A 72,089-nucleotide genomic window follows, 5' to 3' on the forward strand; every position below is an offset into this window, starting at 1 on the left:
AAAGGGTCGAGTACCAAAGGGGGGCAACCCCAAGTGGTATTGGCTGCCTATCATAGATATCAGAGGGCAGAGGCGCCCACTGGGCAAACCAGCCGCACCTCCCTATCATAACGACTATCAAAGGAGGGAATTACCCGGGGGGCAACAACTGGCTATGACTTCACTCTACTAAAGACAACCTAGGACCGAGGCACTCGGGAGGCAACCGTCGACAATGCCTGTTGTCCATAATGACTATCAAAGGGATGAGGTCCCCGGAGTGTGACTTCCGACCACACCCTACCCAATGGTCGTTCCTCATTGGCACATGCCCCAAACCTTGAACGGTCGCATAGATTCCCGGCTAAGAGAACCCACCAAGCCCACAATGACCACTTGACTAGGATGACGTTGTTGGGCTCATATAGGAGTATGGAATACAGTCGAATGGATGATGAGTGGTTTGACTGACCTCCACAATTGAACATATAGGTTGCTTCACCATGCAATGTAGTTAAGTATCTTACAATAACTTCTTAAAGCTGAGATTATTCAGGAATTCTTTAACATAAGTTGTTTCTACTTGGTGCATAAACCTACCAACTAACTCTGTCTAAACCTAAGCTAAGATGGAAGAACAATTTCACATGCATTTCCATCATACTGAGTTGGAGGTATATATGGCCAACCTCTCTAGGCTAAGGCAATTGCCGAAGGAGTCGGTTGAACAATTAATTTATTATCTAATTTAAGGGCATGAGAAACCGTTGCCCGATTATTCCAACTGAGGTTGAGTTCGCTAAGTTGGCATTGTAAGGCATGGGTTTCGAGCTTCGTAAAAAGTTTGAAGGCATATACTTTGGAGACATGTTTGAGTTGTCAACCAAGGCCACCAAGTACGAGCGAATCCTTAGGGAAGAGCAACAACAAATGAACGCGTCCGATAGCACGTTTTGTCCTAACCCAAAATATGAGTTTGTTGTGGTAGACATAGCGCATGCGTGGTTGGGCAAAGATTATAATGCCTATTATGAGGTGACTATGGTTGAGATAATCGGCACACAGCCATACAAATGCCAGGCCCTAAAAAAGGTTGAGTGCATGACCTTGGTCATGGTAAACCCAAAAAGGAGTATATTTGAGACCACCAGGTTGTACACATTTGACATCTCCAAGGCTGAGAAAATATTTGACACATTGCTTTGAAAGCAAGTTCATCAAATTCTCCGCACATAAAAATTAGCCATATATGAGGACCTCGAAAACAAAGTTTATTGTAAGTGGCACGATACTAGGAAGCACTCTACTAAGAACCGTGTTGTGTTTACAAACCTAGTGCATGAAAACATTGACAAAGGATTACTCAAATTCCCTAAGACGGTACAACATGTAATGGGAGTTGAGGTCATTCATACCCACCCCAGACAGTTGTTGTCAACATCATCCAAGCTGATGTTACGGCGATCAACCATATGAAGAAGAAATGGTCTAAAGTCCTCGAGAACTACCCCTAAACGGAAAAGCCCACATATCAACATCTAACCGGTGGCATTATGAGCAGGAGGGTTGCCTCTCCCTACTGGCGCTACAATGAAAGAACTATCATTCACCATCATGATAGCATTGATAGCATTACAAGCCCAACCTCACCACTAGCCTGGGTAGGAAAGTCCGTCAAGAGCATGGCAAGCCCTTCAAAAGGGAAGGGTTAAGGATAAAGGGAAGACTCAAATGGTGTACCAAGATCCTGGGAGTGCGACTATTCGATGATCTAACTTTGAGCCTCAGACCTTCATCTATAATGAATACCAGAGAAAGATTTTATGGTGACAGAGCCAAGAATGGCGCCAAGCATAGTGCAAGCCAAAGGCGTACGAGCACAAAGGTGGGTCCAATCTCAAGCGGGCCACATTAGAGAAAACAGTGGGAATTCAATGACCACCATTAAAGCATTTGTATGGCCACACAAAAGTTTTGTATTAGGCTACTTTTTTGTGTCTTCACTTTATCCTAATGGGAATGACCTTATAAATGGTTTGGATGACATATAAACATTAACGTAGAGCCTATAAAGGTTTCAACAATAAGCATTTCTTTTTCCAAATTTCCCACTCTTGTGCCCACTTTAGTTTGGGATTTATCTCTCTTTCAGTGGCATTTCTCTTTTGGCATGTCCTAAAATAGACACAAAAGTTTTGTATTAGTTTAAGTTTTTTTGCATTTCCACTTTATCCCAGTGAAATGACCTTATAAATGATTTGGACCCATATAAAATCAAGTTAGAGCTCAGGAAGGTTTCAATGATAAACACTTCTTTCTCCAAATTTCCCTATCGTGTGGCCCACTTGCATTTTGGATCCGCCTCTGTTTTGTTGCATGCCTTGGAATGAGCTAATTTCTCACAAATATTACGGTGGCCCCACATAACACCCAAGCAGTTTCTTGTGGAAGGCTTGGTCAGTAAAACGTAGTCCTGCCTAATAACACCTAACCGGCTCCCCTACTGGCTGAAGCGGACCAGGCAAGGACCCGGTCTCACCCAAGACCGTGCAACCCTTACTGTGGGCCCAACATGATGTGTGCATCCTGTATCCACCCAGCCTTCTTCATCTGTTTTTCAGATCATTTCAAGGCATGATCCAATAATTAAGAAGATCCAATTATCTGGTGGACCATATTCTAAGAAACAGTGGTGATTGAACACCATACTATTAAAAACTTCTTAGGCTGCACTTTATTGTTTCTGCAGTGTTTACTTGCCATCTAATCTTGGATGATGGGAAAAAACAAATATTAACTTGATCCAAAACTTTTGTGGCCCATCAATGGTCAATCACCACTCTTTCCTATTATATGGTCTACCTGATAATTGGATCAGTTTCATTTTTGAGATTATGCCCAAAAATGATCCGGAAAAACAGATGGATGGGTGGATATAGAATACACATATCAAGGTGGGCCTCACAGTATGAGGGGGATCGTCTTAGGTAGGGACGGGGATTAGCTACTGACAGGTTGAGTAGCCAGACTCATACTGAAGTGACATCACCAAGTTATGTGGGCCCCACCATGATGTATATTTTGTATTCACAACGTTCATCCATTTGGAGAGAAAAATTGAGTAAGATCCAAACTCGAGCGGACCCCATCACATAAGACAGAGGGGGGAGTGATGCCCACGGTTAAAAAGTCCTACGGGCCACAAAAGTTTTCGATCAACTTGATATTTATGTTTTCCCTTCGTTCATGTATGCGTTGATATATTAACAGTTTGAATCTCTAATAAACATCATGGTGGACCTAAAAAAGGTTTCAACAGTGGGCGTTACTCTCCCCTCTGTTTTATGTGGTGTAGCCCACTCCAGCCTTAAATTTGCCTCATTCTTTGAATCATATTCTAAAATGATCCCTCCAAATGTATGGACCGTGCGGATAAAACACATATGTCATGATGGCCCACGAAACTTAGTGACGTCACTTCTACTCAACCTGTCAGTAGCTAATCCGACGTCCCTTGGGTAGGGCTGGGTCTCACCTAATCCCCTCCCCCGACTGGCGGCATGCGGATTCCGTGATGACCCTGGGTACACTGGAGTAGATCTGCGGCCCCATCATGATGTATGTGTTTTACACACACCGTTTATCATTTTCCGAGCTCAAAAATAGGCAATTCCAATTCTTAGGTAGCCCCACCATAGAAAATAGGGGTGATTGAATCTCCACAGTTAAAAACTTCTTATGGCCACGAAAGGTTTGGATGAGGCTGATATATATTTGCATTTTTCCTCGATGCATCATGGTCCGTGTGACCCGATCAATAGGTTGGATGACAAATAAACATTCCGAGTCTTAAAATTTTTTTAACGGTGGGCATTCAATCATTACTTTTTTATGTGATGTGTTGGTCCACGTGAGACTTAGAACTTCCTCATTTCTGGGAGCATGGTCTTCAATAAGCTGATAAAATAGATAAACGGAGTAGATAAAAGCCATAGATTATGATGGGGAAGGGTCACGACCGAGTCCAATTCCCAAACCCCGTCACTTTGGGAGTCGCCTTTACCAACAGTTTTCGTCTGAGGGAGAATTATATGATGCTCTGTGAGCGTGTGAAGCTTGATACACAGGCGCTGATGAATTGTACACGTGTCATACATGAAATCAATTAAACTAAAACACACTGTTGTAAGCTAGAATCCCAAAATCATATTGGTAATCTTGATTCTCTTATTCATGGACAAGTGTTTATGGCAATAGGACCATTGGTTATTTTTCATTTTAACCGTCCAATAAAAATGTCCACCGATCCATAATCAAAGAAGCGTAGTTTTTGGTTCATGCCTCATCAAATTGGAAACATAATCTAGACCTTTTAATTTAGAGTGACGTATATTCCATGTATTGAATTTCTTACTATTTTTTCGGTGCCTGCGTATCATCCATCACACTCTACCAGAGTATCAAAGTTTCTCATCTTCTCAGAAAATCTGCTCCTGTTTCGACTTCCAACAGTAGCTCGTCCTTTTCCATATTTTCATGGAAAAAGAAATGAATCTAGGGTTTCCATTGCTCTGAACTTAAGACATCTCTCTCTCTCTCTCTGCAGCTATGGCAGGCCTTCATCGATCTTCAAGCTCTCCAACGAGAAATGTTCTTCCCCCGCAAGAGCTTCTCGACGATCTTTGCAGGCATCTTTCTCTCTATTACTATTTGAATCCACTTCCTTGAATTTTCCAGTATTTTTACAAGTATTTTCACTGGCAATGGATTTCATGGTTTCCTACTGTGGCTGTAGATCCTGAGAAAATTTCGGCATTTCATGTTGAATTTTGCTTCATTAGCCAATATCTCTCCCCCGAATCCCATCTTATTGCATTTCTATGGTTTGTGTTTATGTTTTCTTTAGCCGGTTCCACGAAATATGGAGTAATGTACTCCCTAAAAGTATCACGAATTCCTTCAAAGAAATGAATCCTAAGTCTTAATCACGAATTCCTTCAAAGAAATGAATCCTAAATCCTAATTTCCTTCGTAAAAAATGGTCTTCCTTCAGGTGATTACTCTTACGGAATGTGATTCTGATGTTTCTGTTGTGAGTTCCTAGTCACAGCGTGGCTGGTATAACCATCGGTTCCGTGTCGTGTTTTGCAAATATCACAGCCTAGGAACATTATCATAGTACTGCTTCATAACGCTAATGACCAGTATTACTGAAAAATCCCATTGGATTTTTTGCTGAAAGTTTTTGAAAAAAAAATGCTCAAGGCACGTGTTAAAATGGAGAAACTAATTGGAAAAAGAAAACACCCTTTGATGTTTTTTATGCCTGATTTGACCGTGTCAGATTTAGCGACTCAGATTGTGCCATGTGGCAGTGAGATCTCAATAAGCGACAAATGGAAGATATCTTCCGGCTGCTTTGACGGTCAAATTTGATCAGAATCCGAAAAGTCATGAGTAGTCCAAAAATGGTAAGCCTAGTTGGCTACTATCATGGGATACATGTCACGTGGCAGAGTCAACTACTCGCCCTCATGATTGATAATGGGTATCGATTGAAATATGGTTGCGGCTAGTGATGAATTTGGCCAATGCACCATAGCCTTATGACCGAAACTACTTGAGGAGCTACAAGGTAACACAACGGCAACGCCAAATTGTCCGAGTTTCATGGTAAGCAGGGAAAAGGGATAACAATCACCTACACGTGGTATCGCGAGAAGAAAACTCATTCGTATAATGGGCGCATAACTTGCGTACAACCAATGGCCAACCCACGACAAACGACTAGCACATGTGGCATTGCATAATAAGCCACGATTGTCTACAGGCCCAAACAATTATTTTCACATCAGCATACGTTAGAAGTAGCTACAAAAATCTTTCTCTAGCCACCGCCTTAAAATTGAAGAGCTTTGAGCCTTTACCAAACCAACCCAACACAACTCTATGGTGCAACGTTGCTTATCTTTTCTTAGTTTAGCGTAGCTTAGGAGTAGTGTAATCCAACATGTTTATGTTGCTATGATGGAACAACTTTAGCTTAGGAGTAGTGTAATCTCATCCATATGCGCTGATATACTGGACTGACTTAGCATAGGAATAGTGTAATTCCCTTAGTCTATACCCAAGTCACTAGACTAAGGATGACCTTTTTCTTTTAGTGTAATTCCCTCTATTTACGCCCAAGTCGCTGGACCAAAGAAGACCTTAGCTCTAGAACCTCGCCATCTACGCCACAAATGTTGGATCGCCAAGGATTATCTTTCATTTTTTAAAGTTTTTATTTTCATTAATGCAATTCCCATTCCTTATACTCTTGCATTGTTTTAATTAATCAATCTTTACTATCACAGTGAAAAGAGTTCTTTCGGTCGAAAGGCAAAAAGTACTCATAAGAAGGACAAACTCTCCCACTTCGCAAATGGCTTTACTTCTTTTATAGGCGGTTGGACAAACAACCAAACTGCGTAATTCTCGGTCAAAGATGATTGCTCATGGTCTTTCTGTCTATCTCGGTGCTTGGGGTCAAAGGTGTTCAGTTTGGATTGTGCTGTATTAGGCTTTGGCATGCTCACATGTACCAACAACCAAATTTCAAGCCAAACACCTTTGACACACCGGATGGGACCCGTGTGCAGTGCTTGATCCAATTTCATAATACAATGAGTAGAAGGTCTACTAGATTTTCTGTTAATCCTGAAGACCAGGAGATGCCACATGTACATGAAGAAATTTCTATGGACGTCGAGCCTCAAATCCCCGGTCCCTCGAACCCTACCTGTAACGCCCTGGATTTCGTAACCCGAATTTAGTACTCGTTTTCCGAAATCCTGAGTATAATCCTTCAAGGATAACACATAATTCACAATGTGTGTGTGTGTGTGTGTGTGTGTGTGTGTGTGTGTTAAGAGAGCATTGCAACAGAAGGAAAACAAACCATACATAAATGGAATGTCTAAAATATATATCTCAACATATACAAATGGTTACCCATAGGGCATATACAAATCAATGGCTCAAGTCACTCACAAATACAAAAATGTACTAAAGCAAATATAAAAGACAACTAAAAAGTAATGAATCTAAACTGCAAGATCAGATAGCTCCTCGTGCATCACGTGAGCGCCAACTTGTACCTCAGTTACGTATCCTACATGAACTGAATATGTTTCGATAGCATTAATTACTATCTTAGTGAGGTATACCCCCGAGATTACCAAGGTATCACAATAGTTAAGAATAATATTCAAATAAACTCAAGAAAGTATAATATTTAATGTACAATTTACACTTCATAAGTAGAATATAAAAATGATACCACTTGCAAATTAGAAGAAGACACAATCTACGTTTTACAAGTACAATTCAAGAAACTATAATATCTAAATTACAATTCATAACTCACAAGTACAACACCAACTACACATTTTAACAACAATTCAAAGTATAATATAAGGGGATACAATCCACTCACAAATATAACACAAACAACTAAAACATCCAAACTGCAAATCAATGTATAATACAAGGAGATACAATCCACTCTTCACCAATACTGCACAAACCACCACAATATTCAATTATCAATTTAATCTTGATTAATGCATGAATGTATGAATGCAATCGGCCTAGGGATGCACATCCAGCTAAACAAACGAATGGACTTTTCAAACAGTTGGCCCATTTATACAAGAGAATGGGTCTTTCAAATAGTTGACCCATTTCAAATGAAATAAGGGTCATTCGAATAATACACTGGTCTTTCAAACAATCAACCAGGCACCTGGTAATGCATACATGTTATGTATGCATGATTAACCCAATGGTTATTAGTCCAATTTACAAACATCACATCAGAGAAGTCCAAAAGTCACTATAGGGGGTCGTCACCCAACGTAGGCCAACAATTAAGGCATAATGTCCTATACCACCATCTCCGGCTTATGAGACTTTAGCAAGTAGAATTAAAATACACTCGAAAGGTTACAAGTAGTGATTATAATACAATGGATTCATGGTATTCCATTTATATAAATCTCTATAACTAGTGGCCACTCATGATTCAACATGCAAACATTACCATCATAAGTCCAGGTATTTTTTCAATGAAAAGAATCCTCTCGACAAGCCACATTAGCACCAAGTCCATCTAATGATACAATAAAAGAATACAATCCACAAGTCACAAAGGCACAATAATCCACAAGATGGTAAGTCTACGACTAAATAGCATTTAATCCATTTAGAAAATGGCCACTAGTTAGAGGAACCTCTAATTTACATATCCATCAACAAATAATATTAGATTTTCAATACAACTCATTAATACAAACAAGTGACAAACTAAACCACAATCAATTCAACCCTACAAATACAAACAAACATCACTTTGATCAACTCACAAGCATATCATCGATATGCAAATAAGGTATTCTACTTAACTAGATTAGAGAGACAATTCTATTTTATAAAGCATATCAATTCTATAATTTACATAATGATTGAAGTCACATCCTAAAACACGTGTAGAGTTAAACGCAACTAGATCATTCATGTAAACTAAACATGAGTAATAAGTCAAGCATGAAAGATAGATGAAAGTAAACTAATCTAACTATTATAATGAAGGAAAGCTTGAAGGGTGAATTCTCACTTCTCAAGTGTGTATTCTCTTCACTCATGATTAAGAGGCGAATATGGATCATAGAATTGAAATCCTAACCTTACGACTTGGCTCGACTTCTCAACTTGAACTCAACTCGCTTCTTGAATCAAATTGGACAGGAAAACCTAGATGCATAACTCGCAAGACTCGACTTAGGAACAATCCGTTGCAACAAACTTCACGAACCGATATGAACTCGAACTCCACAAGTGTTGTGTTGCTAAACTGAATTCCGATTGAATCGATGTTGGACTCAGTGAAACTCATCGAGTAGCCCGACAACACGAGGATGCATCTAATCAGATTCAGAATCAAACCTGAGCTCAAACAACAACTAGCACTACCACCCTCTGATGTAGCCGAACATGATCAAATCTACTTTCGCCTCACCATGTTAGGATGACTGAACATAGGCCCACTATTATGCTGGACTTGGTGAAAAAGACAACTGAGTCAGCTCGGCAGCATTGGATGAACCCAATTTGAACTAGATGCACCTGCTCTCCTTGATTTCTTCTTTCTTCTACCTCTCATTTTCTTTTCGTTATCTTCTCGTCTTAGAAGACCCAGTAGCGAGCTGAACAAGCACCAGACCCATGAATTGACCAAAATCTCTTACTGAGTTTCGTTAACGAGTCATGAACTTTGCAGCTCCCCGTTCCGCATCTCTTTCCTTCTATTTCTCTTTATTCTTTGTTTTCTAGATAACATATCGAAACAGGTTCAGTCTGGTGGTGAATCAACGTGAAACCCGCTTGCACAGGAAGATCTCGCACGCTATTTGCAATTGGTGGCAGTTTACAACTCACTAGTGTATCTTGGTCGGATTTTATGGTTTGTATGTTGATCATCAGGCCCACTTGAAGGACATTTTAGATCTGAAAACTGCGGCCGACAGAAGATTAGCGACTGAGGCAATTTGTTGGGGAAGATGGTCAAGTTCCAATGACGAATTTGAGATGGGGCTTCTCGTTTCTTCAAGACGCTTGCACTGGAGTGTCTGGATCTGTTGTAGGAAGCTTTTGGAATAAAGATTTCAAAGGTTTGAGGAGGTTTGGGCAGTGGGTTCGGAGGTGAAAGCTTGGTGATGGGTTTTCTCTTGTAGCTGCAAGAAATGGAGGAAAACTCGCTTCTCTCCGGTTTTCTTAGGTTTCCTAGCATATAAAGACATTCAAATGGATGGTCTAGATTGATCTCCAGCTAAGGTCTCCAATCTCCTCCGTTAGTTTCTAAACAGATGTTAGAGAGGAGATATCAATGTCAATGTCTACGTGGAACCCTAATCTATGTGAAGGGCTATTGGACTGCCAATATAAGCTTTATAAAGGATGGTTGGGATATGAGGATTCTTCGTCATGCGGATTGCCAGCTATGCAGTAGAATTGGGTTTTCAATTTGGAAAAGTTTTCTCGCACGCAGCTCTTCTCGCAATCATTATCGTGCGCACGCACATGTGTTTCCACATGTGAGGTGACGTCAGGTTTGATCGGAAATGACCCATCTCCACGATGGACGGTTCAGATCTCTAGATCGGGTGGAGAAGGTGGGCCAAAATCAACTGAAAACGGACATGTCCATTTAAATCGACATTCAGTGGGAATTCGAAGGAAAGAAGGATATTTCCTTCTTTGGGTCAGCGGTCAAACCAATTTTGACCTGAGTTCGATGATCCACTGTTGCACACCTGCTAGTGTACATGCGAAGCTAATATGGGGCCCACAGTGATGTTCTTGCGAGATTAACTCCGCCCATCAGCTTGAATGACCATTGTTAGAATATCAGTCAGAAGCTGAGGCAAATCCATAGCTCAGGTGGGTCATGACTCGAGAAACAGTGGAGACAATCTCACCATGGACAACTTCATAGGGTCCATCTCACCAATCCAACAGTCGGATAGCTCGATCTATAGTTGAAGAGTACACTGATGGTTAGATTTAAGCTAGAATGTAAGTGGACGATTAAGACAACGTATACATGTATATACCGAGTTAAGTTTTCATGGTAACACCCAAGTATTGAAAAGTATGGGGTGTTACACTACTCCCTTGGAAGCAAGATCATCCTCTTTGAGTAATACATTCAAGAGCGTTACAAGCGCTTTGTACAATGTATAGACTAGCTTGTAATAACTTTTCGAACAAGGGAGGATTCAAACTGAACAAGTACGACTTCAGGCCGAGTTAGCAAGGATACATGCCGAGAATCCCAATCGCCTCACGAGCCTTTTGTTTGAGTGGTTCCTCGAAGGTCAGCTTGGGGGCATGGATCCCTATCCTCAACTAAATCCTTTGCAGGATCAACCGATACCTGCACAACAAATGATCAATCGGTTGGATCAATATCAATTTAGTTGAAATTTGCCACCTCTAGTCGACATCAGGAGAAATGGCTAAAATGGCCGACACTACGGCTAATATGACCAAGAGGCGCCAAATTATGGACCCCTTGGAGGGCAGTTTGTCCAAGGAACTGAATAGCCCGGGGGGCAACCTCATGCCTTTCTAATTCCTTATACGATTAATCCGGTTCTTCTGGTAGTTAACACAACCACTCAGGAACATCGAGCACCTGCTCATGTCCCTCAAATGGGCTGATCCAAGAGGTCACAGACCACTTGTAAGGCTAGTGCATAAATCAATTGACATATAGAAAACCCTATCCGAAGTGGATAGATCGGCATTATGAGCTGCTGAGGGATTACAGACCCTTGAGTTCACCTTGTTCTTAGGGGAATTTGGTCAATCGACCATTGAACACATTGTTTGATTCGCCATTTAGTGTGGTGAAGTCTTAACCTATGTTTTTTTGAAACTTGAATATTTCGGAAATTCTCTTATTGGTATGGCCTTCATGTGGTATATTGACCTACCATCAATTCTAATTACACATGGCTGGAGATGGAATAAAAATTCCATACACAAATTTTTAGAACCGAGTGAGAAATATCTATGGCGGACTTATCTCGTCTAAAGACAATTTCAGAGAGAAACGGTTGATAAGTGCATTACTCGCTTTAAGAAGATGAGGAATAGCTGCTTAGTCACTATGCTTGGGGTCGAATTTGTTAAATTGACCCAAGACTGCTTAGACATCGAACTAAGAAAGAAATTCGAAGGCATGGAATTCAAAGACCTATTTGATCTATTTGCCCGAGTAACTCATTATGAATGGCTTCTGTAGGAGGAAAGCCAAAGTAAGAATTCTTTATTTGAGACCTATTATCAGGACCCCAACTTTGAGTTGGAATGGTTGAAGTTGTGGTTAGAAAGCCATTTATTTGCCAATCTTTGACCAAGAAGGAAATGGCTGCTCCTTCTGGCCAAAGTACGAGGAAAAATGTCTTTGAAGTTGGAAAACAATACTCTTTTAACATAACTCGTGCTAGTGAGATCTTTGACCATCTTTTGGAAGGAAAGTTCATCAAGGTTCTTCTGAAATAAATTTGTGTATGGAATCCCATCGACCGAAGTGCTTACGAAAATAGAGTATTGTAAATGACATGATACTCATTCTCATTCCATGATAAATTGTGTAACGTGATTTAAGCCAACATTGATGAAGGATTAATGAAGTTTCTTGAAAGGAGAAAGAGACCAGGGTGGTTGACACGGACCCATTTCTACATGTGGTTGAAGTAAACATCATTGCACCTAACCTGTGGAAATTTGATGCCCCAAGTGTGAAGGTCGATTTGACAACTGCTATAAGTCAGCAACTCGTAAGTTGAACCATTGTTACCGATTGACGAGTTGTGAGCCAAAAGTGCGACTACGAAGGAAGGATTGAAGCCACCCACCACGCTTGGGGGGCAAGTCAAGGAAGCCTTGCGATCCTTAACTGGGAAATTGCGCGAGTATCTACTTTGTGATTGATGCAATTGCGAAGTTGATAGAAGTTGTCGATACCATTGCTCAGATCAAACAGGCGAACGCGAAAGGCAATGCGTATCATATCTGCCATGCCGGTGACGATTTTATCAATCATCACACACAACACTACAAGTTTGGTAGCCTGACAATCATGGAGTCAAGGCTGTGGCAATGGGCAGTTGGTCTAATCATCACCCCAAAATGATCAAACCAGTTGATACTAGTGAAGATCGATGGACAAAGTTTGTTCATTCTGAATTCGCCATGCCAACTACTGCAATGACACGAGTGTAGAAAAAGCTTTATTGTACTCAACGAGCAACATCGAGGCTCTGAGAAATTGCCTCGATTGAACAACGAAAGAAGTATAAATCAATTGCAAGCTCACTTGAACCAATGTCTGAAGTCCCATAGCTAAACCAGTCACACGAACGTGAGGAAAACATGAAACAACGTTTGATCAAGCATAGGGCGCTTGACAAGCGAAAGAAGACATATACCAAAAGATCTCTGGTATCTAAAGCTGCCCTTCCAGTTAAAAAAGAAAGTTGTGAGAATAAAATGGTATTTCGGTCCCATGCCAGAACGGGAACAAGTAGTTAAGAGAGTTCGTACTTGTCATAGGCTTCAAAACCATAGGTGATTGGGTAAAAGCACCAACATGATGACTGTTGGGGGTCAGTTGAAAAATAAGTATATTTAAGTTACGATATGCGGCCGATTGACTCACAATGGTAATCTTAAAAGGAAAGAAAGATTGGCCTTGAAGAAAACTGTCATATGACTGATTAACAAAATCAACGGATGGCCACACGGCCGAATCACTGAAGAATTCTCATACGATAAAAGCCGAAAAGGCATAGTTGAACGGCCGACTAAATGTCCAACCGAATAAAGTGGCTACCAAGAACACTACAGCTCAAATATTACAAACCAACGTACTTTAAAATTCTTTTTTAAAGAAAGAAGAAAAACGAGCTGAAGATCTTGCCATTCTTTCAGAGGCATCACCTCGCATCGCTTTGGTCTTAGGAACCCGGGGATGCAATTCTTTCAGCACATTCCGTAGTGTTGCTGCAACCCTTCATCGATGACTTGGTCTTGAGATTGAAAGCTTTGCTTTCTTCATCTTTCGCCTCTTCGCTTTTAACAATTATGGCGTGTCGAGATTGTAATTCTTCAATTTGGTGGTCGATTTACTTAACATTGGCTGTAGGAGTAGAAATTTCTTCGATCAGGCGGTTACATTTCTACTTGCTTTCTTTTAACTCTCCTATTAACTTCTTCACTTTGGCCACTTGCATCGTAATCTGTTAGGAAACTATCGGCTAGATCAGCCTGCCTTTTTGCTTCTTTTGTATTCTTGTATGATCACAACAATGTCATCCAATGGCTGAAGTCTTACCTGTAGATTAGCATCGGCACTAGCAGCATGGTAAATGTGGTCAATCAACATGACAATGTTTGCATGTTGGCTAGAAGAAATCAGACAAGGCAATCCTTTCTTAAGGAGGTCTCGAAGTTGGTTCTTCGCTTGCTCGACCTCATTCTAAATCTGAATGTCAGCGGCGGTTAAGAGGCTAGTATCAGCCTTTGTTCTGTCAATATTGAGCATCTCATCTAGGTCTACAAGAATAAGGTCGAGATCATCGTCAATACTAGAAGATGGAAAACTTTTGGCCCCCATCTCCGCAAACGACTGTTTGGAGGGGGTGTCACACTTGATGAAACCCCAATTTGAAGGGGTTTTGCATTTTGATTACGATGATTTGATGAGATGGAAGTTGATGTGGCTGACAGAACTGATGCGGACATCAGTGGTGCGCCCTTTAGAGTGTACCAGAGGAGGAAGCGTCGCTGACAGAGTACCAGAGCGGAGGAGTTGATGTGAATGGATGACGGGTCCATTAGACCCACTTTCTGACGCGCTATGAGTGCAGGACCGGCATGACCGCACCCTGACTATAGATCCATGGGTCGGATTTCACACCTAACTACACGGGTGTTCACCCTGACCATAGATCCATGGGTCAGATTTCACAGCCTACCACATGGGTGTTTTAGTTTTGGATTTTTTTGTTAATTTTCTTGTTTTAGGGGCTTTATTGCAACTTTCTTTATTTTTTGTCTTTTGGTTATTTTTCTTGTTTCCAGGGGCTCTAATACACTTACTTTTTTCTATAGCTTATATATATGTTGTGAGGAATCCTATTTTCATTATTATTGAATGAATAAGAATTTGTCTATTTTCTTCCTCTTTATTCAAGATATTAGGGTTTCAGGATTGACCCTTGGGTGTTGAGGATTCCACCCCGATTTCAGGTTTCCCTCTTTTTAAGATCTTCGAGGTGCAGGAAAAGGTAAGAATCATCCTCCTCATTTTCTTTTGACGACAAATGACCTATACCTTCTTCATCTCGAACCCCTCATCCTTCACCCCTTTCTTTTCTCTCTGGATACCCCTTTCTAGTTCGAATGGAAAAGAGGGATAGTTATTCAGTAGAATCAGATCCAAGCTTACTCGTGGACTGACTTATGCTAGATCTGGGATATCTTCATATCCCGAGGTCCTCCCTTTTTACTGTTTACGTGATCTTATGCTAAGGGGCATGATCCTGACGTAATAACCTCATCTTTGTGTTGAGATTTACCTGATCCCTTTGTTTGGAAACAATTAGTTAATTGGTGTATTTATTTGAATATTCTTTAACCTAATTATACATGCATCTAGGGTTAGGTTATCACATGTCCCTGCATCAAGAACGGTCCAAGGGCTAGACGAAAATGCAATGTTCTGGACCCTTTTAGACGACTGATACTTTCTATTGACATTGTTGGCCATACAGGACTATCAGTCCCAATTAGATCAATTGTTGCTCCTACCTGCGTCTTTAGTGACAAATTGAGAAGCTTGCTGTGTTGCTCGACGCAACTTCTCAATTTGTCACTAAAGACTACGTGGCTAAGTTGGATTTGTTCGAGCTAGAAGATTTTTGGGCGACAATTGTAGAAGTCTTTGTGATGGCTTTTCTTTTTTGGCTAGCCAAAAGTGGTTCATTATTAACTTCTTCTTCTATACATGCCTAGGGAAGAACAACGGGAGCTACAAATGTAGACGTCATCATCAAAAGAATGTTAGAACAATAGAAAGAAAGAAAAAGGACCGATCTACACCTGTTTCAAAAGGGTAGTACCAAGATCGTAGTACTCTGACCAAGACGTTCATTTCCCAGTTGTTTGAGTGAAAGCCTGTAAATTCAACTCCATGATTTAGCTGTTGCAGAAGAGGATCAAAAGAGTCAACTAAAGCCAATTTGGAGGTTGGCATTGGGGGAATTGACTTTAATCATGATTTTTTCCTATCCGATCTCCAGCTATGTAAGTACTTTCTAGTATGTGCTTCCTCACGCCTCGCATAAGCTTCACTTGATCAACCTCGAAATCGCCCAGGGGTGTATTTGGATTCCATTTTATATTATAAAAACTCTCAAATTTCCTGATAGATTTGATATGGTATGGAATTCCTTTACGAACCGCTCTTTCATGGTTAGTAGTTGGTGTTTTAATATCTTTTCTTTTTCTTCCTTGTAGCCGAATTGTGCTTGGGTCCATAAATCTCACTAGAAGAATCGATAGTTCTAGAAGGGGAGGTCATCGTCCTTTTCTTTTTAGATCCTTTTGGGACAGCGGATGAAGATGGCGATTTTGGGAGAAGATTTGGGGGAGCAAACTATTAAATTAGCTTATCAAACGGGGTTGTCCACTTTTGTTATAGTAAGACGACCATAATGATCTAAACAAAGCAGTTGACGACAACTGATTTGGCAAATTGAGCAAAGAAACATTTAAAACATTAGATCTATAATCAATTGCCAATGACGCGTACTTGTCAGTAGATTTAACAACAGCGCGATCAATTGGGGGCTTGATTTTGGTAAGATGACAAGGGAACAATGGAATTGGTTGAGTCAAGCCAAACTGACAAGCATAAAAGTTTGGGAAATACATTTTGACCCCTGATTTAGTGTTCAATCCCTTAAAGACGAGGGTGCAACCAAAGGAAATGTCATGAGCCAAGAGATAGCTAAGCCCAAACTTGGTTCCTTTGATGGACAAACTCAGGCACTGAAGGATCAATGCTTTGGTCGGTAAACTGATCAGGGTCGAATTCTCTATTTTTAAAAAGGGAAGAATTCGTCATCTAACCAATCCATATTCAGATTGTAGAAGAAAGACAAGAAATTAGGAAAAGAGCGGTCAATAGGAACGACAGATGACATATAATGGCCATAAGAAAAGAAAGGACTGGAGGTTGGCCATCAACTAATAGAAGTAATGAAAGAAATAAGCACAAAGCTAGAGTTGCAGGATCCACACGGAATCGCCCACTACCTGGAAACCCTTAGTGGAAATGTCATCCAAGCCTTAATATAGATGTGAAAGAACATAAGGGGCTAAGGCTAACCTCCGGTTGGAAGCCAAAGTTTCAACCACGACGGTATATTCTTTGGTCATTTGTTCATCTGGAACATCAAAAAGGGTTTTGACAAAGCCACATGAGTGGAAAAGCACAATGTTCCTGGCTAGAAACTGGCCCCTCGGTCTTGGCTTTCTTCTTGATGAAGGTACCATATGAAACAAAAGCATTAATGTTGTCAAAATAATTGCCGGGAGCTTTGACCATAAACCCTGGGTAAACAACTTTGCCACGGATAGGGAGACCAATAAGAGCACAAATGTCAAGGACGGTGGGACTCATGGGTCTACATTGGAAATGAAAGGCATTAATCGATCGGCCCCAGAAACAACTGGCTAATACAAGGAAAAGAACATTCATGGGTATGTCATAGCAAGAAAGACAGAAGCATTCGTGAATGCCCATATCTTTCTAAAGGCTCCAAAATTAGGCTTCAATCCAGTTACGCTAGTTTAGCCACTCGCTATGGAGCCTTACCCGAGTCTTGAGTTGTTTATTTGGCGTCCATAACGACTAGTTGAGTTAGTCAGAATCCATAAGGAAAGTTTCTCCTTCAAAGGGTAGAAAGTAAAGGGGAAAGAGAAGAGAGGCCTAGAGAACCAGTTGGGATAAAGGCTTGGCTATGAATTAAATCTAAACTGGATGTAGAAGTATAAAAGGAGAAGAGCACCTAGATGTAGATAAGATCTTTCAATGGCTCAAGCAGAGAAATAACTATAAAAAGGAGTGGATTCAATTGATGATGTAGAAGTTTTCTTGTGACCCATCAAGCTGATGGAATCGAAAGACAGGTGTGGCGAATATACAACAAATATCCTCTCCGAGAAGAAGAAGAAGCCTAAAGGAGAGAATAAGCATGAAAATGGAAATTTGGTGGTTCTACTAGGTTTATAAAAGTGGTACATTTGACGATTTTATCATGCCCAAAGTAAATACAGATAATGATGCCAGCCGATTTTATCATGCTCGCATTGATACGACTCTTTATGGAATGCAATTACGTCTCTTCACATTTTGGTTGAATGCGAGGGGGGGCACTGTTTACGCTTGTCACATGGTAGAGTCATGTGGCAACAAGATCTCAATAAGAGACAAACAAAAGATCTCTTCGGCTACTTTGGCGATTGAATTTGATCAAAATCCAAACAAGTCATGAGTAGCATAAAAAGGGTAAGTCTAGTTGGCCACTGTTCTAAGACGCGTGTCACATGGTAGAGTTGACTACTCATCGTAGTGGCCTCATGACTGATAATGGGTATCAACTGAAATACGGTCATGATTAATAACGGATTCGGCTGATGCACTATAGCATTGCATAGAAGAAGCTCTTATAGCCAAAACCACCTAAGGAGCTATAAGGTAACACAACAACAATGCCAAGTTGGTCGAGTTTCACGGTGCACAACGCACATTCAAGCAAAGAAAGGGATAACGACCACCAACACATGGGATCATGAGAAGAACCCTTACCCGTATTATGGGTGTAGGACGTGCAAGCAACCAATGGCTAACTCACTACAGATGACTAGCACACGTGGCGTTGCATAATAAGCCACATCTGTCTACAAACCCAAATGATTATTTCCACATCAACAAATGTGAGAAGTGGCTACAGAGATCTCTCTCTAGCTACCACCTCAAAGTTCTATAAATCAGAGGAAGATTGAAGAGCTCTGGGCCCTCTCCAACCCAACACAACACAACACAACTCTACGGTGCAGCATTGCCTATATCATCTTCGTTTGGCCTTGCTTAGGAGTAGTGTAATCCAACCTGTATACGCTGCTACGTTGGTCCGACTTTAGCGTAGGAGTAATGTAATCTGATCTGTCTATGCTGGACTGACTTAGCCTAGGAGTAGTGTAATTCCCTCAATCTGCGCCCAAGTCATTGGACTAAGGAAGACCTTAGCTCCAAGACCTTGCCGTCTACACTGCAAGCGCTAGATCCCCAAGGTTAACTTTTGTGTGTGTGTGTGTGTGTGTGTGTGTGTGTGTGAGAGAGAGAGAGAGAGAGAGAGAGAGAGAGAGAGTTTTTATTTTCATTAATGCAAGTATATTCCTACTATCACATTATTTTAATCGATCAATCTCTGCTATCACGATGAGAAAAAATCCTTTCGGTTTAAAGGCAAAAAGAACTCATTCGAAGGATGAACCCTCCCCTTCGCAAATCGCCTAGTCTCTTGGTGGCTGAATAGACAACTAAATTGCTTAGTTCTCCATCATAGACGACCACTTATGGTCTCTTTGTCTATCTTGGCACTTGAGGTCAAGGGTGTTTGGTTCAGATTGAGACATATTAGTCTTTGGCAAGCCCAACATCACTTAAATGTATGAGCGACCAAATTTCAAGCCAAACAGATGGAAGCTGATATGATGTGCATTTTGTGGCTCTAGAAAATGTGTGTTTAAAGACCATCTGTCATGGGTCATCACAGGAAATGATAGTGTTACATAATTCTTTGGGGCTCTTTACATGCAAAATATGGAAACCTTACAATCGGCAAAAGGACCGGCCTTGTGTTTGGCAGTGGGAGTAAAAATCTTTTGTTGGGTGTACTCATGATCAAATTAGGAATATTTAGGGGTAGCATCTTGATTGTATTGGGATAAAAGATTTCTCATAATTGGATCCTCAGGGCTCGTCCCTATTTTTTTATTTTTTCTTTTTTTCTTTATTAAAATTACGTCATCATAAAAAAGCATACAACCTTTTGTGGGTTTTATGTTGATCTTTTGCACATATCTTGAAGTGGTATGATGATAGAACATGGAAGGCTTGAGCATGTCCCGCTTCTTTATATTTTTCCAATGCTATTTTAGATTTTTCTGTATTTGTATGAAAAATATAAAATCTTATCATCTTTTGATTAGTGACTGATCAGCCGCTTACAATTTTGATGATTAGGCGCAACTTCAAAGCATTGGTTTGGATCATCATTGGATAATTTTGACCATTGTTTCTCATTAAGATTTGACTTCGTGCAGTTTGTTTCATGCTTCATCATACCTTGTATAGCTACCCATATGCCTAGGTAGAATATTCCATTATATGCCTAGGGAAAATATTGCTTCTTGCTCACCCCCCCCCCCCCCCTACAAATGTCAGCACTGGGAAGCTATTTCTATGATTACCTATTTGAGTATTGTAAACTCTTGTTTGATATCAAAATTTTCTTGATTTAGCACTAAGGAATTTTAATTCATGCAGCCGGTTTGTTTTGAATGTTCCGCAAGAAGACCTACAGTCATTTGAGAGAATTTTATTTCTTGTTGAGCAAGCACATTGGTTCTACGAGGACAACTCAGCGGAGCAGAACCCATTGCTGAAGTCACTCTCTCTCAGAGAATTCACATCTTTGAGTATCCTTTTCTTCTGTCCTTTACAATTATGTTGGTTGCCTGTTACTTTGCCTAGCTTTGAGTCTATGGGAATTAAAAATGACACTTGCCAGTACTTCGTTTGTTTATCTCCTTTTAAGGTTGTAAATATTCCATTCTAAAACATGGTATCTGCATAATAAGAAAGTCATTATAAAAATCTACTAATCGATGAGCCAAATCACCTGGCAGATTGTTAAATTTGAAAAGAATATTTATTGTGGGCATGGGACATTTTCTGGTGTTCTTATCCATAGAGAAGAAAAATAAGCAAACTGCGAATAGGCTTGCCAGGGTGTTTTGCAGTGGACTTTTTGTTTAATGGACTGCATTCCTGAGCTTTGGTGCATTCCTTTTATCAAAAGATGTGGTTGCTTATCCTTCAAAAAAAAGAAGAAGAAGAAGAAGATGTGATGGCTTTGTTATTAATGGATTATATGCTTACTTTTATGGGATGTCTTTAGTGATCTACTATGTTAGTTTGAGAAGGCAGCAAGTTCTTTTTGAGGCTTATACTCTACTCCAGTTAATAGTATTATCCATTTTCTAGTATTTATTCTTTGGTATGGATCAGTTTTTCTTTAATTCCTTAGTGTTTAACAGCTGCGTTGCACTGAGACCATATATTGGACACATAGATGACATATACAAAGACTTCACTTCATATAAAGTTCGAGTTCCAGTAAGCGGAGCAATCATTTTGGATGAATCATATGAAATGGTAAGTTTTTTAGACAGATGGAAATTCTTGAATTAATCTTATCTCATGGCCTTGCTTATGACCTAGCTATCATTTTGGATGAATTTGATGAGTGGGTAAGTTCATTTTGAAGTGTTGGAAGGTCTTGAATTAATCTCATCTCACGGTCTTGCTCATGATTCAGCTGCCATACGTGAATTACCTTTTTGGGATAAGGCCCGTCTAAGCCTTATCCCAACTAGTTGGGGTTGGCTGTCCAAATCCTATTCCGCAATTTCACGCTATCAAGGTCCATATCCTCAGTTAAACCATAGGTCATCAAGTATTTTCTTACTACCTCCACCTCTGTCCTTTTTGGCTTTCCCCTTGGGCCTTCAACTTGAACCAAGTCAGTCCTAACTATTGGGAGTTCTGCACTCTCTCATTGCTCCATGATGATGATGATGATGATGATGATGATGAGGAAGAAAGAAATCAAGATGTCTTGTTCATTTAAATGTGGGAATAAGTAGGTTATATCATGGAGGAGTTTTTGCCCATTTCTTTCCACATCCCAAGCAGTATCAATTGGCTAGTGATGGTATATATGAATTTGCAGTGTTTATTGGTGAAAGGTTGGAAGGCTGGAGCAGGATGGAGTTTTCCCCGTGGGAAAAAGAACAAAGACGAGGAGGACCACACATGTGCTATTCGAGAAGTGAGATGTTCTTCACAATGTACTTCTTGGCATTTTTCTTTTTATCTGCGGCCAATGTTTTAAATAGTTTTGCTATGTAGCATGTAGCTTACGCTGCGCAGTATAGCTTTGTCTTAATGCCACGTAGCTCTACATGCTAATTTTGCACACGCTACATGGCCAATGGTACAGGCTATGTAGGTTATTTTTTTTTACTAAAACATTAAAATCAATTAATGTTTTCAATGATTGGTTACATTTTTCATTTTTAATAAAATTAATTAATCTTTTCAATGATTTTAGTAAAAGAATATAAATAATAGCATTAAATCAGTTAGGTTGCTCTTTCTTTACCTTTATACTTAATTCTTGCCTATTTTTCCTAATATTTTAGGCTGTGTTTGGTTGCACCAAATTTCATTATTAATCAGGTTATTTTGGTGCAAAATATCATGAAATATCACGATATTTGGTGCAACCAGGAACAACCTTAACTGATCTAGTAGTGCGCAGCTTATGCTACAAGTTATGTAGCTGAAGCCTCACACTACTGAGAGGTGAACGCTACGCTACATGCTATTCACTATTTAAAACACGGTCCGTGACTTCTTTTGAAATGTTCTTATTGAAAGCTTTAGGGGCCGTTTGGTTATTGAAAAAATGCCATTCGGACAGCCTTGTCTGGACAAGGCAAACGTCCATGGTTTGTCGACAACAATTATTCAAACATGGCACCAATTTCAATAAAACTAAGACAAGGCTGTCTAAATAACTAGTTATTGTTGGATTGGCCAATCCAGACACAAAGTTTTAGCCCGTTTCCCATAAAATACATGAATGATTAGCAATCTTTTGTACACATGCATGACACATGTGCCTGCCATGTTTGTCACATAAGCTGCATGTATGAATGTGCCATAAGTGAGACCGCTCATCTTCAACCTCCCCATGTGCCACATTCAACTTTCAAGCGCCCCACCATGCTACATGTGCCAATACTATGTATTAAGAAACAGTTATGTGACAACTGTTGTTATGTAATGGTAACAGCGGGACTCATTATGTGGTATGGGGTTGTAACGATCACCCTGAAAGAAAATGGGCCATTACGGACAGGGGGCCTGTAGTGGGCCGTATGGGTCCATAATTGAGGCCCATAATGGTCCGATATGGGGTTGATTCAGTTTCTTCCTTTAAAAGAATTTGACTGTTATAGGGCCATAATGACCGGTATGGCCCGTATCATAATAGCTATGGCTGGCCATCGCGGCTGTTGTTACTGTTATTGAATACCTTGGCCAACATCCATGTGTAAATCCGGCACATATACCACCTTGCATATTCAAGAGATTGACATGTGCTACTATGCATCTGCAAGTAATCTATATCTACCACATATGCCATTATTAATCTACAAGTGCACCACATTTCCCACATGTGTCGATGTACTTAATGTGTACAAGAGTCACATGTGCTTGTCTTGACAGGGTATTTGACAAACAACAAACAATACAACAGAATAGTCTTCATCTAAAGCTGTTTAAACTCCCTTGGTTGGATAAATGTGTTTAAAAAGTTATATCCAAGCACAACTTTGATGGTAACCAAACGGGCCCTTTTCATTTTCTGTGGTGATTTTAATTAATGTTGTGTCTGTTCAATTATATATTTAGAGGGTTGGAAATCTTTCCCCTGCACTCTTTCTTTTGTTGGCAAGATAGATTTTTGTCGTTATTAAGAAAGCTTCTGGGGGAACTTTCTCATGATGAGTACATTGGTTTGATGAATTTCAATGTGTTTCTAGAAAAATGACTTGGTGAGCCAGTAGTCTTTCATTTGTCATTTTCTGAGTTATTAGATAGGCAATGGAGACCGATGCCTGTCTTTGAGCCTGAGCAACATTGGTTTTCCCATGCAATCAGTAGATACAAAGGCAACTCCATGGTATAAAATATTTCCTGATCTTGACCAAGTCAAGTTCGTATATCACCTAGATGTTCCTGTCTTAAGTGCCCTTGACTCATTTGCATTGGACGATTAACATGATACGCACCCATGGGACTGGTGATGTGGCATGGTGATGACATAGCTGCTTAGTGGGATGTTATGTTAGGATTTCTTTATTCATTCTCTTCATTGGTAGGTTAGATGATGGGCCTTATGATAAAGGGTTAAGGTTAAGTAGGGGCATGTAGGCCAGGGATGTGAATTGAATGTTCAAAAACCTTAAGGGGGTGTTTAGTGTATGGTATTGGGAAGGATTAGGTGGGATGAGATTCAAAAAAATGTAATTATTACATATGACATGGATTGTCCCTTGTTACCATGGGATAAGCCTAATTCCATGCTTTGTTTGTAATACGGTGGGATTTACTCTTTGGTTTGTTGTACATTGAATAGATATACCCACCATCATTTGAAACTATTGAGAATAAGACATGTGTTATATCCAAACCGTTTATCTGTTTTGTAACCTCATTTTATGGCATGGGCCTAAAAATGAGGCAGATCCAAAACTTATGTGGCCCCAAAGAAGTTTTCAATGGTAGGTGTTCAATCCCCACTGCTTTCTGTGGTGGGGTCCACTTGAGCTTTAGATCTACCTGATTTTTTGGCCGATGCTCTAAAATAATCTCGTAAAATGGGTGGATGGTGTGAATATAGCCCACACATCATGGTGGGACCTACACAACTTGCTAACATTGAGTGGAATTGGCACGGGACCAAATGCAATTTCATCTAATCTCATTCCAAGCTTTTCCATTCTTCCCAAACATTGAGTGGAATTAGCACGGGACCAAATGCAATTCCATCCCACCTAATCCCATTTAATACCATGCGCCAAACGCCCCCTAAAGATTGTTGAAGAGGGGATGATTACAGAGTTTCTTTTCAGCCTGCACTAGGAGGCCGATCTCCCTTGAAGAACATTTTTTCATGCTGTTTTATATTGATTTGAGATCGGGTATTGATATATTTCGGGATTCACATTCATTGATCATTCATTCACAAACAATCTCAAGACATTACCGCATTCATATAAACAAGAGAAGAGTGCATATAGTTGCAGAGCTTTTATTATTAGGTTCTTATTACATTCTAGGATGTGGTATATCACAAACCATTAATTACATTCTAGGGAACAACCCTTGATTCTAAGGTAAAATATAATGGAAGCTCTGATAAATATATAAAGAAAATAGTAGGTGATATGCAATACAATGCAGATGATGTATGTGGTGTATGTTATTAAATAATCCGCAAATCGGCTTGTGATCATTGATCTAGGCTCTGTGGCTTTCTCACAAGGTGAGATATTGGGTGTGAGCACCCTTGCGTTGGTGATAACCTCTCTAATATAGAATCATTGATAGTATCAATGTATTTGGGATAAGGGGTATGCATCTCTGAGACAGGGAGCGTAATGTTGTCTCTATGTAGGGGAATGCATTGTTGCATAGTAGAAGGACAATGCTTTTGCATTGTAATAGATGTATGGGATATCATAAATATCATACTGGAGAGAGTATCCCATGCAATAATCGATATTCGATTGCCATGTGAGTACTCACGGAGTTGGGATCAAATGATGAATCTCATCCATGGAAGAGAACTAAAGCAGTTGCCCTATTTAGGTGAGAACTATGTTTAACCAAGCAAAAAAGGATTAAAACTCGTGAAACCTAATGAATCCTCAATGCAATTGAGTGAGAACCCTTTAGGATGACTAAGATGCAATCAAATTGCGTTTCTATCCTATTCGTAATAAAACAAAGCAATAAAATGTTGAAAAACAACATTCAACAGGGATTGTCGCATTCCCTATGCAGATTTCAATAAAGTTTTGGCCCAAATCTCCTCTCGAAGGGTTGGCATGGCCATCCCAGAGTAGGACTGAAAGTTGGGAGGGTTAAACCTGACCGACTTGTGGCTGACCTGACATTGGGTTTGGTCTCGGGCAGGATGTATTGGGTTTGGTCTCGGGCTTGGGCCATATAAACACCAACCCGATAAAACTTGGGTTGGGCTCGGGTTACCCGACCGAACCCGAACCCGACTGATACATAAGTTACTTATAAATTAATTATAATTGAGTGCAGATCATCTGTGTTGAAGGCACAAGAAATTCCAATGCTGTCACGTTTCATTGGTCTACATCATTTCTGATGACTCAAGCTAACAAGATACGCCAGATTTCTCTCCCAAATAGATTGCGTGATACACAATACGACTTTTAAAGGAGTAGTTGTCCTATATTTTAGCTTGCTTGTTTAGAAAAAATGAACTTCTTTACGATATAAATAACTCATATATAATTAATAAAATCACTTCAAAAAAAGAGGTGGGGACACCCTATGTCTTAGAAAAAATAATAATAAAATCATAGGCACAAAAAATAAGACGTGTATTGAAAATATAATAGACTAATGTAATAACGAAAATATAAGCATAGATCTACCCGACGGAGCCCGCTTGGGTTAGGCTTGGGTTGAGAATTCCAAACCCGAGGTTGGGTTGGGTTGGGTTAGGGTTGAGGTATGGGAACCTTGGGTTGGGATAGGGTTGAGCACCAACCCAACCTAACCCAACCCGCCCGACTTTCAGCCCTATCCCAGAGGGAGGCAGGCAAAACCATCCGATGTAGGACCGATGCATGCACCCAAATATTGTATGAGATCAAGTAGCAAAATTAAAGTAATTGACGAAAAACATAAAACTTGCCATTATCATCACAAATACCAAAAAACCCAAAAGAAGATCATGCACAATCCTAGCCTAGATTACCAAGCATCATTAAACAATATCATTAAATAAAGGAAACTAGGATCTAATGGATGTAGGGACATCCAATTAGCATAGGGTAAAGCTTATTTCAAAGCAGAAGATCTAATACTACCTAGGGTAAAATTAGGGTTTAGGAAAATTGGGGAAATCTAGGAATTAGAGTTTATGGGATCAAATTGGGTGAAGGGGTTAAAGGGTTTAAGTGTAGGATATGGGAATTAGGGTTTTGGATAGAAGAGGTGTAAGGATTTTGGGTTGATTGAAGAATAGGAGAAGTTAGGGTTTGGTAGTTTGGGAAAATAAGAAAGTTATGGACTTCTAGGTTTAGGGTTAGGGTTTAGGAAAAGAGAGAAGAGGGTTTTGATTCAAGGGTGATGAGAAACCAAAAGGGACAAAAGGGTGTTTGTACAGCCAACCAGAGAGGTTCACATGTGTGTCTGTACGGTCACACGTTTTGCTAGATTTGTAAGTTTTAGGTTTTTTTAGGGTTTGGCTTGTTGATAGGTATGGAAAGTGAGGATTAGAAGAAAGGTGAAGGTTTGGGATGGGGGAAGATCGAAGAACTTCAAAATGAAGTACATTGATGGTGGATGAAGGGATGAGAATGTGAGGATAGATGGAGACCTTGCACCTCCGTTGACGAAGATCAGCTTCACACCATTCTCCCTTCCAAATCACATGAAGATGGAAGAAGAAAAAAGAGCAAAGAGTTTTTTTCTTTTTCTTTTTTCTCAAAACCTAATGGGGAGAGAGGTCACATGCCCCCCCCCCCCCCCCCCATTATAACTCCAACAACTTTCAAAAATTACAAATCCAACCGTCTTGTGAAATTTATTGAAAATGGCTATAGTTTAAAGAAAACTAGCTAAAATCACTCATAAGGTGTCCAAACATAAAATAATAAAAAACTAACTCCCAAAGATGATAAAGTCTAAAAGACTGATATGGACGGTCCACGCTCAATGGTCTGATCATGTGATCCAATGACCCGATCGTCACGTTCCTCCAATCCAACGGTATAGATCACTCCATAAAGCAGCCCATGTGTATCTTCCCAGTGTGGGGTCTTCCAGATGCTCGCATATGTACATGGGGTCTTCAACATGATCAACAGTACTCGCTTAGCCACAGGGAAATCGGTGTGGCTCGCCTCCTCTAATACGTATGCAAAGGTGTACGTGACGTGATATCTTCATCACCATAAGGTTGCGGGGTTGGCATGTCCATGCCAACCACTGAATTACCAAAATCCCCTGATATCACCTAGGGAAGGACGTCTGTCAACCACTGAATTTACTGAAATGCCTAGATATCACCTAGGGAAGGACTCGCTAAATAAAAAGGGGAATTGGATTTCTCGTAAGGGGTAAAAATGCAAATGCAGTGTCTAGAGGGCTCTTTGTAGGCAAGCCTAGCCCCGAACTGGTGACGTGTTGCTTCCTGATTGATCAAAGACACATTAGGTGATAGATGTACCGCCCTTCCAAGTTGGCATGCTAATGTGGCAAAGCTTAGCTCAACTCAGTCCATGTGGCAGAAGGGTTGGCGCAATCGTGCCAACGTCCATTTCTCCTTAAATTTAGTGAATTTCATCAAAACAGGGTAATCTGGACTAAAATAAAGGTTAGTGCGGCCATCCTTACAACAATCTAGATCCCCTAAAAATCAATTAATTTAGTTAAAATTAAGGGCGGACCTAGTCGCACCATCAGGAATTAACATGCAGCTTGGTCACGCCAACTATAAACAGGGGTTGGCGTGGTCGTGCCAACTATATTATGGCCACGCCAACTATATTAAGTACATTATTTACTTAGTATTTACATAAAAACTTAGATTTTATTTTATTTTTTCCAAACCCCAAGCACGGATTTGATGATATCCAAACCGGAGATCTAGTTTGGAGAAGAAGTAAGCGCCATGTAATTCTTTTTATATCCAGTGTTCGCATTGTCGACGAAATGTCGATAATATCGCCGATAATATCGGTGTCGCTAGACTAGCGACACCGAAACCCCCCTTTTTCGTTTCTCTCTGGATTATCGGCGAAATATCGGCGATATCGTCGATAATTTTGGATTTTTTGCGACAAAATAGGTAAAAAGGAAAAAAATCGAAAAAAAACCTTTGATTTCAGTAATACCTTGTCTGATGGTTGATCGGAACTCGGAAGAAAAGAATCTGGCAGCAATCGACAGCTCTCGTCTTTGACGGAGGTAAAGGAATCTGAAATTTTTCCTTTTCTTCGTTCGATTGGAAGATTTTCGGCGAAAAATCATAGGATTTTGAAACCCAGTCGAAAATCCCCCCTCTCCGCCGAAAACCCCTCTTCGCATACGAAAAAACCTCTTTTATTATTTTTTTTTTTTCTTTTTTTTTTTCCTTTTATGCCTCAAACCTACAGAAGCAGACCGCGCATGGTGCGCTTCAGCGTACTGAGTAAACTCTCTGGGCCCACCTTGAATGTATGTGATTTATCCACGCCGTCCATTCATTTTTCTAGTTCATTTTAGGGGTAAATCCCAAAATTAAATCATATCCACAGCTCTAGTGGACCACACCACAAGAAACAATGAGAATAATGATTTTCACTGTTGAAACCTTCTTAGGCCCCACAGTGATGTTTATTTCTATCAAACCTTTCTGTAAATATAAAAAGGCATGGATGAAGGGTTAAAATAAATATCAGCTTGATTTAAAATTTCTGTGGCCACCAGGAAGTTTTTAATGATATGCGTTCAATTCACACAGTTTCCTGTGGTGTGGTCCATTGAAGATTTTAATCTGGTTCATTTTTCGTATCACGCACTAAAATAATCCATCATATATGATGGATGGTGCAGATGAAAGGTACATATTTTATAATGGGTCCCACAGTTAGGGATGCACGGGAAGCGGATAGGCTGGTGTACCTCACACCGGACGCGGATTGCATCCTACCCCCGCCCAGACGGTAATCCGTCTGGGCAGGGCTCTGTGGGGGCCACTGTGATGTAAGTGTTTTATCCAAGCCGTTAATCGATTTTCTCAGATAATTTTAAGTTATGATCCAAAACCTGAGCAAGTTACAGGCCTTAAGTGGACCACAAAGTAGGGATTTATTTTCCACCATTAAAAACTTCTCGGGAGCTGGAGAAGTTTCAGATCAAGCTAATATTTGTTTTTTCACTTCATCCACGTCTACATGACCTTATTAATAGGTTAGATGATAATTTAAAAAAAAAATAATCACGGTGGCCCTTAGAAAGGTTTCAATGGTGGGTGTCATTATCACTGCAGCTTCCTCCGGTGTGGTCCACTGGAGCTGTAGAGCTACTTTAATTTTAATTACATATCTTAAACTGATCTGAGAAAATCAATTAACAGCTTGGATTAACGGTAATCCACGTCCACCTCACACCAACTATAAAGTTGTTGTAAGTACGTGTCGTGCAGAGTTGTACGAACGATTCAAAGGAGATCAAAGTTATATTGGCCCCACAGTGATGTATTTATTATATCTATACTATTCATCTGTTTTTAGAGTTCATTTTAAAGCATTATCCAAAAAATGAACTATATCCAAAGATTATATGGACCACACCATAGATAGCAGCGAAGACAATGATTTTCACCATTAAACAATTTGCAGGGCTCATCATAACATTTATTTTGCATCCAATCTGTTCATAAAAACACAAATATCTGAATGAAAAGGAAAAACAATTTTCATATTGATCCAAAACTTTTGTGGCCCCAAAAAGGGTTTAAGGGTTTCAATGGCAGACGTTCAATCCCCCACTGGTTTTTGCAGTGTGGTCCACTTGATAGTTATATCTGTCTTATTTTTCGTTTAAAACCTTAAGACGAGCTCTTCAAGTGGATGAATAGTTTGGATATAAGACATACCTCATAATCAAACCCACATAACTTGTTGACGTCAATAGCTGGTGTGATGTACACCAGCCATTCCGCCTCCCGACCCACGTAGCTAGGTAAATTTTGGGATTCATAAAAACTACAACGGAAGTGGATTGCCTACTGAGTAAACTCAGTGGGCCCATCGTAATTACGTATTTGATCCACTCTGTCCATCCATTTTAATAAATGATTTTAAGGCACAAGCCAAATAATGAAGCATATCCAAAGCTTAGGTGGACCACACATGAAGCTATGTGAATTGAATGTTTACCATTGAAAAATTCTTGAGGGCCATATTTCTGATTTTTATTCATCCATGTCCCTGTGATCTTATGAACAGTTTGGATGACAAATAAACATCACTGGAACCTATGAAGATTTCCATGGTGGAAATCATTATTCCCATTATTTCATATGGTGTGGTCCACTTGAAACTTCAATAAATTTATTTTGGTTATTATTAGAGTAATTTTTTATGGAAACGTATGCTTTTTTGGCCCCATTAAATGAAAACTTATTATTTAATGTATTTTTTTACAAATTTTTAATTTTTAAATATACAAATATATGTATTTAGGCATGTCCTGAAGTTTCATTAAAAAATTTCACTGTTATCTCCATGTTTTCCCATTTTTCTCCACATTTCCGATTATCGGCGATATTATCGGCGAGCACGGATTTGATGATATCCAAACCGGAGATCTAGTTTGGAGAAGAAGTAAGCGCCATGTAATTCTTGGTTTCTACAAATGAGTCTTTCTCAAGATTGTGTTCCACACTCATGATAGTTACCACGAATTCATGGTTATGCCATTCGGCCTCATTAACACGCCTTCTACCTTTCAGAGCCTCATGAATGACTTCTTCTTCTTCTAGCCTCATGAATGAAATCTTTAGGCCTTATCTCTGCCGGTTCATCCTAGTCTTCTGTGATGATATTTTGGTGTAAAACACGACTTGGTCAAATCACCTACAACACCTACACCACGCACTTCAAATTTTAAAGCCCATTAACTATGTGTCAAGTGCTCAAGTGTATGGTCCAATGGCCTCAGCCAACCATAGTTAAGAGCCTGTGTAATTTCCTGAGGCTTATTGGTTACTACTAACATTTTTTTTAAAGGGATTTTGGCGTTATTAGTGCTCCTCTAACCAATCTTTGGAGAAAAACAATTTCCAATAGACTGTTGCGGAGGTTCATGCCTTTAAGGCCCTTAAGACGGCAATGACCACTACATTGGTATTGGCTCTCCCGGATTTTTCCAAGACTTCTGTTCTAGAGTGTGACACATATGAGATGGGGCTAGGGGCAGTATCGATGCAAGAAGGCAACCCTATTGCTTTCCTTAGCAAGGCCTATCTAGGAAATCCCATGTCTCTTGACCCATGAGAGGGAGATGCTCGCCATTGTTCATGCGGTCTCCAAATGGCTCCCATACCTTCTTGTGCTTCCAGATCTTGAATGACCACTGCACCCTGAAATTCTTCTTGGAGCAGTGACTCTCCTCTCTTGAGCAACAAAAGTGGATCCCAAAGCTTCTAGGGTTTGATGATGAGATTGTTTATCGGAAAGAGAGAGACAATGCCACTGCAGATGCACTTTCCCGCCATAATGAGGGTTTCCTCCATACCATTACCATTTCGGCTTTTCATTCTTAAAGGATTTGAGATCTGCACACTTGCAGTCCGATGAGATTCGCCGTCGCATTCAGCAGTTACAATCCGATCCCTCCTCCTTGCCTGGTATACTTATGTTGATTCTCTCCTCCTTTATAAGGTTCATCCCTTTATTCCAGCAAAATCCACTCTTAAGCCATCCATTTTGAAGGAATTCCATTGCACGGCAGCTGCTGCCACTTACATGCGGTCGTCTCTTAACTTCTTTTGGCATGGAATGAAGAAAGATGTAAAGGACTTTATTGCTGCCTGTATCGTCTGCAAACAACATTAGTAGGAGACTATTTCTCCGGCCAGACTTCTGCAACCATTGCCTATTCTGGACCGTATTTGGGAGGTTATTTCCATTGACTTCATCGAGGGCTTGTCCAAGTCTACGGGCAAGATAATGATCATGGTTGTAATTGATCGCCTCTCCAAGTACACCCATTTTTTGGCCTTATCTCATCTGTATATGGCTCGTATGGTGGCTAAGGTTTTTGTTAAGGATGTTTCCAAATTACGTGGCATGCCTTGAATTATCGTCTATTACCTTGGCCACATCTTCCTTAGCAATTATTATTATTATTATTATTATTATTATTATTATTGCAGGAATTCTTCTCCTTGTAAGGCATGGAGCTTTGTATGAGCATAGCTGATGGTTTTGAATATTGGTATCGGGGGCCGTATTGGCTCGGCCAAAAAACGATACGATACAGGCATCGCATACCGATATCGGTATGTATCAGACAATATCAGCCCGTGTTGGTTGAAATTTTTTTAAGCCAAAGAATTAAGGAAAATATCAGGAAAAAAAGAAAAGAAAAGAAAAGAGAATGCTAATATATTCAAAATAATCATTTTTTTTTTTGTTTTTTTGGGACATCCATGCGATGGCATATCAAACAATTATTTGATGAGAATGTAATCTGTCGGTTTGACTTGTTGAAGATAAACTGAATAGGCCCTAATTGAACACAAATCAAGCATGATTGGTGAACTAGGGCCCATTATATTGAAATGCAACAAAAAGAACATGAAACTATGAAAAAGAAAGTGAAGGTTTATCATTCTTTCCAATTTTTCCCATAATGGTCCACTTCGCTTCGATTTGTCAAATCCCATTCAAATCATTTGTTTTGATTCCAAAATAGGTCTAGATCTAGCCTAAAATAAGTTTTTGAGATTCTTCCATGGTTTAAATGAAAAAAAAAAAAAAAAAACAGAGAGAAGAAGAAGAAGAAGAAGAAGAAGAGGAGGAGGAGACAAGTGAAGTTTTGAAGGGAAAAAAAAAGGGCTTTTATGGGCGTATTGGCTGTATCAGTGCCAATACACCCTATATTGGCTGATACGAGTCAGTTTTTTTTTTTGGGTATTGGGCCGTATCAATACAGCCCTGTATTGCGTATCATCTTGTGCCAATATGGACACCATATGGCCGTATCGGCCGATACGATACCGATATTCACATCTAAGCCATAACCTATCATCCCCAAACTTTTTATTCGAGTGAATCACTTAATTGTTGCCTTGAAACATCTCCCCGCTGCTTTGTGGGTGATCGTCCCAAAACTTGGGTTCAGTGGCATTCGTGGGCCCAATGGTGGTACAGCACCTTTTATCAAACAGCCACCAAGATGACTCTTTTACAAGCTGTTTACGGGTGACCTCCTCCAACCATCACTGCATACATTTCAGTGACCACTAATGTCGTGCAGGTCGAGCAATAGTTGCTGGACAGAGATCAGCTTCTTTGTACTCTCAAAGTCCATTTATTTGAGGCCCGAAGCTGAATCAAGGTACAACATGACTGCCATGGGACCGACCGCAAGTTTCAGGTTGTTGATTTGATGTATCCATGCCTCCATCCTTTACCAACAATCTTCATTGGCTCACTCTCCAATAACAAGCTGCCTCCCTGCTTATTTGGCCTGTTTCCCATGACAGAGCACATTGGCTCGGTTGCATATTGTTTGAAGCTTCCACCAGATTCTAAGCTACACCTGCGTTTCATGTTTCATTGCTTAAAAAGCATGTTGGCCCTCATGTTTCGGTCTCCTCCAACTTAGGCTGATGATGTACATGTCCCGCCTGATCTGTCTGCTGTCTGTGACTACCAAGTACAGAGGCATGGCTCCAGCTGAATACTCCAGGTCTTGGTTCAGTGGCAACATATGAAGACCTTGATGATTTGAAGGCTTGATTTCCTGATTTTGAACCTTGAGGACAAGGTTCGTTTGAAGGGAAGAATGATGATACTCACCCATGGGGCTAGTAGTGTGGCATGCTGATAACATGGTGGATGACATGGCATGGTGATGACGTAGTTGTTTAGTGGGATGTCATGTTAGGATTTGTGTATTCATTTTCTTCGTTTTTAGGTTAGACGATGGGTCTTATAATAAAGAGTTAAGATAAATTAGGGCATGTGAGCCTGAGATGTGAACTGAATGTTTTTCAACCCGAAAGAATAACAAAGAGGGGACGATTTGCAGCGTTCTTTTCAGACTTGTGCTAGGAGGCCGATCTCCCTCGAAGAAGATCATCTTTACATGCAATCCCAAATGCCTTCCACTCTCCATTCGTAAATCCTAAGTTCGCCTAGGAGTATATCATAACACAGAGTCATTTGATATGGATATATGACGGAGGAGGGCCCTCTACTTTAGTGCTTTGGACTGACTTTGTGTGACTCATCCAAGTTATCAGAATTGGAATTTTAAACCCCGAAAGCAACAAAAGAGTTCCAACAGTTTTACATCTGATTCTACCTTTTCATTTTATTTATTGTTTCATTTCAGTGTGGAAGTCGTTTACACTGCATTGTGGTTCCGATTCTTTCTTCGAGTTGCAATCAATCTTTTAGAGCTCTTTCTATTTATGTGGTTTAAACTCATCTGCTACTGTTTTGATGGTGAACACAGGTTCTGGAGGAAACTGGTTTTGATGTTTCCAAACTTTTGAAAAGGGATGATTACATTGAAGTTACAATTGGGCAGCAGAGGGTGCGGCTCTACATAATTACTGGTGTGAAGGAAAATACTGTCTTTGCACCACTAACCAAAAAGGAGATAAGTGTATGTGTTTGCCCCCATCTCTATATGCCTCTTTCAGTTCAATTTTAAAACTTTTATTGACACGTCAAACCTAAGTGTTAGAAGATCTTTGTTGATTTGGAGGTTGGGTGCCACAACACAGTTTGACTGGGCTCTAAGCAAATGTCCCAACACTGATTTGATAAAAGGCCCACGAAGTCATTCTGTCAAATCGTGGAGAATGATGATCAATTTCCCTGTTGAATTCGAGTTTGCATTATGTTAACTACAGATTATATAATTGCATGTTATATTGTTTAAAATACTGCGAAATCTAATCCAAACTCAATCTGCTGGTTATTGAGTTTGATTAGACTGAGTAGATCCTTTTCAGTTCGACCCCCTTTTTTCTCTCTCTCTCTCTCTCTAGACCCCTCAGGACTTAGTTCCTGGCCAAGCTGATTAACTTCCGCAAGCAGTGAGTTTTCCAACATTGAATGGGGAATGGAGTTTTATTTTCATCTAAAGAAGAAGAAGAAGAAGAACTGTAGTTTGAACTCATCTGCTGCTCTGGTTTAATAAAAAGACATGCATCAGCATGTGCAGGTACGTGTGCAACTTCAAATCGCATTAGCGCTAAATATGTTTCTAGCGGTTGCAGGAAATTTCATGGCACCGGCTTGATGAACTTCAGCCAGCAGGCAATGATGTAATATCTCGAGGAGCCAATGGCCTGAAGCTTTTTATGGTTGCACCCTTCTTGGCGTGAGTGTCCTATGCCATTTTGGCATCTTGAAACTCACATTGCTTCAATTGTTGGTGATGCATCACAGGGTTCCATTTGTTTAAGTTGTAATGTTGTCATGCAGGCCTCTTAAAGCGTGGCTCTCAAAACCTCAGCCATTCGCATCTCAAAAATCGGAGACATCTACCAAAGGTCTTCACTTACCTATCTCTCCGTTTGATGAAGTCATTAATAAATGACAAGCTGGTCAGTAAGGATTTCAATGGTTGTTGTGGTCAGATCAAGCCCAGCCTGCTAATACAAGGCTCAATCCCAAGCCCAAGCCTGACATTGGGCAAGTTAGCTAGGCCTGAGCCTGAGTCGTAACTAAAAGTTTGTCAAGCCAAAGCCCAACACTACCAGAATTCTACATGTGTTAATGATTTGATTACCGTGCACTATTACCATCATGAGTCGGGCCAGGCCCAACCCAGCCCGACGAACCAGTGACTTGGACCACAGCCTTGTCTGAATTTTTGGACCCGATCTTACCTGTTGGAGCCTAGGCTCTACCCTGGCCCTTGACAGGCTGGCTCAAAGAACCAACAATCTGGCCCGACCTGTTGACACTCTTTCTGTGTAGTACCCTTGTGTTGTTTTTGTCCATGGTAAAAGAGCTTAAGACTGAATGTTCTTTTCAATTCCTCCTCCAAAGTGGCTGAATCAGGAACTTTCTGATTGTATATGTAGAGCAGTGAGCTAATGAGATGGCTTCTAATTGTAAAATCCCAGACATTGAAATATGGGTTCCACCTACTGACAGGGTCAACTGTTGGATCAGATGGCCCAAGGTGTTGCACCTTGTCTCAACCTGATGTAAAAGATGGGAACCATTGGATCAAAATGACCTTTGCTCTCCTAGGATAAATTGAGAAATCAATGACCTCCCTGATCCAATTGCAGCCTATCCTCTGACCAGTGTGATGTTCAAGCAAGGTTCAGTTTATGGGGTTTCCTCCAATATAATGGTCCATTTTGACTGAAAGTGGGCCCTTGTGTAAATGGTAATACAACGAGAGTTCCTCTTTTACTGGATCATGCTCAGGTATATGAGCTTGAGTTTTCACCAATTGTCTTGTAAAGGGGTGTTTGTTCATTCTCTCATAATCGAGTATAACGGATGTTTGCTAGCCCCAGACACACCTCTACATGCCAACCTAGCATGTAAGACATCCAAGTTGTTTATCAGATGGGACACACCGTGTAGATCAGCTGGCTGAAATGTCACACTGGTCAACTATCAGATCTTTTGCATATGAATGAAAGTAATGAACTGTGCAGCCTAATATAAGGATTTGCGATTTTTTTAATTTTTTTTTGGTGTCGTTGTTCTTGTTCATGTGTAACATACTTGATAGTTAAAAGGCCTGATCTAAAAGGTGGGTCCCACCCAATACATTGCTTGGATGTCATACATGCGTGTCTGTTCATACATCTATTCACATGTAGAGGTGCATTTGGGGCTAGCTAGCATACCTCAGGTAAACAATACATCTTTCTCCAAAATCTAGGGAAGCTTGGTTCCTTCCAGTGAAGATAATCTGGTTTTACTTTTGGATTTAATTTCAATTAGGAGCATCCATGTGGAAGGCAAAAAATGGCTCTTCAGGTGTCACAACATCGACTGAGAACCCATCAACTAAGCCTGGATCCGAAATTCAACCAGCTGATGCAGGGCCTGGCAAAAGCTTCAGAAACTTCAGGTTTGACTATGCGTACATCTTACGGTCAATGGAAATTGCTTTCTCCGACTGATTAAAATGTGAATATGATCCGTCACTATCTCGAATTGGCTCTGTATAGCATCATGTGTTTTAATCCCTTCGCTTAGTGACTAACATATAGCTACCATCAAAGGGTGTACAAGCACTGTAGCAGTTGTCATGTTTCTAATGTAGTTTTGGCCCCGCTTTTTTACCAGAAAAATGGTGGCTTAGATGGAATTCGAGTTATTGAACTAATGACCGAAATTTATAGTATTGGTTGGATGAACATTGTGTTAGACTTTTAAGTGATCTTTAACTCACTAGGAGGGCCTGTTTGATTTTCCAATTTCAACCGTAAATGGCTGTAAATGGGTAATGATTATTTACTCCTGTAATTGTGGTGACATACTTTTATTTTACTGCAATGATGATTTTACTACATTGTTTCATCTAGAAGTCACTGTAAAGATGGTAGTTTTATAATGTGAAAATGTAATGATTACTATTTACTTTACCTAATTTATTTGCAAGTGTATTTGACTCTTGATTTATTAGCCATAATTCCTGTTTCAACAAATTCCTGGAAATGATAATGATAGCTCTTTTACTATGCATTTCATAGGAAATTGGAAAACCAAAAAGGCCCGAGTTTAATTTTCAGACAAATGCCAACATAAATAAAGTCAAGAAGAATACTCAAATACATAATATCTGCTCTCTGTATTATATGTAACACAAGTAGCAAACAGACACATTTGTACACACCATGTACTGATAAGGGGGCGTCAAAGACAGAATGAGTTATTTGTGCCAAGCATTCTTCTTGGCTAGATCCAGTCTCCTGATTGTGTAAAGGGAATAAAAAAAATAATAATAATAATAATAAAAAGAATTTTACATTTTTCCTTTCAGAAAGAGAGGATTAGAAAGATCCTATTGATTGCTGCTTTCTCCATGGACTACTTGTACTTGTGGCCACACAGAACACGGACATCCGCATCCAGAACTTAAAACCCAGACATGGACATCTTGTCTTTGAGTGGCTTGTGCAAGTATATCCAAACAACCACGGAGTCAACAGGTGGAAAATGCGTGGAACCTACCAAATGACTAGGCACCAAATCTCCTTGATAGATGGTCCAGACCTTCAACAAGGACTTGACAGCAATGGTTCATGCTCAACCAAGTAATGGCCAAACATTATACAACTCGGAATAGGATCCTTGAATCTTTCAGGACTTTTTGTTCATGAAGCATTTTGAGAGAGAGTCATTACATCCCATAGTTTGGATCACTAAAACGTGGGTCCAACTGGAACCATGAACGAGCTATGTAATCATCCAACTACAGCGTATGGTACCTCTTGGATTCTGTTCAGATCATTGTTTTAAAACATGGACCTGCCAGACGGTAAAACCACAACGTATGTAGGAATGTGGGCTGGGTCAGGGTCACTAGAAACCAGGTCCATAGTTTTCCCATGAGAGAGAGAGAGAGAGAGAGAGAGAGAGGCCAGCCCGTGTGAGGTTGTTGGCACAAAAAACATACTATTGTGAGGCTTATCCACTCTAACCATGTTCTTCCCCTCATTCCTCACCATAGAAAACAAAAATCAGGCCAATCCAGAATGCAGGGAACAATGTAAAATCATGACCAAGACCTCGAAAATCACATGTTGCTCACCAGGGCTTCAGAAGGACTTGATTTTTGGCCATCTCGTAGTTGGCAGGGCTGTCAATGGTACTCGGACCTGGGGATAACCTGATGAATCCGACCACTTTTTAATGGTCTGGGTCCCATTCATTGGACCCGTTAAGAAATTGGGTTGCTTTGAGTCAGTTACATGTGATGAACCGGTTAAATTCGGGTCAGGTCTAGGTTGGGCCTACGTAATTTTTATTAGTAAAATTATATATATTAACATTCATAGATGATTTTAGTAATAAGCCACGGATATGTAAGAGAGCTGGCACTTGTATGTGCAATTTATATCCATCCATTGTGTAGGTCCAATCAACCTAGATCCAAAGACCAGATGGTTAACCGAAACTGATTGCATTGAGCTCCAAGTCCCCAAGATCAAGACCCAGACCCTGGTACGGGTACTATAGGATAACCTGTCGGATACCATTGGACATGAACTGAACTGAACCGAACCTGTTAATAGCCCTGCTAACAGGGCACGTCTGCTAGTGGGTTTCATAAACTGCGAGGAAGTTTTTTTTTTTCTTTTTTTGTGTGTGTGTGTAATTGCTACAGCATCCCCTCTCATTTGTTTCCTTGAGGTGCGGTCTACCTGAGTTCATTTCGTGCTGATTTTTAACCCATTGCCTGACATCGAAAGACATATACAGTGGATGGGTTAGATCTGATGCACACTTGATGTGGCCCCACAACAACCTGGTATCACCACAAGCTGTGATTGCACCGGTACCATATGAGTGCACCGCAAATGAAATCCAAGGCCCAAAAAAAAAAAAAAAAAAAAAAAAAAAAAAGGAAATGAAAAGAAGCACTGTCATCCGCCCGTTGAGCGTCGCAGATGTAAGGAAAATGGAATCCACGGCAGAAAAGACTCAGATATCCAATTGTGGTGTCCTATTCTCCTACGCAAATGAACCAAACCGCATATCAGCAACTTCAAACGCCTAAATGGCTAACATGGAGTGTGTGTACTGACATGGGCCTGTACTAACAGGCTAACCCCAAAAAAAAAAAAAAAAAAAACTTCAAACGCTTAAAGGATTGTCATTTGGATAAAAACAAATGCAAGAAAGGAAAGATCCATCCTCTGTCTACCTTGCCAAACCAGTCCTTGAATGTGCTGCATAAGACCAAAGTGGTATTTTCCTTAATAGTTAAGGATCCCGCTTGTAGCTTAAGCTTAACATACACCCTATCTCCCGTGCCCATTAAGATTACCTGGTGACCACCCTCTTCTCAGCCAGACAAAATGTCGTATGCTCAATCAAACAATCTATTGTTTTTTGGGTAATGGACCACTCCAAGGGTGGTGGAGCAGTCTGACCTACCTTCTACAGCTAGTTATCTTCATGACAGGGCTACCCCTTCGCATGGCTTGTATATCTTCGCAAATCACTCATTTTCGACCCCTCGAACATGCCCACCAACTTCCTTAAAATTCAATTTCAGAGCAGGCGGAAACAATTCAATCGCGCATACAAATATCAGTAGAAACACGAGCACTTACCAGGAAGCTAATTACTATAAAACCAGACCTGCTTTTTTTTTTTTTTGTAATTGCCTGAGGATTGAGATTGTTGCTGTAACTAACCCCAAGACAATGTGCAACAATCAAAAAAAGGAAGACTGGGATGATGCAAAACAAACACAAAGCGCAGAATGGAAAATCAAAAAAAAAAAAAGGGCAGGGGAAAAAAAGAAGAAAAAAGAACAGTTCCCTGAGGATCCAAATCCTCCCGACATCAGATTTTCATCTGCTTCAAACTCTGTACTGCTGCTGATTCCTGCAAATCATTTGCTGCTGCATTCCCAATCTCCTCTATCTGAACCACTGGTTTGTTTGGTGGCGGAGAGCTGGCTACAACTGGCAGCTCTTCGATCTGAACTGATGGCTTATTCAGTGGGGGAGGAGATACTAAACCTGGTAGCTCTTCTTTTCTAACTGATGGCTTGTTTGGTGGGGGTTGACCCATGAAGACCGGCAGCTCTTCTATCTGAACTGAGGGGTGTGGAGCAGCAAATACTGGCACTGCCGTCCTAATATGAACTTGAGGGGCAACACGCACAGCTGATGCCATTAGCTGTGCGGACCTGCCGGGTGGCTGCGGGAGTGGTGGGGCAGAGTACACTGGCACTGCAGTTCTTATTGTAACTGGTGGTGCCATCCCATGGTATGGCGGCCGGTAGTGCCGCACAGGGACATATGGTGCTGCTCCGGCTGCTGGGAACTTCTGTGGACGGGCCCCACGATTATCTGGTAGTAAGAAGGGTGACGTTGACGACAGGGGCCCATCATTCATTGCAGGAGTCAGCCTGTTCCTCGGGGCTGGTTTAGGACGGATTAATGGAAGGATCTTTGATCCAGTGGCTGCAGGAGGAGTGGTAGATGACTTTTGGTCTTGCATTGGGAACTTCTTTGGAAATGGAAGTGCATGGGGCGTGTTTGCCGTTTCCATTGCCATTTTTGTCTTTAGGCGGTAGTTCAACAGAGCTCTTGCTATCGTTATCTGTTCCTGCTCATCATTGGTCTCTGTATCTGATGATGAGGTTGCAGCTTGCTGTGCCACTAGCCAGAAGGAATACTACATGTAAGAGATCGGACGAGTGTGGTCTTTTTTGGAAAAGAAAATAATATAGTTAAACCATGGTTAGTGGGTGGGCCAGGTCCTCCTTTTTTTTTTATCTTTTTTTTTTCCTTTTAATCTCCAGACCAACCAAATTTGTAGGGGGTGAGCCCAGTCTCTTTTCTTTTTTTTCCTGAAGGTATGTGGTCCGTCAAAGTTTCATGTGGCACTGTGTATGATCATCCCAAACATAGATGGGCCAAAACCCAAATTTGCACTGATACCGGTTGAATGCCAACCACTCGTTTATGGGTTCATTTGCAAGCCAACAATCTGACGGTTAGGAATGAACAAGTTGCGTGATTTCAGGTTACGGTTCATCCAGTTTGATGAGCCACCATATACGTGCCACTAACATAATTTTGATACCCATCAAACCCCATATAATACAACACTTTATTAAAGACCAAAAAATAAATACTGGACTTAAACATCGCAGTCACTTAATTATCCAACAGTTACTAAAAGCAATAAAGAGGAACTATATGGTCCTGCCCATCAGCTAACCTGCTTATTCCTGAAAAAGGAATCAAATACATGGGACAAGGATTATGTAGTGAGGAGCTCATCATGCTGGTGTGGATTCTCTGTGGGCCCATTGTGATGCATGTGTTTCATCCACGCCATTCATCTGTTTTTCCAGCAATTTTAGGTTACAAGCACAAAATTGAAGCACATCCAAAGCTCAAGTGGACCACACCACAGGAAACAGTGGGATTTGAATGCCTACCGTTGAAAACTTCTTGGGGGATACAGAAGTTTTGAATCAAGCTGATATTTGTGTTTTCCTTTCATCCAGGGTCATTGTGGCCTTATGAACAGGTTGGATGACAAATAAACATCACTGTGGGCCCTAGGAAGGTTTCAACGGCGGATGTCATTATCCAAACTGTTTTCTGTGGTGTGGTCCACTTGATCATTGTATATGCTTCAGCTTTGGGCTCATACCCTAAAATGAGCTGGAAAAATGGATAGATAGTGGATGAAACATGTCACTGTGGGCCCCACAGAATCCACACCATGCTATATGGCATGGTGAGCTCCTCAATACACTATCTGTGTCCGGCCGATTGTTTCAGAATCCCGCAGGTCAGCAAAGCAAACATACGGAGATGCACAGAACCCTGTAGTTCCTCACCAAAAGAAGCTCTCTTTATTAAAAGAAAAAATGCATCCGTTCACTATTTTTAAAATAGGATGGTCTAAAGAGCAAATTACTATGATTTGATGGAGTAGCAGCAAGCTACAGAAGGTAAAATCATCAACCAAACAGTTGTATCAAGTGGGTTGTTTGAAGGGTTTTTCTTTCTTCTTTTTTTTTTTTCTTTTTTTTTCCCTGAGAATTGGGTTTTTCTTTCTATTTTTTCCCTCATTTACAGCAATTGCATCTTAAAGCATGTTTGTTTTAGGCTTTACCGTGGTATGGTAACACACCATTGTAATGATGACTTACTACATGTTGTTACATGAGCTTAGGGGGTGAATTGACCAAATGGACCGGGTGTTTGGATTCGTTGGAGATTTCCCAAGCAGGGCTCATTATGTAGTGAGATATGGATTGCTTGCAAAAGCCTTTCACAGGAACTTCTTGTGACAAGAAGCTAGGTGAGGCCCACCGTGATGTTTGTGAGAAATCCACCCCGTCTATCCGTTTTGCCAGATCATGTTAGGACATAGACCAAAAAATGGAGCAGATCCAAAACTCAAGTGGGCCGCACAACAAGAAACAATGAGGATTAAACGTCCACCGTTGAAACATTCATGAGGCCACGGAAGTTTTGGATCAAGCTAATATTTTTGGTTTTTCAGTTCATCCCTGTAGTCATCACCTTACGAATGATATGGATGGCATATAAACATCACGGTGGACCCCGGGGAGGTTTCCATGGTAGGCATTTGCCTACCCACTTTTTCTTGTCATGCAGCCCACTTGAGTTTTGGAAAAAGCCTCATTTTTGGACCTATGTCCTAACATGATGTGGCAAAATGGATGGACGGGTGGATTTCTCACAAACATCACGGTGGGTCTCACCTACCTTCCCATCGCAGGAAGTTCCTGCAAAAGGCTTTGCAAACCGCATTCCAGTTTTTCAGACCTCATAAATAGCCTGTAAAAGGGTGGATTTCAGTGGAGATTTTCCTCATTCGTCCAAACACATGTATGCACCATCATCACGTAGTGACCAGTATTTCTAGGGAGATTGACCAATCAAAAATGGACTTTAGATAGGTTCTATGAGGATATCTGACTACGAAAAGGGATCCTAAATTCTATCATGTTTGAATGTTGAGCTAAAAGTACTGAATAAATGAAATCAACTTAGGCAAAGACTCACATTTTTTTAGCGATGACCATGCAGCCATGGCAGCATTCTTCTCTGCTTGCTTCTTGTTCTTGGCTGATTCTCCTGTGAATGTGATTCCAGCCAACTCAACCTCACATGTGAAAACAGGTAGGTGTCCTAGGCCAGAGCGGAAGGTTGTGTACAGCGGCAGTGGTGCTCCAACTCTTTGTGCAATCTCTTGCAATAGATTCTTGTAAACCCCTGTCTCATCCTGCCCAAGAGGATGTCAATGTAAGAGAAGCTGTGATGATGGGAAGGAAAGTCAAAGTGGCTCATGGAATGAGTTGCGTGTATAAAAAATTAATACACCAATGGATGCATAAGTTTGTATTTTTATATGTATGAATATAATATGCATGTAGCATATATAAATATATTTGCATGAATTATGCATATAAATAAATGTAAGTATTTTATCCATTTAATATGTAGATATATAGATCAATGCATGTGTGTGTGTGTGTGTTTATACACATGCACATATACATAAACATCTTCTGGGGAAAAAAAATTGGTTTGCATTTGCTTCCTTTGGAATGAGAGTCAACTTGACATACATAGACATATACATACATGCATGCATAGATAAATGCCATCACTCTATAAAAAAAAAATGCAGATGGGAGGAAACTCATATCAGTTTGTAAGAGTACGTTTTCTGTAAAAGTAACCAACATGTGTACATGCATTCATACATGCAGACATATACATTATACATTCATGATAAGGTTCTCTTTACACATAAGCAGTCAGTGGAACATACTTTCTTGGAGAAACTCCAACACAGCAAGGATCAATTTGCATAATTTTGTTAAATATTTATAATAAAAAAAACGAAGTTTGCCCACTAATTAATACAAGAATGCCTCAACAGCTTTAGACAGCCACTGAGAGAGAGCATCAATGCATTTTTGGCTGAATTTTAAAATTATCGATATCCCATTTTCTGCATCACTAGAACTAATGGCAGGTAATACGGAAATTATTCGTAGAAGAATATGGATGCAGCATGCAAATAATCATTACCTTTTGTTATGGGTTTCTAACGAATCAAAATAATTAAAACAATTAACAAGAATAGTAGATTCCATGGTCCAAAATCAGATAGATAGCTCGTCAGGTTGGCTACATGTGTAAAGAAAAATGGATGGTTTGTTGCCAGCAATCCACATTCACACACGTAACCGGTGACCTGATGAGTGGACCAGCCTGATTCTTGGACCAGGGTAGCTACACAGTGGCGCCACCTGATGGACAGCTTGGATGCCACACATTGGAATGTGTGCCTGGCTGTGGCCTTTAGCACATACAGAATGCTGAAAACAGTTCATCATAATTGATCAAGAAAAAAAGGGATGAAAGACCATAAGACTTGTAATGTATTCAATACGAAGACCAACTTCTCCTTTTCTTTTTCTTATTTCTTCTATAATTCAAAAATATTAACAATTCATAGATAGCATGCATAACACAAATTATGTATGATAATGCATATATTTAAATAAGAAAAAAAAAAAAGCAAATGGGGGTTGGCAACGTGGTATTGACATTGCTAATTTCTTATAGAAAATACAGAATGTGAAAATTATAAAGCTAACACCAAATGGAAGATCACCGATTGTGTCCTTATAAACATTTTTTTTACTTTTTATCTAAAAAGTTTATAATTATCACAAGAAATTCAGCATTGGCCAGCTTTATTGTGTATGCAAATGAGTGAATAAACAAAACAATAATCACCTATTGCATATAACATGTCCAAAAAAAAAAAAAAAAAAACCTTTTAAATTAGTAAAGCAGAATTTCAATACATGAGATCGCAATAAAGAAAACAGAAGAAACTAAAACCCGAGATGCACACTAATGTCATTTCGGTGCTATATGTGATCACTTATCATTAAATAAAGCCATTTACCACTGAGAAATGATCCAGTCCCCTAAGAGTAGTATCAGGTTCCTAGTTGCATTGGCACACTTAGACAGCCTATTGATCAAGAAGGGGACCGTCCATTAGGCCCAGCACACATTTCATGGACTACCACGCAAAAACCACACAGATGGCAGATTAGACAATGCTAACCATCTGATCTATGGCCTATAAAATAGATGGCCATGTTCTTTTTGGTCCAATCAACAATTTCACCCATCCATTTGTTGGGGCGGAGCCCATCATGCATCCTTATGATTGTGAAAAAATACTTTTATTGGCCAATCCCATCCATGGCTCGGCAAATGGATGGGCATAAGAAGGAACAACAATGTATTGATGGATCATAACATCCGATCACTGCATAAGAAAGAACACCAGGATAGTCCCTGTTGATCAATTGGGACTGTCCAAGAATCTCAAAGCAACTAAGAGCGCCGTAACTTACAGTGTTTTGAGAGCACAGATCACGTCTCTTTACCAGTACAATAATCAATTTACCTAATCACAGATAACAAGTGGAAATCCTGCTTCATATGTCTTATTATGAGTAGAAAAGGTTGTCTTTCTCAATCATGGTGGGTTTAGATACCAATTCCATAATAACATGCTGGGGCTTGAGGACCTGACAATGGCATCCATGTTTGAATTGTCCAAATTGTAGGACAGATTGCAGATGGAGCATGACCCAAACATAATACTGATCAGATCATCCCAACCATCTGATTTTGGCCACTAAATTTCGACTGCTGACCATGACATTTGTACCTGTCCCTTCGATAGCCACAAATTCGACAGTCAGGATCATTAGATCAGTACAATCTTCAGCATATACCCCATCCACTATGATCACCTTGATATTAGACGAACTGGATTTCTGCAAACGTGTGGATGACAATAGCATCTTGCAGAGTTTTTTTCAAGACTTTTGAGAACCTTATCGATTGCTAATTTCCGAATTACTAAAAATTTCAGTTGAAATTCGAAGTATTTGCAATCGTTTCCCCGAAAAAAGCCCAGGGCATTTTGGTAATTTTCTGAATTAGCTAAGACATCCTTCCAGTGGGCCGCTGGGGAAGGCATGAGGTGTGCGATAAAGCTCAAGTACACACGGTGCACAGTAGCAGAGACGCAACAGGAAACCATGCAAGATCCTGAAGGATCGAATCCTTGGAGATTTTCCAAAGAGGTACTCCATGAGGACATGCAGCCTCTCCCTTTGGCGCACAATAGCTTACCGGTGCTAGGAAGGCTCTGGGACGCCTTTTAGCTAAATCGAGCGCAGCTGCCCTCCATGCATACGCCCCTTCCCATACGGTGCACATTAGCAAAATGTGCACCGCCGCGGCAAGGTCTTTAGCAGAATCCAGTGTATAAGAGGAGGGCGAGCTCGATAAGACCGCCAGGGAACGCGCCTCTCCTATCGCGCGCGCATTTCCTAACTTGCGCCTGCCGAGGGCCGATAAAGTCGGGAAGCCCGAATCGAGCTGATGGGGAGCTCTCTCCCTCCGGCGCACATTAGCAGCGCAGCGATTTCTCAGCAAAATCACGCCACGTTGCGAAGAGTGCGCCGAACAAAGCGATCCACCCAGCGCGCAAGTTAGTATTTTCCTCCTCTTCAAAAATGATTTTTTTTTTAAAAAAAGAAAAGAAAAGGAAAGAAATTTCCAAACCAGCAAAACAAAACAGAGAAGACGGAAAGCAGGAGAACACATAAACCCTAGCAGAAACGAAACGGAACCCTAACAGCAGGGAGAAAACCCTAACGGAATGACGAAAGCTGGCTCTCCTTATCTCTCTCTCTCTTACCAAGATCCTAGCAGCAAGCGAATGCGATGGCCCTCTGTTGGAGAGCGAATTAAGAGCAACCTCAGCGGCAGAATGCTCGGCCTGCCTCAACGTCGTGCAGAAGTTAGGGCTCTCGAAGATCTCGCCGTTAAAGTTAACGGCGGCCTTGAATCTCGGCGCATGGTCCGGCCCTTCCCTAATACACGAATACGACGGAAGGTTAAAGCAGCTCCGCTGTGCCAGCTCCTGCAGCTGATTCTTGTACATCTCTCCCCCTCCACAACCGCTCAGGAGACCGGGCCGGATGCCGGAGAACCCGGCTCGAAGCGTCCGAATCCGGTCCAGGCAATGAGGGGGATTTTCGCTGGAGAAGAGGTAGCTTGCGAGATCGGAGGTTTTAGGGTTTTGGGGTTAGAGAGAGGGAGAGAGATCTGAGAAAGGAAGGGGTGGAAAATGGGAGGGCGAGCCTTTTTTCAGTGGTGGGGTTTTTTATTATTTTATTTTTTAATTTTAAAATATTATTTTATTATTTTATTATTTGTAGGGAGTTTATTCTAAGTACGGGCTGTCGACGGTCAACCGTGAACGTTTTCAAGTGCATGGATCGATGCTTTCTTGCATGGCATATCTTTTCTTCGATTTTCTTTCTGTTTTTTTCTTTTTTTTTGAGTTGCTTTTTTATGCTCAAAGGGCTTCTTCTGTTGAGTGGGCTAATCACACTTTAAAGAGCTCGACCCTTCTGTCCACGTCACGATGATCCAGACCGTTCATCTTAAAGGTCCCAGTATAACGTTAACTATCAATACAAGATGAGATGGAAATGTTGTTTCTGAGTTTCTAATTTGGACTTTTGCAGTTTGGGGTATCTAGGATGGACCTTCTGGATGAACGGTCCGGATCATCATGAGTTTAATTTTTAGTGAATTATGGGTGGGTCCGGTGGTTGGAATGGCCTAGATTGAAGAGATCATACCATGGGTCATCGCCAATCAGTGGACCACCATGTGATAAAGGCCCGCGTTCAACTGAAAAGAAAGAAAAGATCCGAGGGGTTCTGAGTGAAAGATACCTAGTTTCAACGCTAAGGTCCTGGTATCGATCCCACTGGCTAACATTGAAGTGTCAGCTAACAGAGGTTTCTACTAACAAGCTATTTTTAAAAAAAAATAATAATAATAATAATACTCTCTGATCTACTAGAATTATTATATATCCGTTACCTACAGTGGGGCCCATGAGATCAATGGTCAGGGTTATCTATAGGTCCACATGTACCATTCCTGCTGACTGAGCAACTTTCTTTCTTTCTTTTTTTCCTTGTTTTTTTTTTCCTAGCTGGATAGAGTAAAAGCGGCCACATTCATGCGCGAGTTGGCTTTGCCTCCGTCACGACATAGTTTCCAGCATGTGTCGCCATTCACTGGGTCCACATGCTTAGATGATCTGATTATTTGAACTGTCCATGTGATCGTTACTCCATTGCATAAGCTTTTAACCTGTGTTTGTACTTCAGTGATGACCCTAAGCTTTGATTTCAGAGTTGAATACGATCCATTGATTTTTTTTAATTGTTATAAATTTTGCGATAGATAGTGATGGCCACATAATCCGTTCATAGTAATTTTCCAATGGTGGCTCCTATAGCATAGAGTACACAGTACGGAATATGGACGGTTCTGATCATCGGATCATATGGCCTGTGGGCCCAAGTGGGTGACCACACACGACGCTGGATCCTGAGTCGAGACAGAGGCAAGACGTACTCGACGCCGTCTGTCTGGGAAACGGATTGGCAGTCTGTACGGTTGGGGGCGCGGACTGGGTAGCAATCCCACCACCACCACCGGGACCTAGGGAGAGACGGACGGTCCTGTTGTGTGGGCCCCACCGTGATGTGTGTCGAACATCAACACCGTGCATTTGATGGGTCCCTTTTAATTTAAATTATGGGATATCCCACAAATCAGCTGTATAAGGAACTCAGGTGGGCCATACCATTTAAAATCATGTGTATGTGGAGCCTACGTTGATATATATATTTTATCCAAGCCGTCCATCTATTTTGAAAGATCATTTTAGACATGAGCCCGGAATGGAGGCAGATAGAAGACTCGAGTGGACCACACCACAGGAATCAGTAGTGACAATGACCCCATTGTTGCAACCTTCCTGAGCCCACTGTGATTTTTATTTTTCATCCTCCCTGTTCAAAAGGTCACATACACCTGGATGAAATGAAAACATAAATATCAGATCAATCCAAAACTTTGGTGGCCCATAAGAGATTTTCAGCCGTAGGATTTCAATCCCCACTATTTCCTGTGGTGTGATTAGCTTTAGCATTCGATCTGCCTCATTTTTTGGATCATCACCTAAAATGCTCTCTCAAAATGGATGGACGGCGTGAATAAAACACATACATCATGGTGGGCTCTACAGAGTCCCCGACAGAACCGTCCGTCTGTAGCTAGTTCCTGGTGGGGGTGGTTCTCAATCCCCGCCCGTGGGTACATCCCAAATTAGTCGAGTGATCACAGCCGTAAAATCGGTGACCATAGGATGGATGACCGAAAGAAATTGATGAGCTACCCAAATTCGCCAGAGAGCCAGGTGGTTAGGATCACGAAATCGACGAGATTTTCGACTGTGTGGGGCCCATGAATTGGACGGTAGAAATTAACATTCATGTATCCCACGTGGCGTTCGAGGTGGACCGTGGCAAAGACACTGTGACAAGAGAAGGTCTCAAGTACAACCGGTTGTACAATCATTTACGGTCCAACCAGCGGACCGTGGACAACTTCTCACCTTTAAATGTTGTTCGAACATCTAATCCGTATAAAATAAGTTGGCCCATCGTAAAGATAATCTTTTATAAAACTCAACAACAGCCACTTATTAAGTGGGCCACACATGTTTTGTTATTTATAAATGGTTGGAAATTTCATATGGGTGGAAGAGGTAATCCAGGCTCTTCATCACTCATCGGAACCGTTCTTTGCAAAAGGTGTCACTCAGGCCAATCCTAGCCATCCGATTAGTGAAACAAGGGTCGTAGAGTAAGTTAACGGTTGGATTTTCATTGGATCTTCTAGACAGAGGGACGAAAGGGCCACCTTCGAGTCGTTGTACGGCAGCACCCCAAAAATCAGACAAATCAGATGGATTGAACTTTCACATACCACCATTTTTTCTTCCAACTTTTCACTTTTATAAGATCATATCCATACAAAGTGTGGGCCACACCATCATAATCACCATTTATGAAAATCAGGCCGATCATCCACTCATTGAGGGAACACAAGTCACACAACTTCAAGGTCATTGGACAGCCGATTGTGTGGCCCACCTTTTGCAATGACTGACATGGCTTCACGTGACCCTTTTTTTCTTGCTAGCCTCGTACGAACCTTCGCACGCGGCACGGGTGAGACCGATGACAGTTCAGCTAGTTAAAAAACATTGGCTGGTTAGCTTGTGTCAATGCTATGTGGGGCCCACCATGATGCATGTGCTTTATCCAAGCTGTTCATTCATTTTTCCAGCTCAGAGCCCAAGATTTCAAGAGGACTGCTACAGGAAAATAGTGGGAATTGAACTCTTGTCGTTACGAACTTTTTTAAAGCCCACCTAAGTTTTAAATCAAAGCTGATAGCTGTGTCTCCGCTTTAATAGATTGGATGACAAATAAACATCATATTGACCTTTAGAAAGCTTTTAATAATGAACGTTCAATCAATAAAGTATTTTTTTTTAAACACACGCACACACACCCCCCACAGTCACGCCGTTATAGAATTTCACCACCTACGGATACCCGAACCCTTCACCGGGTGTTGAAACTCCTCGGAGTTTATCACCGGCAGTTTGGTCTAACTTACCTGTGATTTTGATCTGCCTTGTTTTTGTGCTCATGCCCAAAATAAGCTGAAAAAATAGATGGACGGCGTGGATAAAACCATCACCGTGGTGTAGTCCACGGAGTTTTGACACCAGCTATAGCTAGCTGGGATCACCAGCAAAAACGCGTCCAGTGAGACCATGACAAGTGCGTGGGACAGTGGATAGCTGCATTAGGTGGCTTCCACCGTGAAGACGCCGCATGCGAAAAATATGCTGGTCCACACGCGTACGTTGAACATGGACCATTTCTTATTATATCTTAACCGTCCAATCTTTCTGCATGGGGTGGCCAGCCTGATGATGGACCAGTGAATTTTATTTTTTTAAGTTGCAGTGGGTCCCACGTCATAAACCTCTCGGATGTCCCATTAACTTGCCGTTGGCACGTGTATTGCTTGCGTGTACATATGGCTGGGGTCGTCCTCCCCACAATCTGTATCCATTTCGTTTTGCGTCTGTCGCGGCTCAGGACATATCGGAACCGTCCATGTTTTGGGTTGGTCTGTAGATGAAGTTAGAACAAATGAAAAGAAATTTTTTAATGGCTCGTATTCAATTTTAAAAATCAAAGATAAAATCAGCATTGTAGCATTAAGAATCTGGACCGTCTAAATCATCGGACTATTTTATCAGGTGGCAACCAGTGGATGGTGACGCAAGCTGGATCCTGATACGCGACACGCGGATTAGGTGGCAACACGACCAGCAGCGGTAGTGTGTAATGTATTGGGCGATGTGGAGCCCACCCTAATGTATTTTTTTATATCCACGCCGTCCATCCGTTTTATCCGCTCATTGTAAGACATGATTTAAGAGTGAAAGAAGATCTGAATCTCAAGTGAACCACACTAAAGGAAACATTGGGGACAGTGATATCCACCGTTGAAACCTTCCTAGAGCCCACTGTTGTGTTTATTTTCCATCCAACCTGTTGATGAGGTCACACAGAACTGGATAAAAGGAAAATAAAAATATAATCTTGATCCAAAACTTTTATGGCCTTTAAATAAGTTTTTAATGGTGGTCGTTTAATCACACTTTTTCCAAAGTAGTGTAGTCTACTTTAGTTTTGGATTACTTCAGTTTTGAATTGACAAACTAAAATGAGCTGTAAAAACGGAAGGACGGTGTGGATATTAAACATATACATCAAGGTGGGCCCCACAGCGCCCAACACATCAACACACCACCTGATCCCCGTCCCAAGGGAAAATGTAGTTTTGAAGCGACCTCTCTCGTACGGTATTTTTGTCATTGTACCGTACGTGGGAAAAGCAAGACCTTGGAATTACGGCTGTCAACGGGCCAGGCCTGGAGCTGGTCTTGGCCCGGATTTTGAACTGTTCCGGACCGACTCAATATAAGATTCTGGTCTATAGGCCCGGCCCGGCCCGGACCATTGACACCCTAGTTGGAATCTCCGAAGCTGAGAATCCGCTGCCGAGGAATGCTAGCCTAAGAGCGCTCGCCTCACACGTGACAATGATGAAAACGTGTGAGATATCCAACCCTCTCAACAGGAGATGCCCATCCGTAAATCACATCCATCTAAAATCAGGCTGGTTAGATCATCTAGTGGGTCACGTGTACACAACATAAATAACTGATTAAGAGAATTGATCAGTGGTCCAGATTTCACGTCCAGGCATGGCCTACTGGATGGTGAAATCAAAAATAAAAATAAAAATCTGATTTTTGAGGTGTGGGATCTAACCAGCAGGAATCTCCTGCTTAGCAGCTCCGATTATTGATATGTGTTCATCTTCTAATTAGGTGCAAGAGATGACTAATCTTTCTGGACATCTGGTGCAACCAAATGCACCGTAACTAAAGTATGTTTTCACCTAATGATAACGTATGGCTGATGAAAAAGCCATTTTACATCGTGGGAGCCACAATGAAAGATGTTAAATGTACCGGAACCTTTTTCATCGAGGATACATCATCATTATTCATGGAGTATGTGCTTCTTTGTTATTAGATTTTTAAAATATTTTTAATTTATAGCTGTTATGATTTCATGTAAAATTATTTCAATTATATGTTGAATATTTTAAAATTATTTATTAATTTATAATAAATGTTAATGCAGAAATTTGATTAACTTTCGTTTGACTTTTGAACACCTACACACAGAGAAGACAAAGGAGACCCTGATTATAGCAGGGGACCCTCTGATACCTAAGTCAGGTAGGAAATCTGAGTGTAGTAGAAGGAAGGGTTTTTAGGCTTATGATTATGCGTACATCTCAACATTAGAGATACTCTATTTATAGTTTAGGAAAGACGGTAGCGTAGAGGGTAATCTCCCTACTTAGTAAGGGTGTATTGTACAGGGATTCGCATTCCAAGCGTATCGCGGATATCTTCCGAGATCTTCGGTTGAGATTTCAGACAGATCTTTCTTATAAGATCTGAGTGGTTAGAATTAGAAGAAACATGCAGTAGAAGATCGAGGCTGAGCAGGACACCCGAGGTGGCTTGCGTAGCCGTCCCGAGGAGTAGTACGCCGACTTGAAGAGCCGTGGTCGGGCTTTCCCTTAACTTTGGGTGAATTGCCGACTTACCGAGCCATCGTTGTGTCCAAGCATAGAGACCGAGCTCATTTCTTTAGTAAGACAAGGCAAGATTCGGAATGACCATCCTCTTTATTTTGTTGTTTGGTGCTAGGGCTCTTCTGCAAGCCTTCTGAGCAAGGTGTGCTCGACCTCACACGGGATCATACCTTGGAAGCTCTTTCAGAAGATTCGAAAATCAACTTGGGCATGGACACGGTCTTAATGGAGCTTGACACTATCTAGAGAAACACAAGCATCACTCTTTGGCCATGTAGGATCTCCTTGCTCAAGACTGGCTCAACCATGTGACTCATTGTGGACATTCAAGCTGACCTCGTACTTATGTCCAGTTCATTTTCATCCATAACAATAAATATTTTGTTATTTATTTTTGAACATATTTTTTAATAATATTTTAAGAAATACTTCAAATATGGAAATTTGAAAAACAATTTCAAAGAACAATATTTTTCACTGTCATTTGGTTTGAAAAAAAAAAGGGTTGTTTAAAAGGCTATTGATGTTTCTTATGCCATCACAAATGATCAAATTAATGATATTTGTCAAAATAATACCTTTTATTAGTTGGTGGACCACCGAAGCTATCGGTGCTTTGGATCTTCTCCTCACAAAAATGCCCTTGGAAGATATTTTCGAAAATAAGATGGGGATTTTTACTACAAAATTCCCCAGTAATCTACTTGTTACCAAATAATGCCCCTAGTATTACAATTTATAGAGAGGTGATTTTTCAAGGAGAACATTACAAATATATCCTTTTTTTAAAGCACTAAAAAGGTCAAATTTGTGGCACCCAAGTGGTATATGGATAACATCCAACCCATCCAATGAATGCACCACATGTTGATAATATGACTAAACATTAAGCTCGGATCATCAGATATACTACGCTTGAATTGAGATATTTTGAATGGTGGATATTATCCTTTACGAAATGACTTGCCTTATGATTTGATCACCTATATTGTTGATTCATTTATTAATATTGTCAATGTGTATCTATTAGTTGAGTTAGATGTGAGACACATATCACGTCAGCTTTATAATTTTCCATCATCTACTTTATTGTAAATAAAAAATACATAAAGGAGTCGGTAATTTAAATTTTCATCCAGGAAAGTACTTTTCAGAGCATCAGTTCCTCCCGGCATTGTTTGGTAAAATCCAAATTCCATAAGAATTTACAGTAAAAATTCCAATAAAATATCCTTTCAAATATTTTTAAAATTATAACCATATAAATCTTTAAATATGACCGTTAGCTCGCTATTGCACAAGACAATTATAAATATAATTCCTTCTCCTCATGTTTTAATAAAGCAAGAGAGAAACTTTCCTTGCATAAAAAAGTCTTCGGTCCAATCTCCTTGGTTGGAAAGTACTGTTCGAGTGTTTGCTTTAGTGTCCACGTGGACCGTCAAACCATGTGCCCTTAAATATCTAAAATAAAAATCTCCTGATTAGTAATGGAGTCATAATCAACTTTACCTAATATGCCTACCTTGTCAAATATTCATGTGATGGTATTCCACATGGTTAGTTATTTTTTGGGCAGTTGTGTTGTGTACCAACAAGCTAACAAAAAATTAAAATAAGCCACATGGGTATCATTTAATGGGCCATCTCATCACCACCGCACATGTCATATCTTCAAATAAGCTTGCTTATTTTCGATTTTTTTTAATTATTACAATTCACTTCAAGTAAGATGTGGGTTACATTAATGTGTGTGTTAGTAGTGATTAGCCGTGTCCATTCACATGCAGGCACATGTGTGGAAATGGGAGAAGTGGATGATCAGATCTTTCTAAAAGGTGATATATAGTTTTTGGATATACTAGCAGAAATATCAGATCATATAACACTTTATGTAGGCCACAATATACAAAACAAATGGACGGCTAGAAAAAAATCGTTCTGACCATGAGTTTATGTCGTATATTGTGGTCCACCTGAGGAGTAAAGTATCTGATTTTCTATGCAGAAGATTTAAGCATGATTATCAACTAGATGGAAAGATCAGATCTCGTACGAGTGTTACACATTTACGTGTGTGGTGCGTGTGGAATGGGCACAGTCTACACGCGAGTGGAATTACCAAACATCTTAGTTTATTTACGTACCAGTGTATAATAATGCATGTGCCCACATGCTCGTCTGCTTTTTGCAACACGAAAATTTAATGGGGAGTTTTTGGTACTCTGGGTTCGTATGACACTTGATACGCAGTCACGTGGAATTGGTACACGTGGCATATGTTAACTCAAGTTAAACCAACTAAATTGTGGAACCTAACTAAAATCAGATTGGTTGAACAATTCCAAACTCTGATTTCTGGAAGCTTGTTTCTTGAAATAAGGTCAGTGAATATTTTCAAATTTTAATCCTCCAATATATGTCGTCCAATCTAATATCCAGATAATCAAATACGTTAAAATTTTGGTTCACAACAAATCTAAGTTGATTGGAATAATTTGGACGGTTTAAATTGAATTATAATATTCTATTGTAAAATATTTAAGTAATTTCTACGTGCCTGCGTATCATCCGTCATATTCTGCCAGAGCATTAACGTTTTTCTCAAATTTAATTCCTCTTGACTTTTGGTAAGTACTAGTATGTTATTTCAATTTTCAATTAGCGGGTTAGTTTGCCACCATTTATAAATTGGCAGTGACTCGTTCACCGTATCCATTATCATACATTTGAATCCCTAAAAAATGTGGGGCCCCTTCAAGGATGAAGCACAACCTGAAAATCTCAGTAATCGGACTGTCTTAATCATCTGAGTGCATCTGTCAACTTGGACCGTCCATTTTAACCTCCTATCTTGATAGCCCCCCAATTGGATGGTTAGGATGGTCAATTGGTGGAATTATGGGCTAAGCTTCACCCAGTGTAGGCCCATATTTGGATGGTCTGGATTGCATTACATCCGTGACATTTGTACCGTGGATTAATCAGCACCATTTAGAAAGTAGTGGTGAATTCAAAATTTTTTATTGCCTTGACTCCACGACAACGCATTATTATTTTTGTTAATTATAACTAGAAGCTTTTTTTAAAAATCAAATGTATTTTTATGACGAAAATGACCTTGTATGGTGTAGGATATTGATTTGAACTTTCATTGACCAAAGGGTGTTTATGTCTTTTTGTACAATCTTTATCATCTTATAAATTTGGGCAGAGACCTGATGCTCTGATCTTGTAACCGCCTGATAAGGAAACGTACCTAATCTTAGTAGATGAAATTAAAGTGTCACTTAATTACTAAAATACCCTTCCATTCATCAAGCAAAGCTAAGAAGCTTGTAGTGAGGTGGGAATCCCATTCAGGTGCACAGAGAAATTGTACACTACTTATACATTTACGTTCATCTAAACCGTCCAAATTGTGGGCCACTTGATATGGATAGTCATCAGAAGATTATACTGAACATCTCATCTTAAATGCCTTTATTCGTGGTCATCTAGCGGACAACTAAAATAAAAGCATTGAACGGTCCAAATTCTACGAATAAATATTCGTTAAGATGCAGTGGGACTTGTCTCACAATCTGATTATGTGACATGCCTAATCTACCCTTCATCCTTCTATTTATGCAGTTTGGAGTTATTTGTGTCACATTTCTGATCACTGGATGCATGCCCATGGCCGGCAACCTCTCCTAATGTTTTAAATAATTCCCTTTTTCTTCAAATATTTTAGGGACGGCGAGTAATTAAATGTGGATTATACGGTGACCCTCCCACCAAGGAGGTTCGTGATGATATGGTGACAGAATTTGATTGGATTATGTGCTGCTATCAAAGATAGGTTTGGACAAGTACTTAACCATGGGTTGTAGTCTTTACCCGAATGGTAAACTCTGAGGAGTTTCAACATGTGGCCTCTAGAAGTTTTTATTGGTAGGCATTCAATGATTACTGTTTGTTGTGGTGTGGTCCAATTGTACTAAAGATTTCTTTCATTTTTGGGTTCAAGCCTTAAAATGAGCTGGCAAGATAGATGGATGAGGTTGATATCATTACAGTGGTTCCTATCTCCTTTATTCTGGGTTCATGCCTTAAAATGAGCTGACAAGATAAATGGATGATGTTGATGTCATTACAGTTGTTCCTGTCTCCTTCATTTTTGGGTTCATGCCCTAAAATGAGCTTGGACGACGTTGATATCACTACGGTGGTTCCTATGTCCTTCATTTTTGGGTTCATGCCCTAAAATGAGCTGGCAAGATAGATGGATGATGTTGATATCATTGTAGTGGTTCCTAAAGTGCCCAACACATCACATGCCACCGTTGGGGGTAGTGCTGGGCATCCCTTTAAAACATGCTCTGCATGGGTCTATATGTAACAACCACATTTAATCCAATCAAATCTCACCACATTGGGTCACCACGGACATCTATGGTGGTAGGCTCACCAAGAAATTTGTATCCAAAGTGCTCAGTTCTTTTAAAATTTCATATTATTTTTTTAGGATATTACTAAAAGACTAGAGGGTTGGGAAAGAGAATAAGGGGAAGACTTGAAAGGAGTTGAATAAGAGTGTAAGAGAATTAAAGTAGAAGTGTTAGATGTAAGAATTCTGTAAGGTGGGCTTTATTGATCAACAGTCTGGATCACCTTAACAGCTGGATAATATGATTGGACATACCAGTGGACCCCACTCAGTTGTGATTCATCTAAAATCGTGCATGGGATGGTGCACTATAATTGTGTCACACGCATAGTATTCTAGTTGGACTACGATTAACAAATTAGTTTGGAGTCTTAGGGAGAGGAATTTCGATGGGTTCCAAACTCCTCAACCTCTAAACTATATAAACATGAATGGGTCCCTAAGCCTACATACGACTAAAGCTTCCATTCCCATCCCCGTGTTTCTCTAAAGGGTGTAAGGCGTGGAATACTCCGACAATCACTTACGACTATGGCTTTTCAATCAGGCCCACCTTTTATTTAGTTTATTTGATCTCCATACTCGATGCATAGCTTGGTCCATTTCAATTCCGCACATATTTTACAATTGGTATTAGAGCCAACTATGCATTGCTTATGCCAGATCCTATGGTGAAATTCATTTTCATGGATCAATCAGGGCCTAGATCTGGAACATTCATTTGTGAATATCCATACTCAAATCTGAATAATTGATCTTATCATTGAGAGTTTGCATCCTACATTGTTGCTAACATTCAATTCTAATGGGATTTTCACAAACCCATAAAGATCAAAATGGTAACCCAAATAGAGCTTGCACCTAGTAAAACCTATTCAATCTCTTTCAAAAAAGAAAAAGAAAAAGAGGGGGAGATCTAGATCGAGTAGCCCTATTGCTGCCAGTTTCTATGGCTGATAAGCAGCAAGATTTTGGATCTCAATCTTGACAGCCGAACTCTGGCAATTATAGAAGTGGTAAGACCACTTACCTATTGTGCATCACATACCAGAAACCCTTAAGAACTAGATGCCCAAGCCTCTCTCTCTCTTCCTTCCGTTCTTGCCTTGCATGGCTGCAAGGACATGAGCTGCCATTGACACTATAATATGGATCTACCAAAAGAAATAAAGAGGCAGAAGGAGATCATTGGGAACAAGATTACCCTTCAAAATCATTCGTAAAACCCCACCGCATTTCTCATGGATAGAAAATTGTCATGGCTACAGACCCATCTTCCTCTCTTTCGGTTTTGGTAGCATTGGCGTGCATTCTTAGTATGGTCGATCGGGGATTCCGGTTTAATCCCTGGCTGCCAATGATTTTAGCAAACGATCACTGGCTTTCGGTTTGTTGGTGTAGCTACTCTATCGCCGACATCAATAGTTGCATATGATTATTGGCTTTTCTGGCTTCTCCTCTCCCACTGTTGTTTACGGTGACCTTTCATTGGCTTGGAGAGGATCCGAAGCGCATAAGATGTGGGCGGTAGAGCAAAGGGTTAGGCTTTTCTCTTCCTTTTATTTTTAATCAAACAAGATATAAAGCTTATGGGTTGTTGGGTTTTTCTATAGGACTTTAAGCCCACGATCAGGCTTCCCTTATGGGCTTGCACCCATTTTTTCATTCAATGGGCCATGTGCGCGAGCCACTGGTCTAGACCCGCTTCAGCTGTATAGCTGGCTTTTGTTTTGGGCCATACCTATTTAAAGTCTAAAGGCATGCCATTTTTTCAGCTCACTCTCCTTTTTAACCCAGGACCAACATCAAGCCTCGTTTGATGTGCTTTTAAGATATGTGTATAAACTTCTCTATTAGGCCTGTTTTCATAATTATTATCTTAGATCTGGACTATCTATGCAACTTTTAATGAGCATACAATTTGAACTTTTCATTTGGTGGATGATCAAACACCTAGATTTTCCATCATGTGGACCTTGAGTATCAAATCTAATTCATCCATTTTATGGACTCTAATAAAGGATTTGACCAGCCACTTGAATGGGATTAAATGTTCTATTTAGACCATACAACTTGTGAATGTTAAAGTTAGACCTACAAATTCTTATTAATTGATATTCATATCATATAGTTTAGTTTTGATGCGGCCCAATTTGAGCCCATTACTCATCCTTTAGGAGCTGACATCAACTATTGGGATGGGAAGTGAAACATAACCTTTTGTTTCACCTTATGGATTTCTCGTCTTTCAAATGTCAATGCCAGCTGCTTATTGGGCCAAATCGAACTATTTCATTGATAATCCATCAGGGGCATGATTATAATCGTAACCCTAAAGTCTAAATTTGTTAAATTGGATGTAGTTATGTTAGTCACCATAATTACCTCAATCGGTGAAGATTTTACAGATTTTTTACTCTTAATATTGGACTACAGTGGTAGGATTGCATATGGTTGCGTTTGCGTTCAATGCGAACGGTGACGAAAATGTAAACGATCATCGTTTGGAAGGGGCATGAATGGGTGGAGTAAATGGTGTTAGTAATGTAAAGCTGAAAGACTCATTCTACCCGTAAGTGTTGGGTGTATCTGAAAGATGAGATATCAATGTTGTAGAGGAAGGTGACTAGGACAATACCAAATTCTTTGAAATAAAGTGGAATAAATAATCTTAATCACTAAAGTATTGAAATCTTGATTCCAAATAATTCATAGGACAACCTTCATATAACATTTTAGTAAGGACAATATTATATCATGATGTCTTTGAAATCAAACTTTTAAACTAGCAAGAGACAATGAAATAAATATAGCATTCACTACAAATAATAAAATAAACAATCAACACATAGGCACAAAAGGTTATAGTGGTTCGGTGTTTAAACCCACACCTACTCCACCCCCAAAATCACTACCGTTGTAATTTTGGCTTTCACTATTTAAATGTTTTCACAGGTTCACCTTAATAACTTCTTACATTTTCTTGTGATTTTCATGGGTTATGACAAGTAAACCCCTTTTGCGATTTTCACGGGCTATCATAAATTAACCCATAGAGATTTTCGGGCTATCTCGGAAAAATCTAAATAAAATAATATAATTGACAATTTGTACTTATCTTCTTCAAATGATGATTTAAAGATATAGTAGAAGCTTGAAGTGGTAATCTTCTTTCTTGAGTGTCGAGGAGGCAATATATTCTCAAATAGAGAGAATATAGAAATCTAATATATTTCAAGAAATATAAATCCTAATGTTCCAGATTTAATTATTTGTTTCTCAAGTAGAGTATAAATTACTCTCTAATTGTAATTAAAATCAACTTGAGAAAAGAAATTGAATAGGCTAAATAAAATTAATAAATACTGCACAAATAGCTTGATGAGGACCTGATCTTCTCTCTTACTTGCAAAAGGTTTATGAGTGAATTTTGTTGTATAATAGAATGAAAGAAGATCCCTATTTATAGCAAAAGGATTTGAAAATTTGGTCAGCCTAACATTATGTTCGGCTGGCAGGATTCTAACGAATCCATTCCAACGGCTATTGGATTGTGCGGGACAAGATTTATCCAAAATTCGGCTAGCTAAATTCCCTTAAAAATTCGAGAATTCTTTACTGAAAATTGACCCGAACTTTCTTCGGGCTGGTCGAACTTCAAGTTAGGCTGGCCAAACCTTGAATTTGCAATAGATTTTTTAATTTTTCAAATCTGAAAACTCGGCCAAAACTGAAGTTAGGTTAACCGAATAAGTTGAGTTGGTCGAACCTAAAGTTAGGCTGGCTGAACTTTAGTGAACTTACACTGTAGTTTATCCAATTTAATCATTTTTCGAAAGCACCTAACTTAATGTCTTTCTAGGGTCATTTCACCTGGTGGTTGGCATATACAGAGATCTTCAATATTAAAACCGAGTAATGTCGTTTAAGTCTTATCTAAAGTTTTCTATGGTGTACACATTCATACTGGACACTAATATTGAAAAAACACATTTGTGGCAATTCAATGATGATAAAAATTTAAATAATGCTTAATTAATCCAATTGAACCGTACATCTTTAATCTTGGAGTCAAACTCACAAGATCAACGAACTAACATATTTCTCATCATATCCACCAGATGACTTGCATGAAAATCACACAACAACTATCATTTCAATTTTATGAACAATCTCCGACCAATCTACTACTTTATATATCACATTGAGATATGTCTGAATCTATTTTCAGAGCTCTCAGATCCTTCGGAAAGAATCCTACGCATTCTACGGTTTCTCAAACTTGTAAGGATCTAGTGAATGCATGCACACCCTATATTATTCTACCTCACCAGATAAGTCATGATCTTTCCGTCAATCTGAAAGAGTATCTACGCCTTAATTACTTAAAGAACTTTGTGGGCCACTCAAATTATGATTTTAAAGGTAATCTAACCGTTGATTTCAAGTATTATCTTTTTTAATTACCTGATATAGAATAATTGATTTAGAAGTGTGTTTCGGGGAGTCTAACCACACATTAGGAGGGCTGTTAAGTTTCATGACCCATGATAAATTTAAAAGCCAATCCAACCTTAGCTAATCATACATATGAAGCACACCACACACGAGTGCATGCATGTAGTTCAGAAACAGCGTGTTTTCCTCCCATATAAAACGAGTTTTTCTTCTCGTTAATTTCGTTTGAGAATTTGATCAATTCATAATCCAACAGTTCATCGGCTAATTTAAATTGTTTAAACATGGAGTCTTAGCTATTCAGAGCCGACCCATCAGATCAGTGTGCAAACCGAAATCAGAAACTGAAAATCCTTTTAGTAAGTAGAAACCACGTTCAAAACCTTTTCTTCCTGATTTCTTCATATAAATCTAAAGCCCTCTCTAATTAAATTAAACTATTCAAATGAGAAGATATCAATTGTCTGATCCTGACAAGCCTCGTCATCTTCGGATCATCAATTACCAAGATAGGCCATGTTAGACTTTGCATCGACCAAAAATCTGTTATGAAAGAAGATTTTGAAACAACAGAATTCTAGTCGAATCCCGACTATAAAATTATATAGCATATACCTGTAATTGTGCAAATTGCCTTACTTCACAAGGATCTTATATAAAAATTAAATTGATTGAGTTTTTTAATTAGCTAATTAGTGGGTTTTTAATGAATGGTTCATCATCGTCTTTGTCTAAGCCTTATCCGAACTAATTAAGTGTGGTTGGCTACATGAATTATTTTCAACCATTACACTCTGTAAGGAGCCATGACTTCGGTTAGACCATAGGTTATCAAGTTTTTTCTTACTATCTTCATTCGCGTCCTTCTTAATATTTCATTTGCCTTTTTAGAGCTTTCAACTTATGAGAACTCAAATTTTCTAACCGGCGTAGTTTTTTTGCCTTCGTTACTCATGATTAAACTATCTAAGTATACTTTTTCTCACCTACCGGTGCTAATCCTAAAATTTCTTAAATGCACTCATTTCTAATTCTATCCTTAATTGTCTTGTCACTCATCCATCTCCACGATCTTATTTCAGCTACACTCATTTTATGGACATATAGTTTCTTATTTGCCCAACATTTTGTCTCATATAGCATAACCGGTCTTCTAACAATCCTACAAAATGTCCCTTTTAGCTTAAGTCGTACATGATGATTGCATAAAACTCCAAAGGTACATCTTTATTTCTTCCACCCCATTTCAATTACATGAGCAACATCCTTCTTAATCTCTTCACTCTCAGGAATTATCAATGTAAGATAGTGAAAGTGACATTTTGAAAATTTTCTTAGTTAACAAATCTATTCTAATTCATTGTTCCCATAATGTTACTCAAATTGCATTCCATATGCTTTTAAAAAATAAAAAAATAATCATTTAGATTCTAAAGCACTTCTCCATAAATCTAATTTTATGTTTACACCCTTCCCTATTTTATCAATAAAAACCATGTCATTTATAAGCAACATACACCATGAGATCTTTTTTTTTTTTTACAAATACTTCATTAACTCATCCATAACCAACACTAAAAGGTAAACACTTGAAGTCCATTAGCAGAGCAAGTCCATGGTAATTGAAAACTAACTTGACTCTTCACCAATGAATGTCCTATTTATAAGGGCTTGTTGGGTACATGGGCTTAGATGGGATTAGGTGGGATGGAATTGCATTTGGTCCCATGCAAATTCCATCTCTCATTTGGGGAGAACCGGAAGGGTTGTGATTAGGTGAGATGGAATTGCATTTTATCCCATGTGGGATTTCCAATGGATTTTGAAATCCACTATAGATGTGGGCCCCACATTGATGCATGTGTTTTATCCATGTCATCCATCCATATACACCTTTACACGTGACATTCTAGTTATATGTGTAGAAGTGACCGACATCCATTATAAATTAACGAGGTATTGCTTAATCCAATATTTTTCTTTCCATAGCAAGAATTTTATCTCAAACATGAGAATTGGAAGTCCAAATCACCATGCTATTTCCATATATGCAATCATTATGCAATAATGGTATTAATCCCATCTAATACAATTTCATATCATTTAATCTCACAGACCAAACCGGCCCTTGTATATATCCTTAATCATCCTATTGGTAATATATCCAATTAAAACTCCTTTATTTCTCAATATTCATCACATTAACTTTTTAGAGACTCTATCCTTAGCTTTATCTAAGCCAATGCTATAAGGAGATCTAGTTGAATATATATTCAACTATCCAAATTCAATGTACTAATGTCCATTAACAGGAGGTTGAGAACATTGAATGAATCTGATTCTTTGACTTTGAACTTATTTGCAATTGGCCTCTCTCAATTAGAACAATTCAATTTGAGTTAATACACCACATGTGTAATTTCTGGGTGCCTCTGTACACCCATTAAGAGTAGCAAATAACTCTCCCACCATAGACCTCACAAACAGCTACTAAAGTCATGCAAAATTGCTAAAACGCACATGATAATATACAAACAAAACATTAGAAAAGTCATTTGAATGCTTTTTCAACAATATTTTGTCTGAAATAATTTCAATTAAAATGACTTTGGATGACTTAATATTATAAAGAAGAAAAATGTCATTTTCTTTCATGGAAACAAATCGCCCTTATTAAATATTCAAGTCTACATAATATCTGTAGGCAAAAACGCGTCTCGAACGCATTATCACGCGCACCTCACGTGATCAAGTGTAAAGATAGGCATGCTTGTATAGCGTGGAAATGTTGCATGGCCGTTGGATATCTTGGAGTAGACCATTTTATGCGTTTCTCACCATTTATTAAATGGTTTGACTTGTCAACGGTTCATGTGGCATAAATGCACGTTCCAGAAGGTCCGGATGGTGGGCCTTATTTTTGGACGGAGGAGCACGTCCAAATGATCAAAGTTATCAGACGTTCCTGACCGTCCAGCTAGTGGACATTAAAGATGGGGAAAAAGAATGGCCAGTCGTCCAAATTCAAGAATATGTATTAATTTGTCTATTCAGAATGGGGCCAGCAATTTGGATGGTCAGGATCTAATTAAATATCAGACATGTGGGAGCGGATTAGCTGTTACCCGGGTAACACCCAACACCCGTATCTCGTAGGGCCCACCTTGATGTATTTTTGTATATCCACACCGTCCATCTGTTTTTTCATCTCATTTTAAAACAAGATACCAAACCTTAAATAATATCAAAATTTAAGGTGGACCATACCACTAGAAACAATGATAAATGACTAGTAAAAACTTTTTATGGGCCACAAAGTTATGGATCAATACGATATTTTTATTTTCACTTTATCCATGTTCTATTGATATTATAAACAGGTTGGATGGAAAGTAAACATTACGAACACCTCACGATGGGCGCTTTGGAATTTTTAATGGTGAGGCACTCAATCACCAATGTTTCCTGTAGTGTGGTCCATCTGAGATTTTGATCTGCTTTAATTTTGGTACCATATTCTAAAATGATATGGAGTAACGGTTGGACGGCGTGGATATTCAATAAATAAAAAAGGTGGGCCCTACGGTAAGGGTAACATCCACTAAGGTGTTACCCGGGTAATACATAATCCGCTCTCCACTCAGCTCACACGCGTGTACAGGTCAGCTAATCTAACGCCACCACATATGTCAACATGGCATACAGGTGCAATATCCAAGCTATTCATCACAAGGGTACTACTATATAGATTCCGTATCCAAAGAATCAGGTCGGTCCACAATCCAGGTGGTCCACAACTAACTAAAAAATTTACGGTTGTAAATGAACATAGTTTTGGAACCCTTTCTCTTATTTATAATATCATGGAACATATACGGATTGGACGACCTTTATGTTTCAGAAATAGTATCTACAGGGTAATATTGAAATGATGGATGGGTTGGATGTTTTAGCTGTCTGCCACGCTGGCATATATGGTGGCGTGTGGATCAGATGACTTGTACACTCGCATGAACTCAGCAAAGCTGGATTAACCGACGCCCCCATCATAAATCCATCACGTGCATCTCACGTGGTTCGGTGAGAAAGGATGCAAGCTATCAATGCATTGAAATGGCTTTTAACCGCTCTACGTAAGATGCCGATATGAAACAGAAGACCTTGATTACGCTGGTCGCGGATTGTCTGATGACCATCCACCAGGTACGGTGGCACGACTCTGTGGGGCCTACCTTGATGTATGTGTTTCATCCACACCGACCATCCGTTTTTATAGCTCATTTTATAGAATGACTCAAAAAAAGAGGCATATCCAAATCTCAAGAGGACCACACTACAGGAAATTTCGGGGATTGAATGTCTACTGTTGAAAACTTCCTGGGCGCACAGAAGTTTTTGGTCAAGATGGAATTTTTGTTTTCTCTTCATCCGGGTCTTTTTCACCTTACGAACAGGTTCGATGGCAAATAAACATCACGGTGGGCCCTAGGAAGGTTTCAACGGTGAAGGTCATTATCCTCACTATTTACTGTGGTGTGGTCCATTTCAGATTTATATCTATATCTTTTTTGGCATAGTAACCTAAAATGATATAAAAAAATGGATGGATGGCGTGGATTAATTAAATGCATCACGGTGGGATCCACAGATTCAGATCAACGTTTTGTCCCTGGTCCATCTTCTCCAAATCAATCAGGCGAATCTCACGTGCAAGGTGTGAATGCAGGCTAACTTAATGCGGAACGGATTCCCTTGACCCTGCCGCCACCATTGCGGGCCCACCGTCTTTGTACGTGTTTTATATCCACACCGTAGATCATGCAATAAAATGAGTTGGCATAACGGATGGACAACATCGATAAAACGCATACATTAAGGTGGGCCCACAGCGCCTGACACCACGCAACCCCTGCAGCACCCGCCACTGTGTGGCCCACCTTGATGTATGTGTTTCGTCTACCGTCTATCCGTTTTTTCAGTTCATTTTAAGGAACGAGGTAAATCCAATTTTAAGTGGACCACGCCACATGAAATGGTAGGGATTGAACCCACTAGGAAGTTTTAGATCAAGTTGAAATTTGTGTTTTCCTGGAAGCGGATCCGCCGATGTGGCTGATGTGTTGACGTCACCAAGTTATGTGGGTCCCATCATGAGGTATGAGTTATATCCAAACCGTCTGTCCACTTAGTGAGTTCGTCTTAAGGCATGAGCTGAAAAATAAAATAGATACAAAAATCAAGTGGGCCACACTGTAAAAAGCAGTGGAGGATTGAACGCCTGCCATTGAAACCCTTCTGGGGTCAGGTCTGTGTGGCCCTGTGAACAGATTGGATGGAAAGTAAATGTTACCGTGGGCCCTACGAATGTTTTAGCGGTGAGAATCATTGTCCTCACTGCTATTCGTGGTGTGGTCGACTTGAGACTTGTAAATTAGTTATTTTTGGTGGCAAGATCTAAAATGATAACTCCAAATGGATGAACCGTGTAGATATGATAAATACATAATTTTGGGGCCCATGTAACTTTGATATCCTTTCAACCGTTCGTACAACCCGGAGCTTGAGGAGCGTCGGCGCTCGTCTTCGCACGACTTTTGTGTGACCTTATGAATAGATTGGATGGCAAAAAACATCTTAGTGGGGTTGTTTCAATGGCGATTACTTCAATGGCAAAAAACATCATTATCTCACTGTTTCCTGTGGTGTGGATTACTTGAGCTTTTTATTTCCCTCATTTTTGGGATCATATCATAAAAAAGGCCATAAAAACGGATGCACGGCATGGATAAGATACAGACATCACAGTGGGACCCACAGAGGCATTCCACCAGGGATATCCCTGGTGGCGGGTGCTGCTGGCAATCCGCTTTATAGAGAGAGGGAGAGGAATTGAATAATGGCATATGATCATCAATCAAAAGAGGAATATGGTAGAGCAATCCCTCCACATCATACGTACGAGGCTACGTACCAATCAGGACCGTCTATCTAATCGATCTAATCGGTCCCATTGAAAATGTCAAAAGTCCAGTATTCACACAAATCAGATGCTCCTATGCATCTAACTAGTAACATTAGAAACCGGTGGTAGAAGATGGACCAACGTTAACGGTGAACAAAATTGATGGTTAGAATTATCTGATGAGTCTGATTTGTGAAAAAATCGACCGTCCATGATTGGGCCCACTAGATGGACGATTAGATCGACACATGACCTTGCCACCTGTCGTATGGACCGATGACTCTATCGTGTTCCGGTCCATCCGCCTCCACCTTATCGCTTTCCTTTGGGTGACTTGCTAATTAATCACGGAGTCGCACGGTAATATCGGGCATTGGATACTACTGAGGTTGTTTGTGTGCTACGTGACTCCACCCACTATGGTGTCTCGCACAATCTCCACCGTCGAATGTAGATCATCGGGACCATTGCATCAGACGTGATCCGTCCTTTCTTTCTTTTGTTCATCTAATTAACTGTTTGGATGCGTTTATCATTGGACTCCCATTTGCTGAACGGACCGGACCCATGAAATAAATAGATGGATGGATCGCATCAGTACAATGGTGGTCCACGGCATTGGGCCAATGATGTATGGATTCGGCCCAGATGAGAACATGGCACGCTGTGAAAATTCAAGCTATGCATCAGGTGGGAGCCACCGTGAAAAGGCCCTTCGGGGATCATATGAATTAAGCCTTGTTTGATCAGAGTGCATAAAAGAGTTCAGCTAAAATAAACTCTAAAAGGATGAAATGGGCTGGGCTGGGCTGGCTCTGACTGAAGAAGTCCAAGTCTGCAAGCTTAAGATTGGGAGTGGCTCAAGTTCCAAACAGACCTCCTAGCCAATTACCAAACCAATAACGTTGAAGAATTCCGGCTGGTGGGCGTTTTGGGCAAAATCACTTAAGACTCTTATCAGGTAGGCTACACATGATTATCGATTTAGATCTGACTATTGAATTATTTAAATTAAACAATTCATTGAATCCCACAACAATTGTGATCATCGGAAATATGTTTAGGGTGGGAGGCTTGAACCATGTTTCCTCTACATGTTTATTAAGCTAGATATGAAACTTACGTTATAGAGATCTTATAAAAGAGAAGTATGATGGGTAAGCTTTTCTAGCCATTTTTCTTATAAATACATGTTCTGATTTCTTAAGATTCTCCTAAATATGTAAGGTATAGAATATAAAAATTTCTGTTAACAACATTAAGGCATAAAACATGTCTTCTCAATCAAATACACTTCAATATCCTTATCTTAAATCTTCATTATTGATACATAAATGATTTATCAATTCCACGTTTCATATCTAACAAATCAAGCTCATACTATCCGGGGACTGGGAGTAGAAAACAGACCCATAGGCTCAACTGAAATCCAGCCCAAAGAGATCCAGACCCGCTGGAAGCGTAACTAAAGGACCTAGCAACTCGGACGGACGGGTCTATTCTCGAGTTGAGTTGGGACTCGTGAATCGGCTGGACTCTGTTGTTGAACCAGAGAGGGTACATCCGAGTCCCAGTCAACTCAGACGAGTCGCACAGGACTTGTCCGAGACTTAAAACCAGGTTTCCAGGTCCTTCTCAGCTCCGGAATGCCAAGTACACTTTGCTGCTCACTTACACGTGGAAATACAAGACACATGCGTGAAATCAGAGCCGCTAATCGTCCGTGGCAGTTCTGACACGTGGGAACCAATCACACGTGTGAAATATCCTCACAAGGCTTACATGGCAATCCAAATGCCATATCAAGAACATGTGTGGCCCACCTACACAATCATGAACATGTGTGGCCCACCTAATTATCTTATTGCCTGATTTAAGATCCACAGAACTTACATCTCCCATCAAGCCAATACAATCTTAACACGTGTGAATGATGCACATGTGTGAGGCTTAAACATGCATGTCTCCATCTACATTAATGTGAATTGACTCATCATGCAAGCTAGCATTAGCTTTTGGGAATTGAATGGTTACAGGTTTTTGAAAGGCGATGAATCCTGACTAATCAAAATGAGTGAAAGCGACAACCTACGCGTTTTCATGATTGACTCGTCAAAGTTTTCTACGGCCAGGATCAAATAATCCAGATCTTCCAGCTATTTGTTAAGCTTTTGAATAGCCCAATAAAATTACGTGTGTGAGACCCACCTAATGGTGATCAAAAGCGTTTATTTGGTGGACCTCATGGTGGATGAGAGACCACCTCAAAATCTTCACCATCGGATGATTTTTAACCGTCCAATTCTGGTTGGGTAGATGTGGTCATCTCCCATCAAATGACTGGTATAAACTGATAGGGGAGATATCCCATGATCGGGCCCCTATGATCAACGGTTTAGATTACCCATTGGTGGGTTGAACTAAAAAAAATATTCAGTGATGGATCCCATAGGATGTATGGTTCAGATCAGTGATTTATTAATGGCTAGGATTAGTCCAATTAAGGAAAAAAAATATATACAACAGGTCACTATCAAGAAAATGTTGATTTATTAATGGCTAGGATTAGTCCAATTAAGGCAAATTTTCAGTTAGTCGCTAATCAGTGATGGATCCCACAGGATGTATGGTTCAGATCGTCGTAGAAATTATCCATGCATGAGGTACACCAAATAGAGGCACGAAAATCCCATGCATCCAGAGGCATTGTATCTCTTCCCTACGGAGAAGAGAATCCCGTTATACTGATGAGAAATGATATAGTGGGCTA

General features: G+C 40.1%; 2 protein-coding genes across 2 annotated transcripts; one reads left to right on the forward strand and one right to left on the reverse strand.

Moving 5' to 3' along the window:
- The first annotated feature begins 4,437 nt into the window (after positions 1 to 4,437).
- Positions 4,438 to 38,135, forward strand: LOC131240332 (mRNA-decapping enzyme subunit 2-like). The gene is made up of 8 exons (XM_058238466.1): positions 4,438 to 4,667; positions 20,207 to 20,358; positions 20,970 to 21,097; positions 21,675 to 21,773; positions 35,021 to 35,173; positions 35,793 to 35,896; positions 36,001 to 36,068; positions 37,489 to 38,135. Exons 1-8 carry the CDS (start codon positions 4,588 to 4,590, stop codon positions 37,668 to 37,670), a joined length of 966 nt encoding a protein of 321 aa, XP_058094449.1. The 5' UTR covers positions 4,438 to 4,587; the 3' UTR covers positions 37,671 to 38,135.
- A 2,712-nt stretch (positions 38,136 to 40,847) lies between these two features.
- On the reverse strand, positions 40,848 to 48,549 carry LOC131240333 (double-stranded RNA-binding protein 6-like). Its single transcript, XM_058238467.1, has 3 exons — positions 48,031 to 48,549; positions 44,286 to 44,505; positions 40,848 to 41,891 (listed from the first exon to the last, which is right to left on the reverse strand). Exons 1-3 carry the CDS (start codon positions 48,274 to 48,276, stop codon positions 41,068 to 41,070), a joined length of 1,290 nt encoding a protein of 429 aa, XP_058094450.1. The 5' UTR covers positions 48,277 to 48,549; the 3' UTR covers positions 40,848 to 41,067.
- Positions 48,550 to 72,089: the final 23,540 nt, after the last annotated feature.

The sequence above is a fragment of the Magnolia sinica genome, chromosome 3 (assembly GCF_029962835.1).
Source record: "Magnolia sinica isolate HGM2019 chromosome 3, MsV1, whole genome shotgun sequence".
NCBI classification, from domain to species: Eukaryota; Viridiplantae; Streptophyta; class Magnoliopsida; order Magnoliales; family Magnoliaceae; genus Magnolia; species Magnolia sinica.

Excerpts from the sequence above, each read along its gene's own strand:
- LOC131240332 (XM_058238466.1), top strand. The coding sequence starts at position 4,588 with ATGGCAGGCCTTCATCGATCTTCAAGCTCTCCAACGAGAAATGTTCTT. Across the intron at positions 21,098-21,674 it reads TGGATGAATCATATGAAATG|TGTTTATTGGTGAAAGGTTG; the intron begins GTAAGTTTTTTA and ends ATGAATTTGCAG. Across the intron at positions 21,774-35,020 it reads ACACATGTGCTATTCGAGAA|GTTCTGGAGGAAACTGGTTT; the intron begins GTGAGATGTTCT and ends TGGTGAACACAG.
- LOC131240333 (XM_058238467.1), bottom strand. The coding sequence starts at position 48,276 with ATGTACAAGAATCAGCTGCAGGAGCTGGCACAGCGGAGCTGCTTTAAC. Across the intron at positions 44,506-48,030 it reads CGCTTGCTGCTAGGATCTTG|GATGAGACAGGGGTTTACAA; the intron begins GTAAGAGAGAGA and ends CCTCTTGGGCAG. Across the intron at positions 41,892-44,285 it reads ATGGTCATCGCTAAAAAAAT|TGGCACAGCAAGCTGCAACC; the intron begins GTGAGTCTTTGC and ends CCTTCTGGCTAG.